A 71,480-nucleotide genomic window follows, 5' to 3' on the forward strand; every position below is an offset into this window, starting at 1 on the left:
GCCCAACATTTCAACTCCCCCTCCCACTCTGCCGAGGACATGGAGGTCCTGGGCCTCCTTCACCGCTGCTCCCTCACCACCAGACGCCTGGAGGAAGAACGCCTCATCTTCCGCCTCGGAACACTTCAACCCCAGGGCATCAATGTGGACTTCAACAGTTTCCTCATTTCCTCTTCCCCCACCTCACCCCTAGTTCCAAACTTCCAGCTCAGCACTGTCCCCATGACTTGTCCGGACTTGTCCTACTTACCTAGCTCCTTTTCAACCTATCCACTCCACCCTCTCCTCCCTGACCTATCACCTTCTTCCCCTCTCCCACTCACCCTTTGTACTCTATGCTACTTTCTCCCCACGCCCACCCTCTTCTAGCTTATCTCTCTACGCTTCAGGCTGACTGCCTTTATTCCTGATGAAGGGCTTTTGCCCGAAACGTCGATTTCGAAGCTCCTTGGAAATTGTCAACCCTGACACATTTTGCAGAAACTTCTGAAAATGAGGGTCACTATTTCCAAAAATATGTAGGAGCTACTTCAAAACTACTTTCCTCCTTTTTAATGTAAGTGTTGGTTTTAGTCTAAAAATATGATAATGGATATTCAGGATTTTCATAATTTTCTGTTAAGGTGCTGGGTCCATGTTCCACTTGCCACATTTTCTCATGACAAAGCCAGTTGTAGTGCCTGTTTAAAGTCCAGCTGGACTTCAGCTAGTAAGCAGTCTACATGGTCACAACATACAAAGCAGTGTCTCATTCAGGTTAACTCAAAATTCCATCGCTCTGCTGGTCATCTTAACCTCGTCAAAAATCCCGATAGGGATTCCCCCAGTTCTCTAAATAGCTGAATCAAACAGATAGTGTCTGAGAATTAGGGATGGTTTGGGGTCATAATATTCGTTAACTAACCCGCTCAAGTCTTAGAAAGTTTTATTGTCTGGTGCCTCTGAGAAAGTTAAGCCCCTTATAACCAAAAATACTGCAGTTCAGTAAGCAGTCAGAAGGAAGGATAAGTCTTTGCTTTTCATCTGCCCCAATGTCATTTGCTCACAAAAAATATCGCATTCTTTCCACATAGTGGGCCCAGTCTTTGACAGCAAAGTCAAATAAGTCAAACATCCCAAGTAATGACATAATGCCAGAAATACTTACTTCAACTCCAACATGACTGTTGTAAGCAAATGGTCTTCAGCCACATACTCTTTTCTCCCATTGCCACTGAAATAACTGTAGAGAGGCTAGTATACCATCACAAAGTCACCCTTTATTTACTTGTGTGCAGTACAGTGGCCTAGTCAATCAATAAGGGTCAGGAAATACTCATGTAGTTTCTCACAAGGGCTCAGTCCAAACACCAAAAAAAAGTGAAAACATGTAAAAAAACAAAGAAAACTAGAGTGCAAGGGCACCAAAATCAACATTGTCCTTTTCTCAAAGTGAAAGAGAAAACAGTAACACACAGGCTGTAATCAGCCAATGAAACAACAGTTCCCTAATGAGGACTGAATTATACATGAAACACATTGACTGTGTGGATCAGACAGTTTAGAAATCAGTCCTCAATAAAAAGGAATGCCAGTTAACAAACTGGCCATATAATTCAGCCAGTTCAGGAATGAGGTGACCCCCTCCCCAAAAAAAGAGCAGGAACCAACAGCAACAGTAATACACTGACTGTGGACTAGCCAGCTCAGAGTCAATCCCCCAACCTGAGGAAATTCTAAATTTCCTTTTATTTATTTATATATATATTTTGTCTCCTAGTCAAGAAAACTTTTCCCTGCAATACATTGGCTATCTCTGGTTATATATTTTTTTTCCTGATCTGAGGCAATTCTAAATCCCCTGTTTATATTTTATTTTATTTTTTTCTGCTGATTTTTTTTTTGTAGTGCTTGCGGTGTTTTTTTTTCCCTTTTCTTTTTTAACCCCCACACTAACACCCCTGTTTATATTTTATTTATTTATTTTTTTTACGAATCTTTATTCAAATTCCACCACCAGGAAGACAGAAAAACACCCAGGTGGCCAGTGACAAACACTGCCCTTCACATCAAAGGGCAGTAAGACTGACTTCTATTTTTTTTTAATGTCCCATTTATTTATTTATTTTCTTTTTTAGCCCCCACACTACCACCCCTGTTTATATTTTATTTTTATTTTTTTTTCTAGTGACAAACACTGCCCTTCACATCAAAGGGCCTGTTCTGGTTATATATATATATATTTTTTTTTATTTTTTTTTTATTTTAACCCCTACACTACCACCTAAGTGCGGTAGTGCTTATTTTATCCCCAGAACCCATGGTGTGTGTGTGCAGGTGTGAGACACAGTGAAAGACAAAGTGCACGAATCTTTATTCAATTTCCACCACCAGGAAGATAGAAAAACACCCAGGTGGCCAGTGACAAACACTGCCCTTCACATCAAAGGGCAGTAAGACTGACTTCTATTTTTTTTTAATGTCCCATTTATTTATTTTTTTTCTTTTTTAGCCCCCACACTATCACCCCTGTTTAGATTTTATTTTTTTTATCAAAGGGCAGTGCTGTGTGAATCCCTATTTATTTTTTTAATATATGTTTTCTTTTTTTTGTTCTTTTTTTTCTTTCCCTTTTCCCTTTAACCCCCACACTACCACCTAAGTGCGGTAGTGCTTATTTTATCCCCAGCACCCATGGTGTGTATGAGAATCTCCTGTTTATTTTTTTTTCCAATCTTTATTCTCCTGATTATATTTTTTTCTTTTTTTTTCTTTTTTTTATTTAACCCTTACACTACCACCTAAGTGCGATAGTGCTTATTTTTTTCCCCAGCACCCATGGTGTGTGTGTGCAGGTGTGAGACACAGTGCTCTCCTGTTTATATATATATTTTTTTCTTTCTTTTTTTTTCCCATGGTGTGTATGTGAATCTCCTGTTTTTTTTTTCTTTATTTTAACCCCCACACTACCGCCTAAGTTCGGTAGTGCTTATTTTATCCCCAGCACCCATGGTGTGTGTGTGCAGGTGTGAGACACAGTGAAAGACAAAGTGCACGAATCTTTATTCAATTTCCACCACCAGGAAGATAGAAAAACACCCAGGTGGCCAGTGACAAACACTGCCCTTCACATCAAAGGGCCTGTTCTGGTTATATATATATATTTTTTTTTCTTTTTTTTTCTTTTAACCCCTACACTACCACCTAAGTGCGGTAGTGCTTATTTTATCCCCAGAACCCATGGTGTGTGTGTGCAGGTGTGAGACACAGTGAAAGACAAAGTGCACGAATCTTTATTCAATTTCCACCACCAGGAAGATAGAAAAACACCCAGGTGGCCAGTGACAAACACTGCCCTTCACATCAAAGGGCAGTAAGACTGACTTCTATTTTTTTTTTAATGTCCCATTTATTTATTTTTTTTCTTTTTTAGCCCCCACACTATCACCCCTGTTTATATTTTATTTTATTTTTTTTTTGTGCACCAATCTTTATTCAATTTCCACCACCAGGAAGATAGGAAAACACCCGGGTGGCCAGTGACAAGCACTGCCCTTCACATCAAAGGGCAGTTTTCCCCCGTTTATTGTTTTTTTTCTACCACCTAAGTGCGGTAGTGCTTCCCCCATTTATTTATTTATTTTTTTAGCCCCCACACTATCACCCCTGTTTATATTTTATTAAACAATACAGTTGCAAAACATTGGCCAACCAATGCTTCCTAGTTGACGCTAGTTAACAAACCCAGTCAAGGATCTCATAGTCAACAATGTCCACCTGGGTCCAAACATGACAGTCACCCAATGAGTGCTCATAGATAGTGATAGGGACAACTCTGTAGTTGCTGCTGAAAGATCACCAAGGAGAAGTGAAGTGTAAGGTGTAAGGAAAGTGACTTTTGAGGGGGGAGGTTAGGTTGTGAAGTTTCCAGAATTGGGCTTTCACCAAATGAGGACTTAGAAGTAAGGACATAGCTATGTTTCTCTGTGGACATCCCCTTGCTCTAGACAGAGTTCCTCAATCCGGCACTGATTATCTTGATGAGGGAACTCTCCCTTCCCCATCTTCACCCAGTTGATAAGCTACTCACAAATAGGTTGTCATGATTTGGAGGTGCTGGCGTTGGACTGGGGTGTACAAAGTTAAAAATCACACAATACTAGGTCATAATCCAACAGGCTTAATTGGTTTAATTGGAATCCGAAAGCTAGTGTGCTTCCAATTAAACCTATTGGACTATAACCTGGTATTATGTGATTTTTCACAAATAGGTTAACCTTTCAGACAAGGTGACATGCCTATTTGTGGCTGAATTAATCCCAGTGGCAAGGAGTTAATGCTATTAAGGGAATCAACTGGGAGTGAAGTGGAAGGTTAATCATGAAAGTTCCAGCCCAAACCTAATTTTTACGTCAGGTCGTGGGATTGTGTATGCTACCACTGCACCTAAATTAGTGTTCTTATCACCTCCAGAAACAGTGTTCCACCCAGGAAATGGGAACATGTCAGGTATTTCTTTTCTTAAAAAACGTATTGAGCTATATAGGCATATGCTTGCTTGAACTTTGTGACTGATCTGAAGAGATCTTCCAGCCTTGTATACTTGCATATTTCTGCATAAATTTAAGTGTATGGTGTGACTTACTGAGGTATTTGTTCTGTCCTATTTCTCTTGAAGAGGGGTGTTGTAAACCTGACTAAAGTGTCTGCTCCATTTGAAAGCGAAGTAAATAGCTTTGAGATTTGTTTTTTAAATATAGGCAAAAGAATTATGAGTTGGTGGAGTCAGGCTCACACAGACCCAAATTTTAGTTTTGTTATCGATTGTTGAAGTTGTTGTTTTTTGGAATTGAAGCTGTCAAAAATGGCTTTCACTCTGATGATGCAAAAGCATGCATTCTCTCTCTACTGCTGGACTCTTCTAGTTTTCCTTTGCCTGAACTGGAGACAGCATGTAGCAAATCTGTTTTGCTGAATTTGCCTTTGCCAAGGATGTGCTTATGGGATGTTGCTATATTGGAATAGTTGATGAGCAGTTGTTAAATAATATTATTTTGTTAAATATTTTGATAGACTTAAAGTTATGTTAATTTTTTTGTTTGTATTTTAACTGTGGTGGCAGAATAATTTGTGTTTTGCTTAAAGCCTAGTATTTTGACATGTGACAATACTGTGGCTTTATGAGATTATTTGTTTTTTTTTAAAGAGAGGTTTTAGGACAGAGGCAAAAAGCTGTCTATTTGGAAGCCAGTAAAATTAACAGTTTGCGAGGCCTTTTTTTTTTGAAAGTTGGAACAATAGAAGCAGCCTGAATGGGTGTGGTCAAACTCCTTCATAACCAGGATCTTTAGTTTTAGCTTTCAGTAGCAGAAGCTGCTGAGAATGTGAAAAGCTGCCACATCTATTTCAATAGCTGAAATCTGGAGTTTTCTCTCTTTCAGAATTGTCTTTTGATGTGCTTTCATCCTGGTTTGGAGTTACATGTGAGACAATCTGTTTTCTGAATTTGCCTTTTTCCAAAGGTGTGCTTATGGAATGTTATGATATTGGAACAGCTAATTAATAGTTACTGTATCTATTAATAAGTTAAGTTTTCTAATTGAGTTGTTATTTCAATTCCTCTCTCTTTTGTTGTTGTTCATCCTGCAGTGGGTGAACAAAATGTGTCTTGCTTTAAATCCATGATGCGGCAAGATGTGTCAGAATATTGATACGGGGACCAGCATTACATGTGGGGACACCAATTACCATATACGTGGCAGGTACTCATGTGAGTTGGCCAACATTGTCTATCTCATATGCTGCAGGCAAGGGTGCCCTGAGGCATGGTACATTGGTGAGACTGAGCAGAGGGTATGACAATGGATGAATGGACACCGCATAACAATCGCCAGCCAGGAGTGTTCCCTCCCAATCAGAGAACATTTCAGCATTCCAGGACGTTCGACTTCAGACCTTCAGGTGACTGTTCTCCAAGGCGGACTTCGGGACAGGCAACAATGAAAAGGGACTGATAGCCAAGTTCGGTACCCATGGGGATGGCCTTAACCAGGACCTTGGATTTATACCACACAACAGGTGAGCCCACTGAACCGCATGCACACACATACACACACACACACATGCACACACACTCTCACACTCCCGTATGCGCACACACTCACACCCACCCTCTCACAAACTTCCATCCCTTTACATTCACCCACACACTCTCTCTCACAGGTATTCATAATGCCCTTCCCCCAACACACACACACGTACTAACATCCACCCTCTCTCTGATTCATATCCCTTTACACTCACTCACACACACTCATATACACACTCTCTCACAGATGCTCATAACATTTCCCCCACCCCAAAACACACTCACACACATAGGTTTGTGGGATGAATTTGTACTTGCAGAATTACATTTTATTTTGCTCAAAAACTGCATGAATCCATTTAAGATTCTGTAAATCTTTTTTTTAGGAATAGAATCAATCTGAACAGCCCCACACAAGGCACCTCACACTTTTAATGCATTATTTGAGCTGACGTAGCACCTATTGTTAAAGTTCATTTGAGAATGTAAATTTAAAAAAGAAGTTCTGGGATTTACATATGAAATAATTAAAACCAACATGGTCATGCTAAAAGAAGAGGGACTCAACAAACTTCCCAGTATATAATTCAGTATATAATTTCAATTACATCACACTGTAAACCTTTGTTATAAATTCTGTGTCTTGTGATCTTATACTCCACAACCACGTGATGGAGCAGTGCTTAGAAAGCTAGTGCTTCCAAATAAACCTGTTGGACTATAAACTGCTGTTGATTTTTAAATTTGTACACACCAGTCTAACACTGGCATCTCCAAATCATGATTCATAACAGACTAATCAAGTCACATCTGGAACGCAGTTCCCTTGCCTTTAAATAAGATCAAAGTTAGGGACTAGGCTACCTCCTAGATATATTTTAAGGGGTTTTATCTGGTCCATAACACAGGTATTCGGCTGTGTGACTGATAATCAACAGTGATCTCCATGTGCACACACATGTCCATGAAAACATGAACAAGAAAAGACAAGCTCATCCATCAAATTTGTTCAGGCAGTTACAATACAACTAAACAGCATGATTTCCAACATACCCTTCCATTAACAGTAATGTAATCTGCTGGCAATGTGAGTTTTTTAAAACAAAAACAGGAATATTATTTGCTGAATTCCAGAAAGTTGAAATAAGAATGATTTAAACTAAGAAATTATGTAACCATTATATGAAAGTAGTTTTAGATTAAATAATTTGAAAGAGGTTCTCTCATGAAATTATGACTAATCCTGTTTTTAAACTTGTACTATTAAAAACACAGTGGCACAAATGATATTTCAACATATCTTTGTTTTACTCATGATTTTGTTTGTTATATCCATTGGAGAAGGTAAAGACTGCTGACCAGATAGATTTTTAAGGCCTTTTAGTAGACCATCATTTACATGAAGTTGACATCTTTTTTTTAATTGGCTTATTTGAGAAGCTGAATGGTATACTATTTAGTTCCATATAAGGAATGATCCAAAGTGACAATTGTCATTTTTGTTCTCTGAGAACAGAATTAACAGAACATATTGAAATTGTAAATTTTCTACAAGCTAAGGGTACTTTGCAGAATTTTGGCAGTTTGACAGTAAGATGCAAAAGGAGCTCTATGTCATTACTAATGAGGATTGGACAATGCTCATGAAGATAAATTGGTTAAATTGAGCAGTGCTGCAATGGTGGCATACTGTCTGCCAGTCTTTTTCATTCTCTTTTACTCTTCTGACTCCAAAGAGGAATTAATGGGTCTCTAACATAGGCCTGTGGAAAATGTTTTAACTAATTTAGATTACAAATGTCTTTGTTCAGTGGAGGAAAGAGGAATCAGATTGCTCAATTAAAAATATATTGCCAGCTTATTTGACATACATCATTTTCTGGTATTGGCTGCAATAAATGCTTTGTTATTCTGGGTTGGAGGAAGTACTGAATGTCCAATGCAGCTGTTCAAATTTTCCAGCAGGTAGGACTGCTTAAATCACTTATTTTAAAAAAACCTTGTGTGTAAGTGTATGTTTACCAAGTGACTATGAAGTAATTAATTATAATGTGGTTGTCATAAACATTTGCTTAAGCTTATTACCTGTAATCTGCTCCCAGGTTCACTTTATCTGTTCTCCCAAGCCCAATAGAGTATCTGTCTGATAAATGAAAAATGGGTTAGTGCTATAGTGAGTTAATGTGATAGGTGCTATCTTTCACAGGGAAAACATATGCTTCAAGTAAGGAGGTAAAAACATCTTGCTTTAGTTTGCCTTTTGCATATTTGTACTGTATTGTAAGATGTGAATTTTACTGCAGCTTTCGTCTGTTTTCCCTATTGTCATAAGCTTTGAAGTGGTAAGCTTGGCTTATTAGTGTTTTACCGTCTGCACATGGTCATTTATCACTGGTCTTTTTGTATTCATTACTGTGACAGTGCATGACATGCAGTTTAAATGAGATATATGGGTTTTTCTTTCCATCTTTTGTTTCTTTCTGATCATGGACTACACATCTTCCCATTTGACTACTCACTGCAGCACACTTTGAAGTACATACACTATTATTATTGAACACTAAAACATTTTTTCAGTTCAATATTAAAATGATTAATCTTTAATGTGCTTTGACACAATATGTATTTGGAATAAAAACAGTCTGGCTGGAGAGAAGGAAAAGGCAAGAAATGTCTTTCGTTTTGGACTTCAAAGTAAAACTGTTTATTATACATTAATACTAAATACTGCTGTGCATGGCACCCATAAATATACCAGTATCTGATCCTACAGCTATATTAGGCAAGAAGTAATCTGTTGTCTTTGTGTTCGTGTCTGTGTGCTCTTGAGACAATATAAACTTCCAGTGTCGAGAAATATTCTTCAAGAGATTACGAACCCCACTCACACTGTGCTACTTATGTTCAGTGATGTGCAACTCTGTGACATCAGCACATCATTGCTTCAGGATCCTGAAGCCCTGACACAACAATTCACTTAATCAACTGCATTAATGTTTTCAAACCATTTTAGAGCAGGCACCATAATCTAAGGCTGTTGTACTGAAAACCACTTGTCAGTTGCCATTATTTTGTCTTGATTATAAAAAACATTCTCTTTTTTGCATTTAACTGGTTGGATTAACAATTAAATGTCAAAAGAACAGATCTGTAAGCAAACAAGAAAATCTGTACATCGTGGTTTTAGAACATAACCTCATAAGTCAAGCCAGGAAGTTACTTGAAGCAGTTTCCACGAGTGTTAGTTTGCTGTATGTATAACAGAATTGCAGTTTTGATGTGTAAGTAGTGTTCCCACTGTAATACCAGTGAAATAATACCAGTGAAATAATTCCAGTGGTAGGAAATACTTTGGTGCCAAAATCCTCCTAAGTGTGTACTTGTAATTCCTTGCTGTTATAGAATAACTGCCAGCTTTTAAAGGAAAGTGATGTTCACAAATTGGATTACAAGTAATGTAATTCACTGTTCGAAAAGGTGAAATGAAATAATTATTGCAGCCATGAGATGACAGGAAATGACTCAGCTACCCACTCCTACCCCACCCTCTGACACTTTTATAGCACACAATACATTTGACCATGTTAGGTATTGAAAATGTTCTGTCAGATCATAACAAAATATTGGTGACTAAATTAATTATGTAATATATATTCTTGGTTGCAGGATATTTAACGATATTTGGAACTGTGCACAGTTTTTAGGCATCAACTGCTTGCTGAAATGTTATGAGTTGCTGTGTTTTATATCTAAACAATCTGGGTATTTTGGCGCAGATTTTCATTCTAAATCAAGAACGCAATTGAAAATTTGCTTTGTGCAGATTTACATTTTACACTGAAAATTACAATTAGTTAAATAGTTGACTAATTGTGGAACAATAGTAGGATTAATGTTGGCTAATTGGAAACCAAAATGTTGAGGGGCTTTACATTGTCACTTGATTTGTAGTTAAATATTATACTTAGGTCCTACCCAATATGAGAAAGGGCACTGGCCACCTAAATCAAGGCCTTCCAAATAATTGTCGTAGCTGGTCCTCCAATGGTATAAGAGGACTGTAGCTGTCCCTTTACCCAAGGAGTGCAAGGCAGCAGTTTATCAAGACCTACTCAACGAGAATTAGGGATGGATAATTGATACTGGCTTAGCGAGCAACACCCACAGCAATGAATGAATGATTTGAAAAATGATAATGTGGTTCGTAAAACTAGTATCAGATGATCTGTTCAGACCTGGAAAATTGAAGGCCAGTTTTGAACTAGGAGCCATTAGTAAATGGCATTAAAACTGGTTATATTACCACAACTATGTATTCAAACTGATTTTCAGTTTATCAGGTGATATCTCTGGCCGCATTTATTATAGACGCACTTACATGTTACAGATTCAAATGAGGATCATCATATATCAGTAATCAACTGACGTACACCTGCGTGTTTGTGCACTAATTTCTGAGAAAGTGCACTGGATTAATAAGTGTGACTCATCAACACCACCTTATGCCCAGAAAATATGCTTCAATGATATATGGTGTGGGGAGGAGGATAGTCAGGCAGTTTGACATCAGGGAGATGTTTGATGCCTTTCAGTACCTCCGGGATTACATTCTGGTTGGAAAGAGCCAATCTTTATCTTCCCATCCTGCTTCTAATTGAGGTTGATTAAAAGCTACCCATCTAATTCACCAGTATGGACAGGCTATCCGTTTTTTGTGTGTGTGTGTATATGGGTGGTGGGGGGGGGGCAACTAAATAAATTTATCTGTCATCGCGAGTGAAGAATTAATCAATTCTGGAAGGGAAGTGACAAATAATTTTAAATTTCAGTTATTTAAACAACTGTATTACATTACCTGAGGGCTGCAATAATTTCTTCTTAGAGACTACCATTAAGCCTGGAAATATCCTTTGCATTTTTCTGGAGGCCAGAACTTTGTTTCCAATTTCCTGGTCTGACCCAATAGCTCTGCCTGGCACTATAATTGCTCCCTCACTTGTTTTTAGGAATGCAAGTAGGTTGGGACTGGACTAGGGATGAACAGGAACTGAAGTTGACTTTCACCCATCATAGAACTAACTGTCAACAGCTATGTAGTCCAGTGCACTGCTGTCTCAAAGCTATGTGGAGAGCTTCCAGGAATAAGATATTCGCTCTAGGTTGTCATCTTATCATAATCTTCACAACTAGGCTTGTTTTGTTGATACCCTCCCAGTCTCTGGCCATCTCCTCACTGGTTCTGTCATTCCCCTGTTGCATTACTGCCTTTGGCATTGTTTCCATTATGCCCACTTGTTGATGGTCTTTGCAGGCTCTTCCATAGTGTCTGCTTGTATTATTGAGAGCACCTTGCCCACCACCTGCCTCTTAACTGTTCTGGCCTCACCCCTGTACACCTTGCTGGCAGGAGAAGCATATGCTGCAATTAGCTGGATTGAAGAAATCGCTGCAAATCTGGGTTTTCAGTGCTGTCTCACCATTAATATATCAATATGCCATTAACAAACATATAATTATATAATTATTTCATCATAGCATGTGGCCTGATGGCATGGCGATCTCATACCCCAACTTACTTCAGGTCATTCTTCTGTTGTTACCAAATAGCTTAATAAAAATCTAAACATTTATGCCTGAGCAATATAATGTTCATATAAAACAGTTAATTGTGATAAATGCTTATTCAATGCCACTATCCGTGCCCAATTTTTTATGGTACCAGAGATCACCATAGATATTGATACCCCTGGTGAAACACCTTGTTCAACGCAACTTCACATCATAACTATTTATAAAAGACCCCAATATCTTTGTGGTAGATATTTAGGAAACTAATCGAAGATCATCCAGCCAATAGCTTTGAACAGCAGAGAATTTCGAAAGAAAAGGGCATATTTCACCCTTAAGCAGCAGAAGATTCTGTGAGCACAGATAGCTGTACAGACAGCATTGACATCAAGAATACAGAATTAATTTCTTTTTGATCTAAATATGTTATTTTAAAATAAAATAAATTTCTAAGATTACCTTGTTTAAAAATAAAACTTACACCAAAGTGGGGGAAGTGAGTGAAATGAGATGGGACAGGTGTTGAAGTGCAACAGATTGTGCCGAGGGGAGTGTTATTGCAATTGGCGCATGGAAAGTGAGTTACTACAATTATCAGGTGGTGTGTTATAGGGAAAAGTTGTTGAAACTTGCAAGGAATTGGGGGCTGATATTTGTTCCTTTCAAGTAATTGTCAAATCTTATTTTTCCAGTTACATTGAATTTTCTTATTTTGGATCCTCATAGCTTTCTGCAGAAAACAAATTTCCTCATCACATCCCTGATACCTTTACCAATCACTTTAATTTAATGTCCTTTAACTTCTGACCCTTCAGTCAGTTTCGACAATATTCATTCTGAGAAAACTATTTGTGAATTTGAATAACTCCGTCAAGCTCATAACCCTTTCGATGCTAAGTAGAACAGCCTTAGCTTCTCCAGCCTGTTAATGTAGCTGAAGCCTTTAATCTCTGGTACCCATTCTATTGCATCTTTCAATTTTGATATCCTCCTTAAAGCATGAGGCCCAAAACTGAATATACCGCTCCAGCAGAGGTTTAAAGAGTTCGAGAATAGCTTAGCAGAATACAGTTCCCAGCACCACCACCACCACCCCCACAGCGAAGACAGGTCAGCGGATTGGCCAAGTCGGGGTGTGGCTGTATCCATAGAGCACTATGGGCTGGTTAAACAAGCTCTCAGTGGGTCATCTGTCTCTCACTGGGAAAATGTCCTACTCTTGATGCTAGATTTTCAAAGTGGGCACTGCCAGCACTGCAACCCTACCTACAAAAGAAGCCACCTAGATCCCAGATCCAGGTACATCCAGGACATTGGATTTTCAGCAACGTTTGGTTGGGAAGGGAGGGGGAATTTCAATTCTAAGGGGAGGGATGAGGATTCCCCAATAGGCAAGGCATGCTGCAATGATTAGACTCCCCAACCTCCTTCCTGACATTTTGAGTAATTAAATAAGTTTGTGAATCCCATTTCCATGCTGTTCTCCACACCAACCATATTTTGGAAAGGGTAGCATAGTATCAGGTACAACTGGGCTTTTAACAAGCTATTTGTTATTTTACTTATTAATGATGGGCAAACTGCTGAATTTGGTGTGTGCCAACCCCTTACGCTATGTAGATAAGCTCTTGCAGATTTTAGAAAGTTGTTGGGCAAGATACCTAATCAATATTACATGCCCCTCTCACCCAAAACCCACCAAGCACAGGCATGTGATATCCAACCTCATGTCTCTGACAATAAAGTCAAGTATCCTGTCTGCTCTTTTAACTCTCTTCTCAACTTGTGCTGCCATATTGAGATTTCTGTACAGCTATTTCCAGAACAATATGTTCTAGCCCCCATTAAAATTGTACCATTTTATTAGATTTCAGAAATGATTAAACATTATAAATCACAATACATTGCCAAGAGATGTAGGGGATATAGGGGGAAAAAAATAAATAGTGCCCAAAAATAGGCTTGGAATTGTGATCCATAATTACCTCCTGCTATTTATTGTAATGCAACAGCCCACAAATGTAAATGCTACTTGAGGCTACATGTTTCAACAAGTGGCAAAGATCAGTAGGCTAGCACAACTGGAAAGGTGCAATCTAGCAACAGCAAGTGTTAGAAGTGCCTGGAGAAGAGGGTCTGAGCTATTAGAAGAACAAACACAACGGGGAATGCTCGAAGGTTTTCTGATGCAGTGTGAGAAGATCTGGTGTAGAAGGTGGTCAGAAAGCAATGGCAGTGTTTCTTGAAGGACCTGAATGCAGTACAGAAAGAAATTCAATAACCTTACAAAAGGAACCGAAGTTTGTGAGTGCACCATTGTCATAACCATGTACAAGGCTTTTTATCAAAGCAATCAATGAGCTAAGATTTTGTGTACAAAGTTTAAAAAAAACACACAACACCAGGTTATAGCCAACAGGTTTAATTGGACGCACATACTCGGAGCAGCACTCCGAAAGCTAAAGATTGTAAGACACAGAATTTATTGCTATAAGTTCTGTGTCTTACAATCTTATACTCCACAACCACGTGATTAAAGAGCAGCTCTCTGAAAGCTAGTGCTTCCAATTAAACCTGTTGGACTATAACCTGGTGTTGTGTGATTTTTTTTTTTAACTTTGTACACCTCAGTCCAACACCAGCATCTCCAAATCAAGATTTTAGGTGTTTGTGTTTGCCTGGGTCCCTTTTAGCTTATGAGAGATTCAACTTAAAAACAAGTGAAGTTTTTGTCTTAACTATGATAAAGATGATTTTATTACAAATCGCTGAGTGAAAAGATTAAAATTAGTAGCTAAATATGGACATCAAGGATAAAATACAGTCAAGTTTAAAAGATACTTAGAAAGATGAAACTCAGTTCAGTTCTTCAGAGTCTTGTTGCAGACAAAAAGCTGACTGTTGAAGTGTTGGCTGCCTGGAGTGCAGAGTTGAAGAGACGTGTTTAGCAGTTGTGAAGACTTCCTGGTAAATTAACCAGGCTTGGTATGCAGAGAGATTTCAGGTCCTTTTCTCTTTACTGATTTTGCTGGCACAACACTTAAACTGCTTGGATTCATTTTTAGTAAAGGAAGCAATATATCTGGACACTTTCCTCTGAGCCTTGTGGGTGAGAGAGAAAACTCTTTTCTCACATGCTGTTCATAGTTGGTTCTGTGAGAGCAGCGGCTGGAACTGTCTTCACAAGTTCTCCTGAGAACTCAGCATAAATCGTTGTACTCGGATTGACATTTTATACTGTTCAAAAATCAGATGGCTGCTTTCCCAAATTGTCAAGTCATGCTTCCATATTAGGTATTGTGTTAGCCAAGGCCTGGAACATAATCCCATCCATTGGTTCTTAGCCAAGGTAATTAACTTTAACAGTGTCAGTTAATAACTTGACTGGCTTCCATTCTCCCAGGTTTGGTGAGATAAGAAAGAGCTATTCTCACCTCCAAGGAAGCCATTATCAATGAGTTTCTGTTCACTGCTCATGGAAATGTTCATTAAATTCCAATTATCACTTGGGATTTTTAAGGGTCCAATTGCAGTTGAATCCACAAGACAAGTCAGGTGCTCCTTGGGATGCATGTTTTAATGGTCCTTTTTTTGTCCCTAAAAGCAGATTATAATTGTTTGTTACAAAATCTAAAACAATATATCCAATTTGTGCTAACCAGTAAATGCATATCTTTAAAAATGAATAAATAGCCTCACACTGTGCTCCATGCAGCACATCCCCTTCATTTATTTGCGAACACACTCTTATCAACCACAGCTATTACTTCACATTCATAGTCTCACTCACTCTCACACCCTCAAAATTGCGGCTAGCCTCAAACCCACATCTGTTTGCAAATGTTTTAGCTTTTGATTGTGACAGGTCCATCACCCAAACACATTACACAATACATATTCTTCTATCCTACAGGTCAAATTGATATATAACCATGGACAGCAATATCCAGCCAGCTGGGATAAACTTGGCTACATGTCCTCAACTTATTGGAAAACTTTACATTGCCCATAACTGGTGTAAACAACAATTGAGGCTATGGCCAGCAGCAGGAAGGAAGCAATTAAAGAGAATTATATTGCTTAGCTAATTCACTAATCTGTGATCTATGCTCACCTTCATCCCATAAACTCCTCTTAATTGCAAATTACAAATTATTTAAGTAAGCACTTCTTGATTTCTGCCCTTTACTCACCACATTCGCACCCTTGTGTCTTTTCATTACAGCTACTCGAGAAAAGCATTTACCAGGAACACCTAGTCTAGAAGGAACAAGAAACTGATAATGACAAAAGACTAGTCAGTTAGAGTCATAGAGTCATAGAGATGTACAGCATGGAAACAGACCCTTCGGTCCAACCTGTCCATATCGACCAGATATCCCAACCCAGTCTAGTCCCACCTGCCAGCACCCGGCCCATATCCCTCCAAACCCTTCCTATTCATATACCCATCCAAATGCCTCTTAAATGTTGCAATTGTACCAGCCTCCACCACATCCACTGGCAGCTCATTCCATACATGTACCACCCTCTGCATGAAAAAGTTGCCCCTTAGGTCTCTTTTATATCTTTCCCCCCTCACCCTAAACCTATGTCCTGTAGTTCTGGACACCCCGACCCCAGGGAAAAGACTTTGTCTATTTATCCTATCCATGCCCCTCATAATTTTGTAAACCTCTATAAGGTCACCCCTCAACCTCTGATGCTCCAGGGAAAACAGCCCCAGCCTGTTCAGCCTCTCCCTAGAGCTCAAATCCTCCAACCCTGGCAACATCCTTGTAAATCTTTTCTGAACCCTTTCAGGTTTCACAACATCTTTCCGATAGGAAGGAGACCAGAATTGCACGCAATATTCCAACAGTGGCTTAACCAATGTCCTGTACAGTCGCAACATGACCTCCCAACTCCTGTACTCAATACTCTGACCAATAAAGGAAAGCATACCAAACGCCCTCTTTCGCTATCCTATCTACCAGCGACTCCACTTTCAAGGAGCTATGAACCTGCACTCCAAGGTCTCTTTGATCAGCAACACTCCCTAGGACCTTACCATTAAGTGTGTAAGTCCTGCTAAGATTTGCTTTCCCAAAATGCAGTACCTCATTGATCTCTTAATTCTAATAATCAGCTCAGAGATTTGCACAATGCATATTTTACAGGACAGCCTAAAGGTAGGAGCTGTAGCTATTGAAACACAGCGCAAGGCACAAGTGGCCAGGGAATGGGGCCCACACATGCCAGTTTCCACATGGTAAGCTTGCTTATGCATTCTCCACCAGCGTTGGGTTATATTGTTATGTTATATACCTCTGAGACTTTCTCATGATGTAATCACTGTGTCATAGCATGTGATCTGATAATATAAAGGTCTCAGTCTCAATCTTATTGGGGCCACTTGGAACATGACATGCTGAAGGAAGAAAGCAACACTTTGTCACAAAATGGCTCAGTCCGAGGCCAGATGTGATCGTAACCTTTGATTGTAACTCTATACCAGAAGCCATCATAAACAACTGTTGAATTTTTCAGTACTATGTTATTCACATCTAGTTCTTATGTTAATAACCTAAATATTGTCTCATCAGATACAAATGCGCAGCATTTGGCAAAAGGTTAAAAGGTAAAAAGCCTTCATCTTAGATAGATTTTCAGGGTAGATCAGATCACAGTGGACTTAAATGAACATTTTAATATTATGGGATATTGTAAAAGGCTGAAGGACATGCAAATTAAAATACTTTGCACATTGGCAGACTATGTCACTGTTGTGGAGCAAGAAACCAATAACACCTGTCTTTGAGTAAACCTTGAATCCTTTTGAGTGTGAATGTCATGGCCAATTCCATCAAAACATTTGCAGGTCCAACCATAATCTGGCTGATGTCTCAGCTTGCATTTCCGCACAAGCAGAAGCTACTGAGCATCTGGCTGTTGCAGTGGAAGCTCAAACTGCTGTTATGCAAGTTCACCATCTCATCATGCAGGCTCAAGCTGCTGCCATCAGTGCTGTGGATATCAATGCTCTAAGGGGCTTGCAGGTTTTCACATCAGTCCAACAATCTGCTCTAGAAGGTTACTGGAATGTCTGAGGCATCACTCCTGTGGAGTAATGTTGAAGGATGTTTTTTAAAAAAAACTAATTTTGAAAATGATAGTAAATAACATTGAAGACTTTTTGCTGTCATTTCATTGCTTAATTATCAGCTCACAGAACATATCTGTAAGGCATAACAATTAGTTCAAAGAGAAATTAACTACTCTCTTTGTAACCAATCTTTTTAAAATGTGAATTATGGCCTCTGATAGGAGCACAAAAGCAGATTCCACTAAGTTAACAACAAGCTCTTTTTTTTTTGAAGCATTTTTGTCCTTGTCCAATGATCTGGTACTTCAGCATTCATGAAGCACCTGTTGTATACCTTAACTGGCTGTTGTAAATACATAAACCTAGAACTCCATTGAAACGTAAAAAAGACTTATACCAACATGCACTGGCTTTCTCATTCTCTTTAGTTATAGCACCTTCTAGTTTTCTGAAGCAACTTTTGTCACAATAGATTTCTCTTTTGAAAATGTTATCACTTTTACAGATTGGTCATGTAGGTGCTTGCACAAATGACCTACTTAGGGTTTCAAATTCCCTTCTAGTAGATTTTGATTAGCTATTCTGAGCTCCTCTAAGGCACAATTTGTCATCAGGTTACAGCTCCACTCCTCTGTTAAAAAAGCACATTTGGAAGATTGTCTTGCCATAGAACTAGCACAGTGACGTTACATTTTGAGTGACTATCAAATCCCTGGAGACCTTTGAATTGAATTCTTTGAAATTCAAATATATCAATGTAATAACAATAAAAAATAATACTCCAATTGCATGTGCTACTTCAGGAAACTCCTCTCCATCAAACCAAACAAAATGATTTTTGTTTTCCTTAATTTCAAATAATTATCCAATGTCTGCCAATTTGCAAATGGACATTTGTGTGATTGAATATTGTAAAAGCAACAAAATAAATTGTCCAATTAAGCAGGTGACCTGGTTTGATACATGCTCCTATTTATAACACCTCAACAGGCCTGCTGAAAGCTGTTGGACAATTGTACTTTTCAAGTTTAAATTCATAACTGGGTCATCTCTCAGTGCTTCTTCAAAGAAGATTGGTGAGGGAGCTGTACGTTTTACATTAATTGGTAAAGGAAGCACATTGATTAATAGGTCTGTGCTCTGTCTGAAACAAGAACTACAGCCTGGGTGAACGTGGAACATGGTCACAGCCTGATACATTTTTAATAGGAATAATGCTTCAGGCATATTACTACTGGCCTTCTGGGACCTGAGGGGAAGGCAAACTCATTTCATCCTCCCTTTAATCAGAAATTCTCTTAATAACTTGAGGAAAAAAGAGCAAAGCCTTGTGGGATGTGGCCCATTTCTCACAACAAGGTCATGTTGCAGTGGCAGGTAATAAGCTTCAGTGTTGCTCTACACCTTGTCTTCTGATATTACAACCTATTAGCTGGCGTGGGTCTAGAATTTACAGAGTTGACTAAATTGTGTGTGTCAATAGCTACAATTTTTAATTTAAATTTGGATTTTATAGCTGCAGAGGCTGACAAAGCCAGACTGTCTTTGTATAACTTCAATTGAAGTGCAGATGGTTGATTAAGGCTATCATTTCAAGGATTGAGTAGAAAAAGGATATACTGACTGGATGATGTGATTCTTTGAAAAAGAAAATTTCCATTGACGTCTGTGAGAATAATCGTAATAAATGTTTGTTTTTACCAGAAAAATACTTATGTCAGCAACATATACAGCTTGATGTACAGGTATTTTCTAATCAACCTTTTCACATGTTATTTATATACCTCTAGAGTAGGTGGGACTTGAACCTGGATCTCCTGTCTCAGATGCAAATACTCTATATTACACGAGCCCTTGTGTACAGGTGGTCAGTCCAACGGCATGGAGTGCTTTCTTTGGATATGCATTTAATACCCGAAATAATTTTATCACTCTTAACTCTTTGGATGCTTTGACATATAAAGAATGGGGCAGTAACTGACCTGTGTTCTGAAGATGCGCTGAAAGGAGAGGGAAGGACTTGAAAAATGGTGCAGGAACACAAAGTGTGGAATGTCCATCATCTTTCTGTCATGTTTTGTTAACAGTGCTGAATGAAGCAGTCGGCTCTCCTGCCTGGAACATGGTTAAATGTCTCTACCTGCTGCCACTGGCAACTTGCCAACAGTAAGTATTGGCCACGAGTTTGCCTCCAACAGAGTGTTTTCACCTGATGCAGCAATATTTACATTATCTCCGAGAATACGAGAAAAGGCCATGGATATCAAAGAATCTAAGTGAAATTCATAACAAGTAACCTCTGTACAAACATTAAATTTCTCAAGAACATATATGTGTGGGCTAATATTAAGCTATTAAGATGCATCGGAAAATGCTTCCAGTAGAGTGTCATGTTTTAAGTGATTGAAGGGAAGATGGAGTATATATAACATCAGATTATGTGCTATGAAGCAGTGATGATATTATCACAATGTCCCTTACAGATATACTAACATACCGTGAGACATAACACAGGACATGTAACTGCCTCCGTTTGAATAAACTGCCACAACTGCTTCTCTCCATATAGGATTTGTCACATCCTTACCATGTCTCTGTCCTATTGCTCACCCCAAGCATCTTGTCAATTCTGCTGCATATCCTTATCAAGAGAGCATCCAAATCAAACTCCCCAATTTTGCTGTTGTGCCTTTTCTATCTGGCTGCCATGCTCCTCTGCAACATTGTCAGCTTTCATCAGTGGAGCAGGTGGCGTTTCAATGGGCCACTCCTACCTGAACGTGCCCCCTTGGGCAATTGAAAATCCAGTTCATGGAGTGAATATAATTGATACCAGAACATACCATGATGGTACTTCCTGAAATACTTTGCATAGCTTTGTTCAAACATACTGAAAGAATTTGTATTTATTGTATATCAGAATGGCAGAGATGTGTTCTTTCTTGGTTAGAGTTACTAAACATTCCAGTTAACATGGAAGTGTGGTTCCATTGACTCTTTCTTATTCAAATTTTCAGGATAACCAACAAATTCATTATCCTCTGAGTTATTTGTTTTCCTTTAGTTTATCACAAACTGTGGTATTAATATTGTTCATAAAAAACTGACTTGTACGTATCTAGCACATTTGTCACTATAAACATGTCCATGGTTCATGAAATGTGTATAGATTCAGAACAATGAGCAGCACAAACAGCTGAATAAATCTGAAGTACCATTCTACAGATTGATATTATAGGGAGTCTTCATTCGGAATTAGCCGAATCTGAAACATTGACCTAAAATCTGTATTGTCCCATGTCCATCTTTCAGGCAACTGCTGTTGGTTAGCCACATGAGTATAGGTACATGTACCTAACTGACAAAGGAATTAATGAAAATGGTGTGAAAATTTCCAAGCAATCTTTTAAATATTTAATTAAGCTGAAAAATATAGTATAAAAACTAACGCAGACTGCCTTATGAAAATCAAACCCTGATGTCTGTTTTCAGAATTCACACAATGAGGTCTCTAGCATTTGCAGATGTGAACTTTCGTAGAATCTTCCATGACCACAAGGATATCCTGATAGTGTTCAGCAAACAATGAAGAACTTTCAAAGTGTCATCACTGTTGGATTGTAGAAAAATGTAGATGCTAAGTTTGAGTATAGCAAGCTTCTCTTAAAAAAAAAGGTCAGAATAATCAGGCTATCTGGTTGGTGTGGTGGCTCAGTGGTTAGCACTGCTGTATCACAGCACCAGGGACCTGGGTTCAATTTCAGCCTTGGACGACTGTCTGTGGGAGTTTGCACATTCTCCCCGAGACTACATGGGTTTCCTCCCACAGTTCAAAGATGTGCAGGTTAGGTTGGTTGGCCATGCTAAATTGCCCATTGTATCTAGGCATGTGAGACTACATGGATTATCCATGGGAAATGCAGGGTGACAGGGATAGAGTAGGGTGGTCTGAGTGGAATGCTGTTTGGAAGATCAGTGTGGACTTGATGGGCCAAATTGCCTGCTTCCAACTGTAGAGACTCCATCTATTTATGCAATATTGATTGAATACTGTGTCCAGTTCTGGTTACCCTGTTAGAAAAGCATGGATCGGCTGGTACTTTTATCACTGGACTGTAGGAGGTTTAGGGGTAACCTTATAGAAGTTTATAAAATCATGAAGTGGTATAGATAAGGTGAATGGCAGGTGTCATTTACACAGGGTGATAGCTTTCAAGACGGGGTGGGGGGAGGCATATCTTTAAGGTGACAGGAGAAAGATTTTAAAAAGACATGAGGGCAACTTTGTTATACAGAGAGTAGTTGGAATGAACTTCCAGAGGAAGTGATGGATGCAGGTTGAGTTACGATGTTTAAAAGACATTTGGATAAGTACATGAATAAGAAATATTTGGAGGGATATGGGCCAAGCACAGGCAGATGGGATTAGTTTAATTGGATTATGGGTGGGCATAGACTGGTTGAACCGAGGGGTATGTTTTTGTGCTCTATGACTATGACTATGACTATGTCTTTTACCTTTTAAAGCCTTTGTTTTCAGTGCAGTGTACTGATAGAGGACTCTAATTATGCAACTACGCTTAGTAAAACCACTTTGAAGCAGTTTTCAAATGAAATGTATGCTTTTTCTATTCCCACTGAATACACTTTGCAAGAAGCTTGTCAGATTTATCAGTACAGGAATTCCCTCGGGCAACGACTGATCTTCTTACTTACAGCAGCAAGCTTAAAGCGAACAGCGGCATGCACTTTGTAAATTTAACTGAACAGTTCACATACATTTTACTATTTTTACCTCCTGAACTCCAAATGCTCACAGTCATCATCATATTCTTTAAAATATTAAGCTCTGCCTTATTAACTCCCACCGTAAAAACTTCCACATTAAATATCATTTTTTTAATCTTACTAGTTTTTAACGTGTTGTGACCTGATGGTTACTCACCTATTAGTTCAAAATCAAGTATTGGCAATCTAAAGGTTACTTTTCTCTTCAAAGATAAAATATTCTCAGCATTTTTTTTCTTTTTTTCTGCATTCACCAAGTGATTTTCTATTCATGGAAATGAATGGTTGAAAATTGCAGATTAACAAGTGTAGAAATGGAAAACCCCAGTCCATTTACTTTTCTGTCTCCATTGGGATTATGTTCTATGAGAGTTTGCATTCTTTCTTAAGTTAGGTCCCAAAATAGATCTGAAGTATTCTGGTCTATGTGGTGTAGTAATATTGTATTTAGCCACCACAGAGTATCTGCAGCTGTTAATTTACTTAATGCCTGTTGTTGTTTTCCTTTGTCACAATTCAAGGACAAGAATAGCTGACTTAACATTTAGTGTAGTCCTTTGACAGTTTGATAATTACCCAATGCCTATACAGTTGCTGTTTTTATTCTCATTGTCTCTATTTATTGCTGTTGTTTACATATCTGGTTGGTAGTCCATAGATTTAATATATCAGGTGAATCCTAGTGTAAACAATCTGACATAATTAAACTAGAATGGTCAGGGCTACCAATCAGGTAGTACCCATAACATTTGAAAAATGAGAGCAAACTGAAAAGCCAGCAATAGAAAATTCTGTTCTGTTTTACAGCTAAGGTGAGCAGCTTTTATCAAATTCTTTTGGCATAAAGAATGAAGAGATTATCAATCTGGGGACTTGCTCTGAAACAATAGTGCAATGTTGGTGCAGAGACTGTCCACTCACCATGACATTTCCAATAGCACCTTCCAAAAAGAAAGATCTCTAATGCCTGAAAAGGCAAGCACTGCAGATACATAGTCTCATGCAGAGAAACCCCGAAGTACTTAGCAACATAGTGTACTTCGAATTACAATATAGATGAATGTAAACTCAATGGCACACTGGAGAGATGGAGGCCCTGGACGAGGTGCCAAGGAAGCCTCAAAGAGATGAATTTAAAAGGGGAGAAAAGGTATTACAAATTGAAATGTATTCTCCTGGGAGTTATCTCAGATTATGAACATGATGGGAGAAAAGGCAGCACTCTAGATATGAGACATGTTTTGTTTTCACAATACACAGGGATAGGGATTAAAAGCCAGTTCACACTGGGCCTACGTATGTTAGTGGAAACAAGTGAGCTAGCCTGTGGCTTGTGTACATCAGCAGATGAGATACTCCTGTTTATTGGGTATGAATATGAGTGTGCTGTGAAGGTTACAGTCACACAGCCAACCATTGGTCACCCCTGTTGCAGGTACATGATTCTCTTGTTCTAAGTGTTAGAAACCCCACCTAGCCAGCAAGCCAGTCAAAAGAAAATGGACCAATAGAAGGACTCCTTTGTTGTTGCCAGTTAACCGCCATCAAAAGGAAACGGGACAAAAGGATTTTAGCTAAAACAACAGCACTTTTAAAAGGGAGAGGATCAGATAAAGGTAGCACATGGTCAGGCAGTGCAGGAGAGAGAGTGAGAGAGAAAGAAACCCAAATTGTACCCTGACACAGTAGTGAACCTGTGCAGTTACTGCCTTTGCTGGTTAAAGTCATTTATCGCTGGATATTGGAGTGCATCTGGGAAAATTGACAAACAGTGAAATTCACAACTAATCTTGGAGGAACCTGTTTGGGAGAGGTCACAGCACAGAAACCGGTAAGTGGATATTTTTAAGTATGGCCTTACAGTAAGTCTGCAGTAGTGAGTAGAGTGGGTTCTTTCTTGACTATATGTTTTATTGAGATATGTCTCTTGATTAAACTAAAAAAATACAAGCCATAGGTATTAAATTAGCCTGGAGCAGTGTTTTGTAGAAGAATAAGATGGTGCTATTTTCTGGATCTATAGATTGTGAAGGAGCAAAAATGGCCCTTAGTGGAGTGATATGCTCTTCTTGTCTGATGTGGGAGTTTAGGTAGAACTTCAGTGTTACTGAGGATTATAACTGTAATAAATGCTGTTGGTTGCGAATCCTATCAGATCTAATGGATCAGTTGGAAAGACAATTAGAGGCAATGAGGAATTTACAAGTGCAGGGGGATGTGATGAATGACAATTATAAGAAGGGAGAAAAGTTGCAGATATAGCACGTAGATGGGTGAACTCCAGGAAAGGTAACGGAGGTAGGCAGCTTGTGAAGGAGTCTTCTGTGGCTATCCCCATTTCAAACAAGTATGCTGTTTTGGAAAATGTAGGGGATAATGGATTCTCAGGGGAATGTAGCACAAACAGCCAAGTTTCTGCTACCGAGACTGGCTCAACTGCAATGAGGGGTTCCAAGAGATTAATTGTGTTATTGGACTCTCTAGACTGAGGCACAGATGGATGTTTCTATGGCCAACACTGAAAAATCACAATGGTATGTTGCCTTCCTGGTGCCAGGATCAAGGATATCTCAGGGTGCAGAATGTTCTCAAGGGGGAGAAGGACCAGCAGGAGGTCATTGTACACATTGGAACCAACATCATAAGAAGGGAAAAGGATAAGATTCTGAAGGGAGAATATAGAGAGTTAGGCAGGAGTTTAAAAAGGAGATCCTCGAGTAGTAACATCTGGAATATTCCTGTGCTGCAAGCTAGTGAGGGTAGGGGCGACACGGTGGCTCAGTGGTTAGCACTGCTGTCTCACAGCACCAGGGTCCCAGGTTCGATTCCAGCCTCGGGTGACTGCCTATGTGGAGTTTGCACATTCTCCCTGTGTCTGTGTAGGTTTCCTCCGGATGTTCCGGTTTCGTCCCACAGTCCAAAGATGTGCAGTTCAGGTGAATTAGCCTGTTAAATTGTACATAGTGTTAGGTGCATTAGTTAGAGGGAAATAGGTCTGGGTGGGTTACTCTTCGGAGGGTCGGTGTGGAGTTGTTGGGCCGAACGGCCTGTTTCCACACTGTAGGGAATGGAATCTAATCTAGGAATAGGAGGATAGAGCAGATGAATGCATGGCTGAGGAGATAGTGAATGGAGAAGGATTCACATTTTTGGATCATTAGAAATCTTTCTGGGGTAGAAGTGACCTGTACAAGAAGGGCTGATTGCACCTGAATTGGAAGGGGACTAATATACTGGCAGGGAGATTTGCTAGAGCTGCTCAGCAGGATTTAAACTATTCAGGTGGGGGTTAGGACCCAGGGAGATAGTGTGGAAAGAGATCAATCTGAGACTGGTACAGTTGAGAAAAGAAGCAAGTCAAACAGTCAGGGCAGACAGGGACAAAGCAGAGAAGAAGGTAGGACTGATAAATTAAACTGCATTTACTTCAATGCAAGAGACTTAACAGGGAAGGCAGATGAACTCAGGGCCTGGTGAGGAACATGGGACTGGGATATCGTAGCAATTACAGAAACGTGGCTCAAGAATGGACAGGACTGGCAGCTTAATGTTCCAGGATACAAATGCTACAGGAAAGATAGAAAGGGAGGCAGAGAGGAGGGGAAGTGGCGTTTTTGATAAGGGATAATATTACAGCTGTATTGAGGAAGGATATTCCGAGAAATACAGCCAGGGAAGTTATTGGGTTGCATTGTAGACCTCCTAATCGTCAGCAGGAAATTAAGAAACACATTTTTAAGGAGCTCTCAGTGATCTGTAAGAATCTGGGGTGGTTATGGTAGGGGATTTTCCAAACATAGACTGGGACTACCATTGTATTAAGGGTTTAGATGGAGAGGAATTTGTTAATTGTGTACAAGAAAATGTTTTGATTCAGTATGTGGATGTACCTACTAGAGAAGATGCAGAACTTGACCTACTCTTGAAATAAGGCAGGGCAGAAGACTGAGGTGTCAATGGGGGAGCATTTTGGGGCCAGCAATCCTAATTCTATTGGTATTAAAATAGTGATTGGAAAAGGATAGACCAGATCTAAAAGTTGATGTTCTAAATTGGAGGAAGGCTAATTTTGAAGGTATTTGCCGAGAACTTCCAAAAGCTGATTGGGGAAGATGTTCGCAGGTAAAGGAACAGCTGGAAAGTGGAAAGCCTTCAGAAATGAGATAACGAGAGTCCAGAGACAATATATTGCTATCCGGGTGAAAGGACAAGCTGATAGGTATAGGGAATGCTGAATGACTAGAGAAATTGAGGGTTTGGTTAAGACCAAGAAGGAAGCGCATGTCAGGTATGGACAGGATAGATCAAATGAATTCATAGAGTATAAAGGCAGTAGGACTTTATTTAAGAGGGAAATCCGGAGGGCAAAAAGGGGACATGAGATAGCTTTGGCAAATAGAATTAAGGAGGTTCCAAAGAGTTTTTACAAATACATTAAGGATAAAAGTGTAACTAGGGAGAGAATAGGGCCCCTCAAAGATCAGCAAGGCGGCCTTTGCCTGGAGTCACAGGAGATGTGGTAGATACTAAATGAGTATTTTGCATCAGTGTTTACTGTGGAAAAGGACATGGAAGATATAGAATGTAGGGAAATAGATGGTGATATCTTGAAAAATGTCCATATTACAGAGGAGGAAGTGCTGGATGTCTTGAAGTGCATAAAGGTGGATAAATTCCCAGGACCTGATCAGGTGTACCTGAGAACTCTGTGGGAAGCTAGAGAAGTGATTGCTGGGCCTCTTGCTGAGATATTTGTATCATCGATAGTCACAGATGAGGTGCCAGAAGACTGGAGGTTGGCTAACGTGGTGCCACTGTTTAAGAAGGGTGGTAAGGACAAGCCAGGGAACTATAGACCAATGATCTTGATTTCAGTGGTGGGCACATTGTTGGAGGAATCCTGAGAGATAGGATGTGCATGTATTTGGAAAGGCAAAGACTGATTAGGGATAGTCAACATGGCTTTGTGCATGGGAAATCATATCTGACAACTTGATTGAGTTTTTGAAGAAGTAACAAAGAGGATTGATGAGGGCAGAGCGGTAGACGTGATCTGTATGGACTTCAGTAAGGCGTTCAGCAAGGTTCCCTATGGGAGACTGGTTAGCAAGGTTGGATATTGTGGAATGCAGGGAGAACTAGCCATTTGGATACGGAACTGGCTCGAAGGGAGAAGACAGAGGATAGTGGTGGAGGGTTGTTTTTCAAACTGGGGGGCTGCGACCAGTGGAGTGCCACAAGGATCGGTGCTGGGTCCACTACTTTTCATCATTTACTATAATGATTTGGATGTGAGCATAAGAGGTATAGTTAGGAAGTTTGCAGATGACACCAACATTGAAGGTGTAGTGGACAGTGAGGAAGGATACCTCCGATAACAATGCAATATTGATCAGATGGGCCAATGGGCTGAGAAGTAACAGATGGAGTTAATTTAGATATATGCGAGGTTCTGCATATTCGGACAGCAAATCTTAGCAGGACTTATACACTTAATGGTAAGGTCCTAGGGAGTGATGCTGAACAAAGAGACCTTGCAGTGCAGTTTCATAATTCCTTGAAAGTGGAGTCACAAGTAGATAGGATAGTGAAGAAGGCGTTTGGTATGCTTTCCTTTCTTGTTCAGTGCATTGAGTACAAGAGTTAGGAGGTCATGTTGCAGATGTACAGGAATCAGTTAGACCATTTTTGGAATATTGCGTGCAACTCTGTTCTCCTTCCTATCGGAAGGATGTTGTGAAACTTGAAAGCATTCAGAAAAGACTTACAAGGAGGTTGCCAGAGTTGGTGGATTTGAGCTGTAGGGAGAAGCTGAATAGGCTGGGGCTGTTTTCCCTGGAACATCGGAGGCTGAGGGGTGACCTTATAGAGGTTTATAAAATCATGAGGGGCATGGATAGGATAATTAGACAAAATCTCTTCTGTGGATTGGCAGAGTCCAGAACTAGAGGGCATAAGTTTAGGGTGAAAGGGGAAAGGTCTGAAAGAGACCTTGGGGTAATTGTTTCATGCAGAGGGTGATATGTGTATGGAATGAACTGCCAGAGGAAGTGGTGGAGGCTAGTACAATTGTAACATTTAAAAGGCATCCGGATGGATATGTGAATAAAAAGGGTTTAGAGGGATATAGCCTGGGTGGGAATAGATTGGGTTGGGATGCCTGGTCAGCATGGACGAGTTGGACCGAAGTGTCTGTTTCCGTGCTGCACATCTCTATGACTCCAAGTTCAAATTATGGCAATTAGCCATGATGATTCACACATTACACCAAATTTGGACAGGCTGCTTTTATTAAAATTGAACCTATGTTGCATATGTTTTTACCCTCTGAGCAAGATTATCAAAGTTCTTTATTCCATATCATTACAATGCCAAGCAATAGCTTGTGGTCTTTTTTTTTTCACTGCTTATATGTTTTAAAACTGATTTTTTTCAACTATATACCTACCCTCAAATCTACATATCAGAAACTCCTTCTTTCTCATTCTCCCACACACAGATAAAGACTCCCAAAGAACTGATGATTCACCCATAGGGGACAATCAGATCCAAAGATAAAATGAATATTCAGACATGATCATTCTCCTGGGAGTCCTAGGGTAAATCTCCTAAAGCTACAGGGAAAATGTGTCAAGTTAAAAGAATCTGAAATAAGAAGAGGAAGTTGGGAAAATATTTAGCTTTAGGTGGGCCTGTACTATTGTTTACCACATTCCTTATTAGGGCGGCACGGTGGCACAGTGGTTAGCACTGCTGCCTCACAGCGCCAGAGACCCGGGTTCAATTCCCGCCTCAGGTGACTGACTGTGTGGAGTTTGCACGTTCTCCCTGTGTCTGCGTGGGTTTCCTCCGGGTGCTCCGGTTTCCTCCCACAGTTCAAAGATGTGCAGGTAAGGTGAATTGGCCATGCTAAATTGCCCGTAGTGTTAGGTTAAAGGGGTAAATGTAGGGGTATGGGTGGGTTGCGCTTCGGCGGGTCGGTGTGGACTTGTTGGGCCGAAGGGCCTGTTTCCACACTGTAATGTAATCTAATCTAACCAAAAAAAAAATGGTCCAATACAGTATGGACCTGTACAAGGATAAATGTCATTCATGTTCCATTATTGAGTAATAAACAATGAAGAGCCATATGTCTCTCTATGACATTAAAAAAAATAGAAGTAGACCATTTGGCACTCAAGCCTACTCCATCACTTGGTAAGAGCATGGTTGATCTGTCTGTGTTTTGAGTAGCGCATTCCTATCTGCCTCTGATAATCTTGATTCTGCTGCCTAACAAAAATGTATCCACCGCTGTCTTAAAAATATTCAACATCTTCTAAAGCTTAAAGTTACAATATACTACAACAACTCTGAGAGAGAGAAATTCTCCTCATATCTGTCCTGAAAGGATGGCCAATCCCTTGAGACTACATTTTAGAGATTTTGGGAATCCTGAAAGGTAAAAGGAAGTGAGAAGAGCTGGAAGATGAGAGATTCCTCCACATCCAAAACACACACACATTAATCCAGCCCACAATTGCCTATAGCTTTGCCTTATATGTCTTGTCTGATCTTGGGCTCACTCTCTCAGCACTCTACCACCACCCATGATCAACTGCCATCTACTTTACACTACTTTTCCCCATTCAATATTTAACTTCCTAGAATCCCTACAATGTGGAATTGGACCATTCAGCCCATCGAGTCCACACGGACCCTCAGAAGAGCATCCCCACACAGAACACCCCCACCCTGTGACCCTGCATTTCCCATGGTTAACCCACCTAGCCTGCTGGACATTATGGGCAATTTAGCCTAGCCAATCCACCTAACCTGCAAATCTTTGTACTCTGGGAGGAAACTGGAGCACCCAGAGAAAAACCACACAGACATGGGGAAAATGTTTAAACTCCACACAGACAGTCGCCAAAGAGTAGAACCAAACCCAGGTCCCTGGCATTGTAAAGCAGCAGTGCTAACCACGGGGCCACCATGCTGCCCCATTTAACCACCATGCTGCCCCATTTAGCCACCATGCTGTCCCATTTAGCCACCATGCCACTCTTATAGAGTACATTTGGAACCCATCTGCAAAACTTCTCCCCTCTTTCCCAAGGCTCACAATAAATGTCATTATTGTACAAATTTCAGTAAGAGGGAAAAAATTGGGAATGCAGCCTTAAGAAACTTAGGAAGTATTTAACTTTGTTTTCAAGAACTTACAGGACAATAGTTGGCCAATAATGTACTTACCCACAAACGTATCAATGTTTGTGACAGCATTTCCATCTAATTATCAGGTGTTATGAATAAGTAAATAAAATGTTTTTTGTAGGCATAAAGAAAGAAGACTTGTTACTTTAAAGTGTTTGTGGCTGATCCTGCAGTGCCTGTTCAAGCTAATATGTCTCCAACATCTACAACTGGCACAAATTATACCCACAACTGGCATGAATTATCTGATGGCATGTGACCTCCTATCCCACGTAGTAAACGATTTCTCCATATGCATGTCATCATTCCCACTGGCACATCACTGCTCCCACCATGTGGTGTCTGTGATCTCCTGTAAATATATTCACTTCCATAGTGGCCTATGCCAAACTGAAGATTTAGAACAAATGTTTGACCCAGTTCTGTTCAGGCAGTTTGACAAAATACAACATTTCAGTTTTAAAGATTTTACCATTTCACTTTTTGATCAATTACTTGTGTGGGAGGGGGAATATCTTGGTCAATTCATTGCAGTTGTTTGAGGAGCCTCTTTCTATTTCAGTCATTTACATGGATGGAAACTGATGGCCTGCATTGCTTAGATTTATCAAAGCATACTCAATGTCTGAAATAACAGATCCCAGTGGCACTCCTTTGTAACTGAAAGTGAAAACTCCCATTATTCAAAAACAACAATAGCTAAAAACTCAGGTATGTAATTTTAAATTCATTCCAAGTGCATTTTCCCTTTCCCACCATGCCACCGCTGACTGAATCAGCACGTTAGCCAGACTTCATGAAGCACATCAATTTCTTAAACATAGTCAGCTGAATATTTAATCTAATTTTTGTACATGTTTTGACACCCCCCGGGAAAATCGGGCCTTGAACTCAGAGATGTAGAAACACTATCACTATTACAAGATTTCCTCCACTCCCTCCACTCACCCACTGATTATGTAATATCAAGCTGCCCAGTTCAGGCCTGAAGTTCTGATTTAACTAATTGAACTACAAGTGGAATAAGTTACAATGTAATAGCCTCCATCAAAATGAATACCACACCACCCAGATGCCATCGGAAGGCTACAGGTTTGGATCAGCTTCTGCCGATCTTCTTGCTACCCACTCCGCTGTACAGCATTCTGAGATGCCACAGGTTATTGTTTGCTCACACCCTCAGCTTCAGTCTGGTTGCCTTTTACTCCTTATCCTGTCTCCTCATTTATATCTCTAACTCAACTCTAACTTTCTCCCACTGCTGTAATCCAGATAGTGCCTTCCAATTAACCTACTGTTGTGTTAAACTAACAAGAATAGAATGCCCATATGAGGCTCTTGTATTGCAGAGGCAGTATCCCTACCTCTGACCTTGAAGGTGCAAGTTCAAGTGCCATCTGCTCAAGAGGTGTGTAATAAAAACAGCCCAGAACAGGTTGATTAGAACAACCCATGATGGTTGGCTTCAGTTTTTTTTAAGTGTCTCATAATTAAGGGATAATCACATAATTAATGCAGAGGTTGTTAAGTATAAAATGAGTTTGCAGAAGATTGAAAGAAATGCAAGGAATCTGGAGACAAAAATTATCTACATTGAAAATGGAAAGAAATTGTGGAATGGAAGCTTAAGCTTAAAGAGAAAATTGTTTGAAAAACAGATTGATTTTGGAGAATAAACATGAATAGGACATTAAGGATAAAAGTTTTAAAATTTTATTTGATATTTAGACTTGGTAACAATTAAAGCATCCAAAGCTCAGCTGCCCATGTCTTAACTCTGATCAAGTTTAGTTCCCCAGTGTTCGCTGACCTTGATTGGTTTCTAATAAAACAATATCTTAATTTTAAAGTTTGTATCTTCATATTCAAATCCACCCATGGCCTCATTCTCCCTACTTTTGCATTCTTCTTCAGCCCCATTACCCTCCAAGATATCTGTGCTCCCCCGATTCTGGCATCTTGTATATCCCTCTTTTTAAATCACTCCACGGTTAGTGGTCAAGCTTTCTGTTGCCTTGGGCTAAGCTTTGGATTGTCCTCCCTCCACTTCTCCATGTCCTTAGGTCACTTTCCTTTATTTAAACATCATAAAACCTATTCATTTGAACAAGCTTTTGGCAGTGTGACTGAATAACTCCTTATGTGTTTCAACATCCTATTTTGATTTATAATGCTCCTGTGAAATGCAATTGCATAAATAGAAGTTATTTTAAAAAATACCTTTACCTCAGACCAATAGTCCAGAAGGTGAACGAGCATTTTCTGGGGGGTGGTCAACCCACTGTTAATTTACACTCAGTGAGCAGGTTAAAAAATCTCTTCCCCTCTGCCCTCAGCATTTGGTGCCCTCAGACAAATCACAGATTGAGCTGAAGAGAGAATTAAGTTCCTTGCTCTGCTCTAATTTCCAAAGAATCCACAGTTACATTTGGTGACAATTCCATTCTTTATTTATGTTGTTGATATTTCAGTGAAATTGGTGCAGAATTATCAAGAAGAACCATGAAACACTGATAGCTCTTTGAACCTAGGTCCAATTCATTGTTCCTTGTAATGTTCCTTTGATGCTTATTTGACACCAACTCTTGTTTGTGCTTTTACCCTGTATGTTAACCCCGCCTCCTTATTTCAGTTGCTATTTGCAATCATCACTGTATGTAGCTGCTAAATGATCCATGGTGAAGCTCACAGCTCCATCCATGCTATTTTATAGACCAATTAACAGCCACTAACTGGGTTCTGTCAGTGTTGTTTGTCAGCTGGTTTTGTTGCATTAAAAGAAAATCACAGCTGGTTCACTTCCCAACAGCACCTGCTGCTAAGTGGCTGAAGGCTTCATTCATTCCAAATCCAGGTGACAAGAGAAACATGCCCCCAAAGATTTATGGACATTGAATTAATAGCTTGGGCTGACTCGAGGTTCTTTAGATTTAGATTGAAGTACTAGTATAGCACAGATTTTTCTCTAGTCTTACATTCTACCCTGTTTCTGCTTTTAAGATTTCTGAACAGCTTTTAGTCTCTGTAAACCTCCTGCATTTCCATTCCTTGTTGTGCATGTTGCACACAGCATTTGCCTTCTGTGCTGCCATTCATTTTTAGATCCCTGCTGAAAATCTTGCAGACAGCTTTCACTGCTACTCTTCAAGACTCAGTTGGAATTTCTACAATTGTGAGACAGACATCAATGTCAATACCCTTGTTGAACCAGACTATTGGAAGTTAATAGACACTGACATCTGCTCCAATCTGGCCCCCAAAGTGTACCATAACATTTGTGCCATTCTAACCTATTTGGTGCCAATGTAATACCAATGTAGTGTTCTCATCAACCTAATGAGGTGCCAGCTTGCATCTCAAGTCCAGTTTAATGCTCTGTAAGGAAAAATGCAGCATATGCTTGTTGTATGTTACCTTTAGGTTTCTTTTCCTTCACAGGCTTTGAATAACTGCTATAATATTAGGTTTCTGGCATGGTTGCAATCCCATGGGCACTGTGTGCAGCCAGAATAATTCACTTCACCTTGGTAATTCTGTTTTTACAGATTCAGTGCCAAGAAGCAATTCTGCATTGACAACATTGTGAGAGAAATACAAACATAAGTATTGGGTTCTTGCTGGTCAGGATAGTGGACCACTTCATTCACACTCCTTCAATGCCACAAAATTAATTGAGGGCAAAACAGGCTACACAATATTGTTGGACTCTCCAGTGCAGAAGGAACCTCAACTACATTTATTTGCCTCTGTATGAAATTAGTGAATGAATGAATTTTCAGTACTTGAAAGGGTTTTCATTCAGCGGCAATCTTAGCTGGGGAGAGGAAGTGGATATAAAACTCATTGTCTTAATTTTACTGTCCTTGTATATCATTGATCCTGATATTTATTGGAGAGAGTCATTAAGGGGCAATGTGGTTGATTGGAAACCCAAACATGCAAGCTCCAATGAATGTTGTGCGAAATTTAACAACAAGAACTTATTAAAATATTTTTGAATCAGTTTCATGGCTGCCAGCCAGCTTGAGTGGCAAGCATAAAAATCCAGCATCAAGACACAACTATGATAGTAGAAAGGAGGCAGAGAGACTTTCTTTGGATCAGGGACATTTGGGTGAGGGTTGTCCGTGTGGGTCTGCAGCAGTTGGTCAAGCAGACATTCCAGTGGTAGATAAGTCAGGGATTTTGGGAGGACAACAGTAGAGACAACTTATTTGGAGAGACAATTGGGGATATGTGTCCTGGGGAAGGAAACCTGAAAAGATCAACGAGCATCTAGAAAAATAGGGATTGTAATCTTCAATTCTGAACAGATTCGCTTTGGGCCTCGGATGGAACCAGCATCCCAGATTCTCCTGGTTAATTAGGAGTACTGGAAAATGATCCAATCACTCTCATCTCCTTTCAGTTGAGGGTTTGCAGAATACTGGAACTGATGTGAAAAATGAAAGAGCTAAAAGTTGGAGAAACACAGAGCCACCTCCAACTGTCCTTTGTTAAAACCAGAAGTGATCATTATGGGTGAACGTCATGGTTTCCCATTTCTTGACATTTTAACTCCATTCCCATTTTCTTCCCAATCCATCCTGGGATGCAAGGGGATGAGGGGGAGGATAAGTTAGATGTGGTTACAATTATGCCCATTGTGGGTGAAAATCTGACTAGTGACTGATTATCAAATGTTCATTCACCTTTCTGTTCAGGAACTAGTATAGCTATTTCCAGAAGAGAGATCCAAGGGAAATTTTAAAACAAGTATTAGGGCTTAAATGTTCTAGGCTCATTCTCTTATTTAGTGTTGCAAAGTCAACAGGACATTTCCCAATGAAATGGAGTCTCAGGCTGGTGGTATATGTTGTACCTTCATAGACAACTCACCATCACTTCAATTCAAGGCTGCTTATCTCACCAGTAGCTACCCTTAGGCAGACATTGAGGTTGGAGGTCAGTAAGAGCAGGATTATTGGCAGATGACAGGAGTACTATGCAGTTCTGCTCCTCTGAACACCTGGTGAATTTAAATATATGATACATTAATTTATGGATAGCAGACATTAGACAACAGTCAATCCTCCCAAAAAACCAGAAAGGAACAGACCTTATGTTTGGTGCATTCAAATTTCTAAAAACAAAATAGTTTTTATTTTGAATTGTTATCTATTTGCATCATGATATTATGTCATTTCCTAATTGAGTTCATTACAATATAAAAAAAGATTGCACTTCATTTTTAAGTATTCAACTGCGGTGTTAAATTAGAGCAAGAACATAAATGAAACTCCCAAATGAGTAAGATACTGAGAGAACTGCCACTTCACTTCTATTAACACATCAAAATGCTGTAGGCTAAGCTGTTTAAATGCCTAATGGGCTACACTGATGAACAACTATAAATGTAAGCTGAAAGGGGCCTGATGAATAAAGTACTGGTTTTATAGTCTTTGTAACAAGAGAGACTAGCTTGGCTTTGAAAAGTCTTTGCAAGACTTTAAATGAAAGCATTTAGTAACTAGGTGTGATTGTGTTTATTAAGGATATGCATGGATTCGTGAATTGTATTTAAGCAGCATCTCTATGGGGAATTTAGTTTAACTTGTGGAGCAAAAAATAAAACAAGGGACTTCCGAGATTTATGTTTTTGAAGTTTAATTAAAGAATAAAATATTTCAATAAGATCTGATACCAACTGAAAACTCCTGAAAGAAATCTATACATTTCTAAATTTACTTTAATGCCAGACTGCATTCTATATTTTCTTACTAAGGTTGCCTGTCCCTTATTGTATTAAACATCGGCAGTTATCGAGACAGCTTCCACTTGTGAGGTGTGTTATAGAAATGTCAATTATCAATATACAGGTAGAGTAGTGGTTAGGTTATGTCTGATCCATTGATAGAACATCTTCCTGGGGGAGTTTTTACTTGCTTGAGCATATGGCTTTAGGAGCAGATGGGAGATAAAAGCATGAGAATTAACACCATGCCTGGAAGCCAGTTTACTGCATTTACCTGCATTGTGGCAGGCTGTTTGTGGGAAACCCTCATAGGGATGACTGTTGTTACTTTAGTATGTTTAAAGCTCATCAAAGCATTTTTTTTAATTAACAAGGGGTTTGTGATTTAACTGCGGGTACATGGGTTCCCTGAAATTTGACAATGAAAGCAAGCAAGAGCATTGAAGGGGCTGAAGAAATGACAGTGACATCACAAAGCTGAATTTTGCAGTCAAGTTATTTTTTCTTTCAGATTGTTTCAGCCTACAATTTACAGAAACGTTGCACCTCTTGTTGTAAAATAAATCCATTGTAGTATTGAAGATAACGTAACAATATGGCAAGGAGCTGACTTGGTTATTTTGGCACTTTTCCTAGTTCACTCAAAGGACAGATTCTCCAAGGTAAATGCTGAACTTTTGATTGAGAGATCCTTAAATGTACAATATAACAAAATGTAAGTGTTGTGAAATGAAAGTATAAATGTAGGAAATACTACATATTAAGGATCTTTAAAATATATGCCGTTATTTGTTCTAATAGATAACATTATATTGTATGCAGAATAGATGCAGAAGTTAATCTTAGCTTTTTCCAAACAGAAATGTATCCAGAATTCCTACTTGTATTTTCATTGTTTTAATACACTATGACCGAAACGCTCAGCAAATTCCCAATGCAGGTAAATTGAAGCATTGTTCTGAATTCATTACACTATAGCTCCATCTGTTACAAGTCTAAACTTGTCATCCTTTCTTCTCTTGTCTGACAATAGGTTCCCAGGATAGCATCCTGCAACTACAACTAAACTGCTCTGGATTGAGACTATTCCATTCAATGTTCAATTGTGATTAGCATGTCAATTGCTCAGTGACATTTCAGTCAAACTGAAACAGGGACATATACAAAGTAAGATCTGTGAACAGAATATGGATGAAAAAATACTGGAATATGCTATTCATGAGATGTCCTGTGTCCTTTCTCCTCACGATGATCATTATTCTCTCTCAGGTCCACTACATAAAAATTGTACTTTATGGAGGATAAATTATTCTTATTTATTGTGGGCATTGTTTACAGCAGATTCAAATAAAAAATCTAATTCTATTCTTTCAAGTAGAAGTTCTTTGAATTTAAGGAATGATCCAACAATTTGGAGGATTGAAAGGAAACTGCAAATCTCAGGTGATTTACTATGCAATACCCTGGGTACACAACACACACCATTGTTTACCTCTTTTGCTTCACACATATCCTCTAGCAGAATAAAATCACCTCTTCTTGCTTCAATACTTTTTAGTCTAGATTGTTGCAGAATTGCCTACGCAATAGGAGTTTCAGGAAAATGTCTTGGGAAAGTACAGAAGTATAGCGCTTGAAACTAAAATGATATTTAATTGTTTCATGAACAATTAGGAGTTGGTATTTCTGCATTTGCTTTTTTGTAAGGCATTTTATTCTCACTGAAATAACTCAGTTTTGAGGGTGAGCCAACTTGCTAAAATTATACTTGTGTTTCAATGAATCTTGGATGACAGAATGACAATTTTGTGTAATTTATAAATTAGTCCTGTATGATATACTTTACACCATTACATTTTCTGTCATCCTGTATCACAACAATGACTGTACTTTTAAAATACTATACACATTGTAAAGTACTTTTGGGGGCAAACAGTTATTGTGAAAAGTGCTACTTAAGACCAAATCTTCAGTGTTGAATGCAAAAATCCTTTGAAATAGAAAATTAAATCAATTCACAAACACTATAGTTACCTGTAATTTCTGCATCTTGAGGACTGTATGTTTAATGTCCATGCAATGCCTGAAGTTACAGCCTCTGCTTCAATATCTTAGAGTGGTACTCTTCAAGTTTTTGTTACACTTCAGCCCTGTGCTGCTGATCTTTGACTCCATAGTTCACAAAAGAGGATGCAGGAGACAAATTGGAATACCTTGTTATTGGTCTGTTCCCTTGCTTGGGCACTGCAGAGGGAAAAGTCAATATAAAAATTCTTGCTTGGAAATGAACATACTGGTTGCATTGGGGCTCAGTTCTGAGGTGAGTCAGACTAGTATAGGTCATTTGCAACTTCTGCTTTTTTTTCCCTTCTGGGAAGGCAACCAAAAACAGGTCCAGGCAGCAGGGTTATTTGGTCCCTCTGTCAGCCTGTCTGGAGTTAAGTCTGTGCCTGGGTCTCTCTGAGGTTGGAGCTTGCAGTGCCCAGCAGTACACTTGAGGCTTTCTGCAAAGTGTGGGCCCTGCAGTGATTGGAGTACATCATTGACTCCTGAACTATTATATTAAATTAGTTCAACCTTCTTTGATGATTCTGATTTAAGTTACAATAACCTGAAAACACCCCTTCACAGTAGTGTGTTTCTTGGTACTCCAACCTTCTCATTAACTTCTGCATCTATTCTGCATACAATATAATGTTATCTATTAGAACAAATAACGGCATATATTTTAAAGATCCTTAATATGTAGTATTTCCTACATTTATACTTTCATTTCACAACATTTACATTTTGTTATATTGTACATTTAAGGATCTCTCAATCAACCTTCTCATTCCCAAACGTCATCAGATTGAAGGCTTTGTTTGAGATAAATCAAATTCTTTGTTGCTGTAAAACAGTCACTAAATATAGGGTAATTAGTTGTTTGAAATGGAAGACTATAAAGTGTTTAGAATCAAGATTGAGAGTGGAATTAAATTAAATATTTGATTGTGAAAAGAAGACTTAATATGATAACTGGAGTGTTTCTATCATTTTATCCTGTAACATCCGGTTCTATTTTGCTATGAAGCCATAGATGAAAGGTTACTGACATGTCTATAATAGAAAATTATACAGTCTAGCAAGGATTATTTCCACTATATCAAAGTCAGTGGGTCTCCTCATACAAAGGAGGAGTATGACACTCAAAGTGCCATATGACAAGCTCCACAAGTTATTAATGACAGATTCTCTTTTCCATTAGTATTGAATTAATGGGCAATGCTCATCCCTTATCCTGCAGTCAGTGCTAGATACCCACTGAGATCTGAACCCCTAAGCTCCTTAGGTGAGGTTGGTCATTCTTAGATTCTCCCTGGAGGAGCAGTTCCCTTTTATCCACAATTGCTCATGCTTACTTGCACACAATGCTCCTGTTGGTGAGGAATCTGCCTATTCAGTAGTTATTAGCCTAGGGGCAGGGAGTATTGGGGGTGGCGGTCAGTGTTGTTGGAAAAGGGTTGTAGATGTGGAAATTTGAAGGATCAGCGATTTTATGGAATTGAAGTAGTTTATAGGGCAGGTTTGCTGAGATTTATTGGGACATTCCATCTCAAGGCTCACAAGTTATGCTTTGTAGGTAGATGCTTTTACCTCATGGATCCAGCCCTTCTTTTACCTGTTGGGTTGCCTACTATCAGTGAAACATGGTTGACTTAGGTTAAAAGTTGAAACCTTGGCAAGATACATTTTGACCTGCTTCTCCATTCACTCTTGAATTGACCACCTGACTGTAAATTTGTTTCCTATTGTTCACTCCCCAATATTCATCTCACCACATTACCAAGCTTCTTAGATTTGCAGATTTCTGAGGCACAGTTTTAGGTTTAAGAGTTTTTTTTCTCACTTTTAACCTACCACCTTAACCAGATGCAAGAATTTGCCTTTGCAAATAAGTGATGGATGTGGTTACAATTACCCCAATAACTGTTAGCTTGCTTGTGCAGCTATTAGCTATCAGAGCACAGGTTATCAGAAAGTGTCACTAATTGTCCCTCATGATTCTGGTAACCAGTTCCCCATGAATATGCTTTCTGGAATATTGCCATAGCCAGTCCCTTCCTTTATGAGAAGAAACCTTTCAGCTTTGCATCTAGTGATGTTTCTTTATGAAGAAATAATGGCTGAGTGTAATAATGTTGGCAGAAAGAAACCTGTCAAACCGAATTCTTGCTCCGGGAAATAAGGTAAGGATAGAGATAGGAGCAATGTCCCTGGAGAAAGATTGGAGGCGACCATATAGACAGTTGAATGCTGAGCTGAGTTGACTTTAACAACAGCCTCAACATCTTCATCTTTGTCCCTGCTGTTTGGTCACATTTACCCCTCTAACTCTCACCCCTCACATCCTATCACTGTCCCTCCTACTTGAGAAAATATATCAGCTGTGATTAATTAGCACAGAAGCTGACAGCAGGGCAGGAAATCAATTGGTCCATGATTTTATGAAAGACTTACTATGCTGTATTTTACTGCAGGTTTTGGAATCTAATATCTACAATACAATGTTTGCTCAGTGTTTTCTCTTAAAGGGTCAGGCAACTTTAGAATTCTAGATCTTTTGAGGTGGTGGAGGTGAGGTCATTGAATATGGGTATGGAAGGTTTGAGTTATAAAGAAAGACTGGGTCTCTTTTCACTGCAGTGTTGGAGGCTGAGAGGCAATCTGATAGAAATTTATAAAATAATCAGAGGTACAGATAGTTGATGGCAGTTATCTTTTCCCTAGGATGGGGGATTTTAAGACTAGGGGAAACATTTTTAAGGTGGGAGGAGAGATATTTAAAAAGACATGAGGCAAATTGTTTACATAGAGAATGATTGATTGATCGATTCATGTGTGGAATGAACCTCCTGAGAAAGTGGTGGTTGTGGGTATTATTACAATGTTTAAAAGACATCTGAACAGATGAATAAGAAAGGTTTGGAGGGATTTGGGCGAAGGACAGGCACGCGAGAGTAGTTTAGTTTGGGGTTTTGTTCGGCATGGACTATTTGGACTGAAGTGTCTGTTTTCGTGCTGCATGACTCTGGAGCTAGATTGATTCCCTTGCCTAACAAAAATCTATTAGTTGGTTGGGGTAGGTAGGAATCTGGAATTTGGAACACAAATGGATCCGTCATTACTCGTCTTATTGAATGCCAGAGCAGGATCAAGGGGCATATGGTCATCTTTTGCTAGTTTCTGTTTATATCATGGAGCTGCTGTGCTTCCACTGTCAGCAGGAGAACTGTTTTGGCTCTTATACTGGAAGCAGCCTCCTATTTGGCCATCTCCATGCCCCTGTCCAGAATCCAATAGGGGCAATGCTAAGGCATGTAAGTAGACATGACAGAATAGCAAAATGATAGATCATAAATTCAGAATATTGAGGGCCATCTGAGGTGAAATCCCTCTTGGGGTCAGTTTTCAGATGTCTTTTCTTGCTGTGGCTATTCTGTAGGGATGTGGAGCCTCTGGCTCTGATGGCCCTCTGCGTTAGTGCTGTCTCCATGAGTCTAGTTGGCCCTAAGGTGGGCCTTCATTCTGCAAATTAATATCTGCCTCCATGAAGTGGCAATGATCCGCATCCCATCCTGCCTCTTTTTGGGAAACATACTCAGCCATGGGACTGTATTAGAGAGTTATCCCAAAGCAGCTACCTGCTATTCACATCTGTTGCCTTGGGGTAAATACAGTTCAGACCATTCAGTTAAATCCACTCCTCAGCTTTGTGCTCATTGACCACAATTTCTCCTTCAGGAATTTATGTAATTCCCTTTTGGGAGGAACCATTTCAACGGATTCCACTATCCCTTCAGGCAATTCATTTCAGACTACAACAACAGAATGTGTAAATGTAATGACCCTCATTTTCTCTCTATTTTATTACCTATTGTGTTAAATCTATGTGCTGTTTACTGGCTGTTTTGTCAGTTCATCCCTATGTATACTATGTCAACACATCATAATTATAAACACCTCCAGTATATCTCTTTCACTTTTTTATCGAGCATTATCCACCTTAATTCCAACCTCTCCCGCCTGCAACAGTGCTTCATTGCCATTTGAGCTTTACATGTTCAGGCTACTGTTCCTCCATAGTTATGTTTCTCTGGTCATTTTTATAGGCTAGCCTTTCCATTGAAATTGGCAGCTTAAGTCAGGATATTTTCCAACTTTGTACAACCACCTTGGCAGAAAGAGCCCTGCCAAAGCCAAGTTGTATCCAGGTAATTATATGCCGATATAAGCGGGGTAAATGCTGAGCTGGGTTTATTGTAAAACCAACTTTTGCCCTGTTTGTTTAGTTATATATTTTAGGCCCTCTGACTCTCTCTCCCCACATCCCATCACTTTCCTACTTGGTCCCCATGCCAACTCAATACCTACTCATACCCAGTCACCCACCCACAATGACTACATATACAAATGAGTTTTGAGAAGATTTGTAGCTCAGATTGAGATTCTGGATGTAGGTTTGCTCACTGAGCTGGCAGGTTCATTTTCAGATGTTTCATCAGCATACTGGGTAACATCAACAGTGAGCCTCTGGATGAAGCTTCAGCTCAGCGAGAAAACCTACATCCACTACTTATACTGTCTGTGGTAGGTAATGATTCCTTCATGCCCACTCACCCTGTCTACATTATGTCAAATACATAGAACCTTATTGCAAAAGTGACATGCATAAAACAGCTAAGAATAAAATAACTCCCATTCAAAATATTTCGAAAAGATCGGATGTTCCTATAAGCCTATAAAAGCATCAAACTAAAGAACATAAAAGTATCATAACATGCTTAGTAAGAGGCCTGCAAATAGATAATGAGTACGAGGTTGTTTACATAGCTGCATAGAATTGTCGACTTTGCTTGTTTGACAATTTTTTAATGTTTATATTACCTTCTTTCACTCTTAACAATATTATAATATTTATTTGCACAGGACTAAGAGGTGTGAAGTGTTTAAACTCATGCTATTGATACTTTAATGGCCTGTTTGATTTACACATTTTAAGAGTTGAAGAAACATCGATTTTGAACCAATTATGAATGTTACGGTGTTATCTCACAATCATTTGTTACAATGGGGTGAATGAGTCCATACATTGTATAAATTGAGCGAATGGCATGAAATGGCTGTGAGTTAGCATTGATGATATGAGAAGTCATTGGAGTTAGGAGGCCAGGTAATTTTGCATTAAGCTGACCTGAAGCCTATAAGGGGTCATGCAGTTGGAGTGGGGCACGAGTTGTTAGAGTTGGCATAAGGCGAAGAGGGCGTTTCATGGGGAAAGAGTTAGCATGAAATTGGTATGGTCGAGTTATGAAGGACATGGCTTTTGAACTTAGGTTTGAGATGTTCCTGAATCCAGACAAAGGTTCAAACCTGCCCTAAAAGGCAAATATTACACAAGCTGGCCCAACTCCTTGAAACTTTTAGCTAGGAGATAATTATTTTTACAATGGAGCTGCCAGATAGGCAGTTCAAGGGGTGAGCTCACTACCTGTACTCTTATACTATGCCAGTGAAGATTGGGGATGTTGGGAATGGGATTGAGAATCCTAGAATCAGGACCGAACTTTGTTTTTAAATCTCTCTGCCACCGTTCTGATGTGGTTGGAAGCACACGAGTCTGATCTCCTGTTAAGTTGATGTATGTGGCTTGCCTCCATATGAGTGAAGAGTAGGGTTACACATTATGCTCATCTAAAGGTAACTAAAACTGTTATCAGAGTGAACAAAAGGTCATTTGTGAATAATTGCGCTAGTAATAATAAATTTACTTTTAGTAATTTAGGAGTCAGAAGGCAGTAAAAGACTACAGAGGGCCATTGAGCAATTCCTCAAAGCAGATTTAGATGCACTCCCAGAGGTTTTAAATGGTTACTTTGCATCAGTCTTTACTCTGATTGACTGAGCTCAGTTACCATGAATGCAATGTGTAGCTGATACTGCAATTGTAAATGTTAAAGTGGATGCAGATGTAATTCTGAAGAGAATAAATCAGACTGAACTGCTGGACCAGATGGCATTTCCCCAAGGCCCCAAGAAATGGGAGCTATGCTAAGTGAGCCCCATGCTTATATATTTAATAGCTTGCTGGAGTCTAGGACGGTTCCTATGGACTGAAGGGAGGCTCATGTTGTACCATTATTCACAAAAGGCAGTAAGCCAAAACTGTGAAATGATAGGCCTGTTTAGCTTGATGTTAGTTATAGGTAACTTGCTAGAAGGTATCATTAGAGATACTCTAGGCTTCTCTTCTGAAGTAGTCAAATAGTTTCTGGAAAAGAAAAGTCATGTTTTATCAATCTAGTTTAAGTCTCCAAGGACCCTAGTAGTTTGATAGATGAAGATATCCCTGAAGACGCAAGAGTTTAATTTTCAAAAAGCTGTTGTTGAGTGGAATTTACTGTATGAATTTTACTTGATTTACACTCAGAACTACTGGCATTTCTGCATCTATTTTGCAGCTATCTATTGACATTAACATTTCCAACTCTCATTAGTATAGGACCAAATGCAAAACAAATGCAAATAAGCAGATGCTGACAACTTGCATTGATTCCCTTGCTCCTTCTACTGGTTTGACTATTTGTCAAACTACAAACAGATTTATGTTCAATTAAACATCAGGAACATCAAAGTCATCATTTTTGATCCCATCATAAATGAGCTAATCCTGGATTCTGTTAAATTAAATCCAAGTACTGCAGATGCTGAAAATGTGAAAAAAAAGGAATTGCTGGAGAAACTCAATAGGTCTGGCACTATCTATGGCAAGAAAAAGATAGAATTAACATTTTGAGTCCAATGTTTTGTCACTGCTCCCCTGGCCATTGCCTCAAGCAAAACCAGATCTTAGGTTCAGAAGAGGTTCATAGGATGTTGCCGAGTATGGAAGGTGGGGTTACAAAGAAAGGCTGGATAGGCTGGGATGTTTTTTTCACTGGAGCAGAGGAGATTGCAAGGCAACCTGATAGAAGTTTCTAAAGTAAGGAGAGGTATCGATAGAGTTAAGGATAGTTGTTTCTTCCTTAGGAAGGCAGATTTCAAGACTAGGGGACACTTTTAGGGGGAGAGGAGAGAAATTTTAAAAAATACATGAGAGGCAAATTTTTACACAGGGCTTGTTCATGTGTGGAATGAACTTCTTGAGGAAGTGGTGGATGCAGGTACAATTACAATTGTTAAAAGACATTTGGATAGAGGCATGAATAGGAAATTTAAAAATCACACAACACCAGGTGATAGTCCAACAGGTCTAATTGGAAGCACACTAGCTTTCGGAGCGCTGCTCCTTCAGGTCGTTGGAGCGGCACTCCGGAAGCTAGTGCTTCCAATTAGACCTGTTGGATTATAACCTGGTGTTGTGTGATTTTTAACTTTGTACACCCCAGTCCAACACTGGCATCTCCAAATCATGAATAGAAAAGATTTGGAGGGATATGGATGAACAGTAGGTGGGTAGGATTAGTTTAGTTTGGGATTATGTTGGACTGAAGGGTCTATTTCCATGCTGTATGACTTCATGAATTTTGATGTACTGTTTGCCTTGAGCTGAGCTTATGAGCTTCTCTCAACCCTACCACAAAAACTGTGGTAGGCTTCTACCTCTATACTTGCCTCAGCTCCACTGCTTATCCATGCTCTTGTTTCTTCAGAATTGTTATTCCAATGCTTTCCTGGCCAGCTCTCATTTTCCATTCGACATAAATTTGAGCTCATCTAAAACTCTACTGTCTATATCTGAGCATTAAGTTACAATTATCTTTCATCTTGCTCACTTGTATACTTGACTATCGATGCAGTAAAGTCTTGATTTTATATTGTTCGTTTTCACATTCAGAAATCTCCATGGCTTTATCTCTGCCTGTCTCTAACCTTCTCCATTTTTATAATCCATCTAAATGTCTGTCCCCATACACCCTTTTGACGATGAGCATGTTTGTTGCAAACAGAAGCTCTCCACCCACTACTGAGAGAGTTTGTGTATCTCTGGGGACGAGCCTAAGGTGGTCTTGTTCCAGTTTTCAATATCCTCAACAACTCCACCCAAAATAAAAGCTGATTGTAGCAAAAGAAGCAGAAATTCAAATTCTTTGGAATACAACTAAGATTCAAAAACTGCTATTTTGCCTCCCTCCTGTTTTGGTACAGATTGTCTGCTTTTCTTGAGAGCGGATTGAATCACCAACTGAACTTTTAATCATATTTATGGTGTCATATTGATTTTAGGACTCATAAAAAAAAAAATTGCAGGAATCAGGCTCATGCTAAGGGAGGAATCTTTTGACACTTTAAGATACATTAAAAAGAATTATTAATTAATTTGTGGAACAGTAAACCTATTATATGTCAGATGCTAAAATGAATTACCAGTTTAATTTCAGGTTTTCACATCTTATGCATACTAGTGTCAAAGATGTGTTCTGCATTCTAATTTTATTAACAAATTAATAGCAGCATATTATTAACACCTTTCTCTTCTCGAAACTGTGCAAAAAAAAGCTCTAAATGTTTCAATGTATGGGATCTGGGTTCGATTCCAGTCTTGTGTGACTGTCTATGTGGAGTTTGCACATTTCTCTTCATGTCTGTGTGGGTTTCCTATGGGTGCTAGAGTTTCCTCCCACAGTCCAAAGATGTACAGATTAGGTGGATTGGCCATGCTAAATTACCCAAAGTGTTCAGGGATGAACAGGCTTGGTGGAATAGCCATGGGAAATGCAGGGTTACAAGAATCGGATAGGGATGTGGGGTGCTTTTCAAAGGGTTGGTGTGGACTTGATGGTCTGAATGGCCTGCTTCCATTCTGCAGGGATTCTATGAAAAACATTTAAAATCAGTTTTATTTTTACTGTTTCTGTTATGAAATATTGCAGTGAATAAGCACATAGATTTAGCATTACTAAAGTGAAGGTCTGGTGTCTTTTTATTTCTACTGCAATGTTGGTCTGATTTTTATCGGAGCTAGGGAGGGAATGAGAGCAACAGGACCAGTTTAGCAATTGTGAAATTTAGAAGAATGGATTTCCTTCAGGACTTGCCAAAATTGATGAGAATTTATCATTTTTGGAATCTGTTTCCAGGCATCAGACAGCCAAACTGAGGTGCTGGTTATTGGGAGGCATGAAGTCACAGAAAAGAAGTAGAGAGAGGAAGGGAAAGATCAGTGTTAGGGGACACTGGTGTAGAGCCTGAGGAGACTAAAGTCTGGGGAACATTGAAGAAGGAACCCGAGAGATTGGGTTTGAGGGAATATCACTGGGGTGATCCAGTCAGGTAAAGATATAGAGGTAACAAAAGGATGAAAGATTTGAGGTCAATGGGACATTCATGGCTAGAACCATAAATTGCTCATTAAGCTGTAATTTAATAACAAAAAATAAAGACATTGCAGTTGAATTGTGCAGTCATTTTGTTTCATCTTCCAAATGGAGGATACAATTCACATTCCGGAAATAGCTGTGAAACAAGAAATGGAAGGAAAGTGGAAATCAAGTAAACCATGGATATTAGGGAAGTGGTAATGAGCAAACTGTTGGAGCTGCAGCTGACAATTCTCCAGGTCCAGACAAACTTCATCCCAGTGTCTTAAAAGAAATAGCTAGTGAGACAGTTGATGCATGAGTTTTAATATTCCAAAATCATTGATTTGGGGAACATTCATGAGTTTGAAAAATAGAGAATGTATTTCCCTTATTCAAAAAGGAATTGAGAGAACCTACAGGCCAGTTAGTTTAACATCTGTCATGGGGAAAATGTTAGAAGCTATTATTGAAGGTAATATAGCAGAGCATTAAGAGAAATTCAAGGTAATTAGACAGAACTCATGGTGGTTTTCTGAAAGAGAAATCATGCTTAACTAAATTATTAGAATTCTTTGACTGGTTAACATGTGCTATGGATAAAGGGGAACTAGTGGCTGTATTGAACTTAGATTTGAGTCCAGAACTAGAGGGCATAGGTTTAGGGTGAGAGGGGAAAGATTTAAAAGAGACATAAGGGACAATTTTTTTCACGCAGAAGGTGGTGCATGTATGGAATGTGCAACCAGAGAAAGTTGGTAAAATTGTAACATTTAAAAGGCATCTGTGTGGGTATATGAATAGGAAGCGTTTAGAGGGATGTGGGCCAAGTGCTAGCAAATGGGAGGACTAGATTAGGTTGGGGTATCTGGTTGGCATGGACGAGTTGGACCAAAGGGTCTGTTTCCGTGCTATACATCTCTATGACTCTAAGACGTTTGACAAAGTACCAAATGAAAGGTTATCATAAAAAATAAAAGCCCATGGTTCAGAAGATAGAATATTGGCCAGCTAACAGGAAACAGAGTATGCACAAATAAGGCATTTTTTGATTTGGTAGGATGTAACAAGTAGTCTGTCTCAGGGATCAGTGATGGACCTCAATCGTTTACAAGTAATAATGAATGCTAATAGAATGTTACCATTTATTGAGAGGGGGATTGAATCCAAAAGTAGGGAATGTATATTTTGATTTTGTAGTGCATTTATAGCACCATGTAGTACATCTGGAGCGCTGTGTATAATATTGGTCTCCTTTATTTCAGAAAAGATGTTTTGGAAGCAGTACAGAGAAGTATTACTAGACTAATACCTGGAATGAATAGGCTATTTTATGAAGAAAGGATGGACAGGATACCAGCTTGTATCCACTGGAGGTTAGAAGAGTAAGCAGTAACTTTATTGAAATATGTAAGATCCTAAAGGAGTTTTGACATTGTGGATAAGGAAATGATGTTCCCTCCTGTGGGAAAGCATAGAATAAGGGATCACAGGTGAAAAGTAAAAGGCCATGATTTAAAACGTTAAAAATCACACAACACCAGGTTATAGTCTAACAGATTTAATTGGAAGCTCGAGGTTTCGGAGTGCTGCTCCTTCATCAGGTGGTTGAAGGAGCGGTGCTCCGAAAGCTAGTGTGCTTCCAATTAAACCTGTTGGACTATAACCTGGTGTTGTATGATTTTAAACTTTGTACACCCCAGTCCAACACCGGCATCTCTAAATCATCATTTAAAACAGCATTCCGAAGAAATCCATTCTCACAGATAGTTGAGTGCTTGGAACCCTCTTCCTCAAAAGGTCTTGGAAGAAGAGTCATTGAATACTTTTAAGACAGAGGTGGATAGTCTCTTGATAAGAATAAGTGTAAAAAGTTGTCAGAGATAGGAATAAATGTGGAGTTGAGGTTGCATTTAAATCAGCCAAGCTCCTATTAAATGGTAAAACAAGTTTGAGATACTGAACGTCTAATCTACTCCTGCTCCAAATACATATTTATCTTTTTTGCTCTTGCTGAAGATGTGGATGTGACTGACAAAGCAAGTATTTGTTGCCCATCCCTAACTACCCTTGAAACAAAAACAGAAATTGCTGGCAAAGTTCCGCCGGGCTGGCAGCATCAGTGAAGAGAAATCAGAGTTAATGTTTTGGGTCCAATGACCCTTCCCTTGAATTGATTGGCATACCAGACAATTTCAGAGAGCAGTTAAGAGCTTGTCATATTGGTCTGGATCTGGAGTCACATATTGGCTAGATTGGATAGGAAAAGCTGGTTTCCTTCTCTGAAAGACATTAATGAACCACAAATGGGATTCTCTGGCAATCATTGATTGATGTCTTAATCATCATAACTGGAAATAGGAACTGAATTTTCCCATCTTCTGAATGACATGGACAATCGCCAGTGAGTTGGGAAAATGTGGCGATATAGGAAAAATTTAATTCTTGACGTTGAGAAAAAAAAATTGATTTTTCACCCAAAGTGTGAACAGCAAGATGTGAATCTGGCTTGTGGGCAGCAACAAGACTATTTGTAAACATTAATGTCTCACTACTATCATCTACCAAACTTGTTTTAGATAAAATTTGCTGAGAAAAATCAGATGGCAAAAATTCCCAATATGATACTCAGCAAGGATACTGGGCTGCTCCTGCTCACTGCTTGTACCTCAAGCCTCCATGTTGACCAGCAGTCTCAAATCTCAGGGTACACTTCACGAATGGCAATCATGGTGGTTGTTATTGCACATCATTCAGCTGGATGATTATATGCAGAGCTGTAGTCCACAAAACGTGAGACATTCTATGAGATCTGTGACAGATAATGGAAACCTGAAGGAGGTAATTTATGAATGCTCCAATTGCTTTTTCAGAGAGCATGGCCTTCAACTTTGGTATGCTTGAATTTGAGGCTCCTTCAAATGTATAATTTCTCAGAAATCTGATTTTCTGTGATAAATGGCAGAGTCACAGCAGCAGTATCATAAGCATGGATGAGGCAGCTACAAGTAAGAAGGACTCTATTTATGCTTTATATAGATTTTCCCACCTCCAGATCCTCTCATCAGTTGAGCTGGAACAATTATTACATAATATGGTTTCGCAAACAGTCAAGCCATTCTAAAAACATAGAAATATTGAAAATAGAAGCAGGAGTAGCCTATGAGACCATTCAAGACTGCTCTGCCATTCAACATGATCATGGCTGATCATCCAACGAAGTATCTTGTTCTCACTTTCTCCCCCGACCTTTTGATCCCTTTAGTCCTAAGAACGATATATAATCCCCTCTTGAAAACAATCAATGTTTCGGCTTCAACTGCTTTCTGTGGCAACGCATTCCACAAGCTCACATCTCTGAGTGAAGAAATATTCAGCTCAGCTCAGTCCTAAATGGACGACCCAATATCCTTTGACAGTGACCCCTGGTTCTGGACTTCCATCGGGAGCATCTTTCCTGTATTTATTTTGCCTAGATCTGTTAGAATTTTATAGATTTCTATGAGATCACCCTCATTCTTCTAAACTCCAGAAGATATAGTCGTAACCAACCTAGTCTCTCTTCATCAGTCCTGCCATCCCAGGAAGCAGTCTAGGAAACCTTTATGTACGCCCCCCAGAGCCAAAACATCCTTGCCACAGATAAGGAGATCAAAACTGCACACAATAGTCAAGATATCATCTCACCAAAGCCTAATACAATTGTTAAAGTCATTCCTGCTCCTGTACTTGAATTCTTTCATTATGAAGGTTAACATTCCACTTCTCTTTTTCTTCTCTGCTTGCTTTCAGTGACTGGTGTACAAGGAAACCCAGGTCTCATTGCGCTTTCCCCCCTCCCAATCTGTTTGCCATTCGGAAAATAATCTTCCTTCCTGTTTTTATTACAAATGTGGACATTCTCAGTTTTGTCTATATTATACTTAAAATATCATTGCATTGCCCACTCACTCAACTTCTCTATTATACACTGAAGTATCTCTACATCTTCCAACCAGATTTGTGTCATCTGCCAATTTGGAGATACTACATTTGGTTTTCTCATCTAAATCATCAATATATATTGTGAATAGCAAAACATTATTTCATGGTTTATTGCAATATATTCATTTTATCAGAATTAATTGATTCTTACAATGCTGAAAACTGTTACTATAAGTTAGATTTCACTTTTAAAATGGTTCAAAAAATTGCTGTTCTCACTCCTGCAGTTTAAAAAATAATCAGTTTTGTCAGTCCACTATCCAGCTGTTGGTAAGGGAAAAAAAATCTCATTTCTTTCTGCTGAAACGGACAACATCTCAGGGTAACCAGGCAACAGAAAATGTAATTGCTTTCATGGATCCTGTGCATCCTTTTGTTCAGATTGTTGAATCCAGTCAAAGTCTTCACTGGTTAAAATCTGAACAACATGCCAGAAAACTGCACTCCTCTTTGAGAACATGATTTATAAATGAGTTTAAAGAGTATCTAGTACCTTCTTATCTGGAGGGAACTTCAGTTAAACAGAAACTGCAGGATTTCCATTCATTCTTATTTTGTCCTGATCACAAATTGAGGGAATCAGCTTTAATGCCTCGCAGTACATCGTGCTTCTTTCCAGCTAAGATTATAGCATAGCAACATGTAGGCCTTCTGGATCCTCTAACTTATAATATGCTAAGAAAAACCAAGAAATCTGTGACATTCAGGTTACTTTCTACCTGTAAAAGTCCAATATAATTAAATACATCAACCTGCCATTTTGTACTAAGCAATTCTCCATATATAGTTCAACTTTGATTTAAAGTTTCTTTAATGCAAAATACCCTTGTAAAAATGGAAATTAAAGAAATTATTTAAACTGAAATTTGGATTTCTGTTTCCCTGGATTTATAAACTGTGTCTTGGTCAAGTCATTTTTCTTTTGTAAAGCTCAGTCAAGATCAAGATTTTTCTCATGTCTTATTTCTCAATCCACTTATATATTTAAAAGTTGCTGCAAAGAAATTTCCTGGAGTTACTGAAGTTGAAATAATTTCTCCTGTCTGATTTTCTGTAGAGGCAAGCTTTTTTACTCTGTGAGGAGCTCAGTCAAATATTACATTTACAAGCTTATTAAATTGAATTGGACCTTGGAAAGAACTTTTTATTAATAGTCAAAAACTGGTGAGAAAGACTTGTATTGTTTACCAAAAACCCTCATCACTTTTCAGTTCTTGGTATATTTAAATTAAATTGCAAAGCTGTTGCTGCAAATCAGTTGGTAATTAGGCAACTCACCCATTTGGGGTCTAAGGAGGATTGATATCAATTTCTAGTAGCCTATTTAACCTGAAGGAAAAATGCAGCAGCCATTTTAGAGCTCAACTGAAAGCTGCTTATAGATTGGAAGGTTCAAAGTGTTGGCTGGGAGAGCATTCAGATTCTCCAATAATGCCAGAGAGTCCTTAGTTAATGAAGTAAAGAGGAGGAGGAATATATTATTTCCATCAGAATGGAGATGCTTATCCCACCACATTGCCATGGAAGCATGTCTGATGTGGCTGTGCATGCTAATGCCTGTGGTTTAGCCTCTCAGACCTGGAGACAATGTACAAAGAAGTTCAATGACCTGATTTAGGCTGCTAAACTGGTAAGGTAACACATTCATTCAAAAGGTTTTCCTCATTGTAAATACTGTCCTGTCCCACTTTACTGCAACAGTACCAGTTGAAATTTTGACCTCCTCACTTCATTTTCCCAATATCCAATCAGTACAATACCCTTCAGTACCCCTTCCTTGTGCTGCCATGCCTAAAATCTGCCAGTATCCTTTCTCTTCCTATTATTTATCCTCTATGTCCATATGCTTGTTTCTTCATTGTAACAAATAAACTATCCTTACTTCCTGTACAGATGTTTAGTGAAATATGTATTGAAGTTTCTGAACAAATTCCTTTTCTTTGAGCAACACAGAATAGTGAATCATGCCAGGGAGGGGACACACAGGAGTGAGATGGGGGTGTGGGGGGTGAACTTCCATCTTTTTACATGCTCTCATGTGATGAACAAGTTTGTTAAGGATATGGTGGGCAAAGAGATGCCAATGCTTTTACAGAAGGTGAAGCAGCAGGAAGCCTGTAAACTATGTATTTTATCTCATCATGCAATTATCCCTTCTCTGGGTTTATGTCATTATCTAATATTTCATTAAAATATTCCGTTGCAATGATATATCAAACAGTCACAAATGTTAATTTTAAAAATATAAAGTTGTGCTTTTATAAAATTTAAAACAGTTTTGGATTCTTTTTTCTAATGCAGAAAGGAAAGGAGGTGAAGGAAGGGGAGATAACATTTGAAGACTTGGTCAAATGATGGCATCCAACTGCATTTCAGTCACATCGGCTGCTTCGGTGTGGCTCATGATTCGAATCATTAGTTTGGATTTTCTGAGAGAAGACTAATACCATTCTGTAATAAAGTTGAAACAGCACTGATAATTCCAAATTCAAACATCAGGTGCAGACATCACCTTTTTTTAAAAAAAATTGTTATTTCGTTTGAAACAACAGACCTAGATTTGGGCTATTGCTTTAACAAAGGAGTCCATTTTCCACACATTTTCAATAACTAACCATCACAAAGATCCTTGAATTTAGCTGGAAAAAGTTACTGTCCTGAGTAAAACCAATGTAATTTATTTATAGTCAGCGTGGAAATTGAATTAGCAACTATATCAGCAACATGTGAGGACTACCATGTCCAGCACATATTGGCACAATGCCTAGCACACCTAATTTTTTTAATAAAGGTGGAATACACTTGGCCTTGAAAGTTAATAGTAATTGACTTACACAGGTTTTATTCCTATTGTTCTATTCTTAAATTACGAGCATATTGATTTGAATCTGCAGTTGATTCAAGTAAAATAAAATTAATTACCATTAGTAATTCCCAAAACTAAGAATTGGAAAGTAAAATTCATTTGTTGTCCATAATTATTTACCATGGATCACATATAAATGCCTTTCTCTGTTGTAATAAAGAGCACAAGTGTTTCTCTTGTAACCCAGCTTTCAACCTTTTAAGCAAACTCAGTGAGCCTTAAACCAGGCCCTCTCTCCATAACACTACTTAACAGATGAGAACACTTAAATATTTGTCACCCAGGATGTTAAAATCTGAAAAGAATTTTAATCCCTAGTTATTAATCCCCATACACAGCCATCAGAAGTTTAGCCATTCAGTCAAAGAACTCTGGACATCGTTAGAGAAGGTTGGAGGTAAACGAATACCAATACTGTGATACATTGTGAATATTTTACTTTGAACTCTTAGTTGTATCTTGGGGTTTGAAGGTGGGTATGGTGCTTGGTTTGAAGAAAAGTGACTAATTATATCCTGGAAAACACATTCACATTGTGGCTATTAATGCCATATCTTTTAAAAATATTGTTTAAAAATGGTCAATTAAAAAAATGTCATTACTATTTACTCAGAATTAATTGATGCCATTATCATATATTACAGACATAGCATTTCATTTTCATGCTCTGCAAATGGTGTGTTCATGTTATTTAAAAATTGGGCTACTCTGCTATTACCAATGCACTCAACCTAATTCCATGTATTCCCACCAGAAAAAAACATGACAACTGTCCTGGGGATCTTTAGGATAAGCTACATATTTTATGTTGACAGAAATTGTTAAAAATGCATATTGAAGACAAGGTATAAAGTCTCAACAGAGAACAAAAGTCTCTCTTTTCGAAAGCTCCAACAGGAGTTGGCATCTCAAATAAGAAAAAGAAACAAAAACAGTTTCTTGTGTTTTGTACTAAGTATGACTGAAGAAATGCTTATGCTGTTCTATATGTCTCTAAACCCATTTCCTTTATCCATAGCATTATAGGCAATATTTATAAATGAAAATCAGTTGTGTTTTCAGGTACTGATGGCTTAAATAGTTAATTATTTTTTTCTTGGAGAAAACTAGATAAATTAATCTTTATACAAAGGTCACAGCATTTTCACACATACCACGTTTCAGTTAAATCCTGGCTTGAGTCCTTTTTGCTTTAATGGTTGAATATTTACACATGACCAAACCTCTTTAGGCTTTGGCTAAGTGAGCTATGGGAGCGGAAAGTAAAACAAACAGTGTTAAGGTTTGCAATCAACGATGTCAAATCATCTGCTAGTATATAAACCTATGGATAAACCTACAGTATGAAAATATATACATTATTTATTACATATGTGGATCTTTTGACTGAACATTACATTTTCTGCATGGTTACACCCATCTGTGTCTACGCATAATGATTTTTCATGCTACATTAATTCAACATAGTGCTCAAAGCTGCAAAGGGCAGGACCCTCAGTTTTTAATTGTGTTGAAGGAATTTTTACATTCTGTTTTTCATTAATAGCTGGGAATTCTAACATGTCTTGTGTTAGCTGAAAACCAGGTCATTTAATACTGAGGGACCTTTTAGTCATAATATGCACATAAAGTTTTACTGCAATAGAGGCATGTAATAAATAGAAATTATATGATCATTCTTGAACTAAAATGCTGCAATTAGTGTACTCTAAGTTATCTGCTGCACTATTTCTCTCATGTAGTGTCCCCAACTTAATCTGTTGTAAAAGATTCTTGCATGTTGGTAAGTTACAAAGATAAATTCTTTTCCATAACCAAATTCTTTAGATTTCTTCAAATCAATAAATGCAAAGCTTATTTTTGACATCCTAGCTTTCTTGAGATTGTTAGTAAATTTACCGTGTCTTCAATGGAATTGCATTGTAATAATTTAATGTTTTGAATTTACAATATCTATGGAATAACTGATAGCTCTGTGATTTGCAGGTTGGTAAATCAGCCAGGAGTTCAGGTGACATCACAAATGACAGCAATAAAATTGTTGTGTTTCATATTTCAACTATCACTGTCAACGTACCAATTTAATAATTCTTAACATTATTTTGTTGGCCAACATAGAAACTTTGGTTTTAATTATCTGTTTTACATTTTTGCAGCTACATTTCCATTGTGATTGCAATCTTAGAACCAGATGAATATTTAATTTGTGACTGAATGAACAATTGTGGTTTTTAACTGTTAATTACTGAATAAGAACAAAATAATTTGCATTTATCAATACGATGCAAAGAATGTTACATATTACAAAGAAATATTGTAAAAGAATTAACATTTTAAATGTCACTCTTTGAATAAACCAAGCAACTTTCATTTAATATTCAATGAAAAATAAAATGTTAAAGTTTAAACACTACTGTCCTTCAATATAAGTATTGAGGTCTTTGCTAAAGTTAACATTTAAACTAATTGTCATACAAAACTGCTTTGTAAGTCTGTAAGTTTTAAGCACAGACATTTCATTGTAATAGCACAGTTTAGGGTCATAAACAATTTTTTTGACAGAATTTTGGTGAAGCAGTCCTAGCAACAGTATTGAATATTTAAGAAATCATGACCATAGAATTGGAAAAAAGCATTATCATTCTTTTTGTGATATTTTCATTGACACGACAGAGCAAATTGCCTGGTAAACTAGCTGCATTAAGTTACTATAACTAATATTATATTATCAGGCAAATGTATTAATGTAATAACGTTAATAACTGTCTTTGGAGGTCTTCTTATTTCGACCGTCAACATAATTTAGCCTTTTCAACAGCCTCCGTTTCAATCATGCCAATCGATTGGTTATGACAGTGCCCAAGAGTTCTATAGCTGGGTGCAATCAGCAGTTCAGATGCAAATGGTGCTCAGAATCATGTTGGTTTTCAGAATGTTTTCTGGGTTCACATTTTCTCTCTAACATAAAATCGTGCATATCTTGGTGAATGCAAAATCTTCTATGAATCAGTATAACGGTGCAGTATTTAAGAATGAAAAGTTTTGCAAAGTAGATAGCATCTGTGGAGAGAAAAAAAAACAGAGTTAACAGGAGAATCTTCTGGTCCTGGTGAAGATGAGAGGAATGGCAGCTGGCGAGATATTATTATTTGTGATGTTCATGATGTAGCTGCGAATGTCGGGGAAACGAGAAGTAGGCTTGAGATGATGCAACAACTGGCTGGGTGGCTGACAGTGAGGAGGATGATGCTAGGCTATAGAAGGATATACATGGATTGATCAGGTTGGATTTTAGTGGCAGATGGAATTTAACCCTGGTAAATGTGAGGTGATGCACTTTGGAAGGAAGAACAAAACAAAGGAATACTCAATGGATAGCAAGACATTAGGAAGATCAGAGGGATCTTGGGGTGTTTGTCCATAAATCTCTGAAGATGGCAAGACATGTAAATAGGAAAGTTCAGAAGGCCTACAAGAGGCTTGCTTTTATCAATCATGTTGTACATTAGAACAGTGGGGTGGTCATGTTGAAGCTCTACGGAGCTTGATTAGACCACAGCTAGAGTACTGTGTTCGGTTCTGGTCACCACACTACAGGAAGGATGTAATTGCACTAGAGGGTTGCAAAGGAGATTCTCTGGGATGTTACCTGAGATGCAGAATTTCAGCTACAAAGAGAGGCTGAATAAGTTTGGTTGTTTTCTTTGGAGCAGTAAAGATTGGTGGTGGGGGGTGGGGGTTGGGATCTGACAGAGTTGCATAGGATCATGAGGGACATGGACATGTTGAAGAGAAAGCAGCTATTTCTCTTGTTGGAAGGATCAATAATGGGGTGGGGGTGGGGGCATAATTTTAAAGTGAAAGGAGGAAGGTTTAGAATGGATTTGAGGAAAACATTTTTCAGCCAGAGGTTTAAGGGATCTGGAATGTACTGCCTTGGAGGGTAGTTGAGGCAGAAAAACATCACGACCTTTAATAGTACTTGGATAAACAGTTGAAGTGTCATAACATTCAAGGTTATTGGCCATGTGCTGGAAAATGCAACTAGTGTAGGTAGTACTATACTTCTGACAGTACAAACTCGATGGACTGAAAGGCCTCTTCTGTACTACATGATTCTATGATTCTAAGTATCCAAAAGTCAATGGTGGGTTAAACTTTACCAATAAAGTTTTCTGACCTTTAAGATCAGGTCGATCTTCTGAACTGCAACCATTAAGAAGCCTGTTTGTATGTTTTTGCATTTCATTAAAAGTACAACTTGCCAGATTAAGAGCATTCTCTCACATTCAACTCCTTCTCATCACTGTGAATGTGCTCTCTGCTGTGTAGTGTCAAAAGCCTTCAGTCACAAACTGCACTAGCTGTCCACTGGCACCTGACTTTCTGTGATATTCTCTTCTGAGCCAAGCCCCCAAAGAGCAGGGCAAGATATGCCATTCCACGTTTGGACAGATTGTGCTGTATTCAAATTGGCGGCATTTTCTGAAGGTGAGGCTTCCTCCCCAGGAACTGCTAGAAGTCCCACAATTAGGCACTGTTTTTTGTGCCCACAGCATATTGTGTACCCTGGGAGGGGGTGGGGGGTGGGAAGCAGAGCAGAAGCTTTTGCACTGCTTTTGCCAATTTTTTGGCTCCTTTATTTGGCAAAGGATTATCAGTGGGGAAATGTTGAAACAAGGTACTACAGGAGCAAGAAGCAGTCAATCTAGAACATGGAGCCCACTGACCCTATATCAGCAAAGAATACAACAAAAGAAAATGCAATAGATGTGCAATATATCAATTAGTATCTGAAAGCGAAATACGTTATTGTTTTGGTTATGAATTATCTTTTACTATTATTCACCAGCATGCTGTGCATTTCTAGGTTATTTGAATTTAATCTCAGAAATCTGCAGTTTCCACTTTTTTATTTTGGTTTTACTGATGTGGTCTGCGTCCATTTGTCTGAATTATGCCCTAATCATATTTCATGAAAATGGGATAATCATAATTTTAGCATGATTGAGCATTCCAGAAGTAACGTAGTAATTTGTAATTCAAAACCGCCTTCCATATTCAGCACAAAAATATCATCCTCTTATATATGTACCTTAAAACATAAAGCCATTCCTGAAAAATGTTAGAGGGCAGAATTAAAATGTTAATAAATTAATTTTTGAAAATCTTGGACTATTAAAAAGTATTTAAATCAAAATATACATATTCAGATATAACCAAATTATGGGTGAGTGGAGTGCATTTGTGCCTTTTATTATACAACTTGACTTGCAAGAAAGGTAGACTTTTCTCTAAAAATAAATCTATCACCTACTATAGTCTACAAATATGCTATATATTCCTCAAAAATAAAACCTCTTTAGTTTTGTTCAATCAAACATGCCCACAGGCTAAAATGATAGGTTATATTAGCCTGGCCACACTCAGCATGTGGCAAGTAATTTGAGCATGACAAACAGCGCTGTTAAGTAAACAGCACTTACTGCCTGTGCAAAGGATGCAGACAAGCCATCCAATTTGTATTTTCATGGTTGAAAACAGTTATAAATCTGCAATTCTGAATGTGAGCCTGTGAACCCCCATGGATTCATTTATCGCTGTTTGACTGACTCTATGCTAGCCAGTTCTTCCGTTTGACATTTCGTCATTCAGGAGCGATTTGAGTTCTGTCTCAACTGTTGTAAAAACAAGTTTTGTTACACATCATCTTGTGTAAGCATGTAACCTAGTTATCATCATAAGAACCCTGTGGAATTATCACGGGTATGAAATTACATTAACTTATTATCCTTGTAAATAAACAGAAGCTTTTTACAATTGCTTTGCCACAACAAATGTTGTAAAAATTGTGATTTGCTTGACCTACAAAGACAATTTGCAATATAATACTTTGTAAAATGCAATAATAAGGAATCTCTCCCCAGTTCTTCTCCATTCTATAAGTAGTGCCAGACTACAGTTCTGAGGGTGCTGACCGTGCCTTGGCTGTTTTTCATGGGGAATGTCAAAAGTGTCAAAAGGTTATTCAGCTGCTGATGGTATCACAGTAGCACTCTATTCTGCCTTCACCTGACATTCATACATGTCACTTTCCAGCAGGATTACTGAACAACAATCCTGAATGATTTTTCCTACTTCCTACTAAAGGAACCTTGACACCAAATGTAGTGCTGGATGCTGCTCTGGAGATCAATTAAGTCAATACTGCCAAGGAATGAACCACACATCTCTGGCCTATATAAATCTAAGTACCAGCCATGTGGTATAGTTCTACCTACTGATGAAGCCATTGAATTCAAATTCTTTCCACTAATAATGGCTAAGTAATTACAAAATTGCCATCAGTGCCAATATTAGCAAACTTTCATGGATAATCAGTACATTCACTTTAGACTTTTAATTGCAACTTGAAATGTATCTTTGCAGAAAGACCCTAGCCAGGGCTATTGAGACTGTTTAAGCAAAGGTCTGAAAACTAATAAAGTGTATAATTCATTGCTTAGTCAGTTCTATTAGTTTTATTTCTGCTTTTAGGTTAGTGGTCTAATTACAATAATTATCTCACTTCAAAATGTACTTCTATTGGCAGTTTTCAATGCATTAGTATTGTTTTAAAACACAATTACAGTTTACCCTGGTAGTGGTCCAATACTGCTATCAAAGATTCTTTGGACTTCATCATTGCTTAATTATTAACGCGCATAAATGTTATTGTTGCTTTAAAAAAAAGTTTTATTTGTTTCAGGCAAACTCTCTTTACAACTAAAATCTGGAATGGTGAATAAATTCCTCTCTTTAGGTTCCTGAAGTTGGCTATACAGATTCCATTTAAAAAAAGATGAGACTTTTAAATTTAGAATGTACTTTTATGTAAAGCTATATGACTAAATACAATGCCAGATCTTGAGTTAACAAATATGAGGTGTTAGGTTTATTGTAAAATTTGCTCAAGTGCAAAACTTCTTAAAAACCTGAATCCATGACACATACATGCAAACACACACACACACAATCAAAACAAGTTATACAGTGAGGGAAGTAGAGTTGAAAACAGTTCCATAGGAAGAAACATAGATTTGTTCTGTTGTTGTAAAACTTGGCTGATGCGAGTAGATAATCTGTCCTTTTCCACAATGAGTGCTGTGGCACGTGAAATTTTATTTAATTAAAATTTCATAGCTCCATAATGTATTCCAGAACATAACAGAGATAGGGTCCAAACTTGAGAATTGTAGAGCGAGACAGAGGTGATATTAAGTTCTGAAAGGAGGTATGATCTTATTAAAGAAGTTTGCAGACTCCCCTCAATGCTACAAACAGACCAGCTTATAATGTTTGTTCTTCCCAAGTCTGGTTTTGATCTTGTGGCTTGATCAAAGCTGGCTTTTGGCAGAGAACGTGGACAATCCATAATAATGAAAAGATTTCAATCTTCTATTATGAAGGCCAATGCCATACCACTGCAACAAATAAGGAAAGCCTCATCCTTTTTTTGCATAATGGGTCTCCGTAGTCTTTCTCTCTGCATTTTGTTAACAGATTTTTGCAGTTAAGATATCTATTATCTTGCTGTCCTTAGATTTTGCAGACAGTATCAATAAGGGATGGTGTGCATTCCTCGAGGAAACTGCCCAGATATGTCACCATTTTGTCCATTTCGGAAGTTTCTTGAAACATGGATACTTTTGTAGATCAGGTGACTTCTGCAGCCATATTAAAACAAAATGCGTTTTTTCAAACGGAAGTCCCAGGTATTAAATTGCTCAATTGAATGAAAGATTAAAGGTCCATATGCTACTACTTTGTGACACTCTTTTACTTGTGACCATTTTACCTGTGGATAAATTTGAGAATAAGGCCATCTTAGAGATATGGAGTTGTCCATCATGGTGAACTTCAGAATAGATTGTCAGAAAGTTAATATAGGGGATTGAACCATTTCAGTTTTAGCAATGTTACTGACTGACTGATAACTCTTTTAAGTGGATTTGGCACTAACTCTGCATAATTAGCGCAATTTCTTTTTTTAACTATAGAAGTAAGCTATTACCAAACAATTAAAGAACTAAATGTTTGGAAGGCAAATCTGAATAAAATAAGGAACGTGCAATTTTATGTGACCTTTTCATGGATGAAACATTTAGGGTCTAAGCTATAGTTGTACTACAGTTTATCAATGGATGCATTGTCATTTCTTAACATGGTGTGTTATCAATAAAAAAACATGAACAGAGTTGGTATTAAAAATTTACATAAAAGATTGATCTGATTGCATGTACAACTTCGAAAAGGACCGAAAACCTATTCTAAGGGTTAATCAAAAGCCAAATTTAAAGATGGACATGTAAAACTGGTTAAGCAAAGTGTTTAAATCAAGAAAAATTGTAACAGCATTCAGAAGTTATAGTAAAAATCTACTTCTGATGATATCTGATATTATTAGACTCAGAAACAGGTGCTTCAACAGCGATCATGCGATACCTCAATAGTCAATCGTCTCTATCTCTTTGTTCTAATACTTTATACTCACAGACATTAAGACTGCAAACTCTAACTGGTAAATTGACCTTGTTTTAGAAATTAGAAATTGCAAATTTGTCTGTTCTATTCACCAGGATATTGTGGTGAGTTGCATTGACATTGCAGGTGTAAAGTCAGCTTAATGGTCATGGAACAAGGTAGGAACATCTGCTGATTTGTATGCCTGTATGCCTGCCTAGTTTCTGAGAAGAAGGAAGGAAGCAATCAGGAAGTGAAGAAATGGTTATTATGAAACTTGGATTTAATGTCCTGAACTTTCAATGTAAAACCTTCCTTGGTGGCAGCTTTGAGCAGTGTCTTTCCTGATTACTGACTTGGCTACTAACACCAGAAGAAACTGACCATCTGGAGCATATTATGAATATTAGCATTGCCTTTAACCCCTTGATATACATTTACACTGATCGAAATCTTAATTTCGAGTATTGGAGGATGCCTATTTTAAAAAAAAGAAACTCTAACTGATATAATGGCTAATGCATTTCCAGTGCACATTGGAACCCATGGGCTCCTGTTTTATGAAGGTGGCTATGTTTTCCACAGAGGCTATGATGGAATTCTATCAAATGTTGGCTGAAGTCCTGGAACCCTTACTTACACTGAGAGAACAATCGCATCTGATCAAGTCAAGGTCACTATTGAGCTGAAACAAAGGCAGCATAGATGACTGATTAAGCATTAACTACAAAGAAGCTCAGCATTGAGGCAATATAGCATCTACTACTTTATTCAGAATAATCATGTAATCCCTCTGCTTCATAACAGAGCCAGCCAAACAGATTCAAAAATGCACAAAACTCAGGAACTGGTTAAGACAGTTTTATCAGGCAACAAGCCATATCTCAAAGTCATGTGCTATGGTATTTAATTATCTTCTGTAGGGATCTAGGGAGAGATGTGACAGTAGATAGTGATGCTGATGTCAGAGAAGGACATTTCTTCCATGGAAAAGTACCAGTTTTGCTCTGCTGCTGGGAAGTCCTCATGCTCATGAATTTGCACTTAGTGTTACATCTGGCAACAAAAAAAAAATCCCTTTTGCCTTAATAACTACTTGGTTCCTACTAGATGTACTTGCATTTCTGCTTATACAGGTAAGATGCCATTATTGAGTTGATGCTGAACTGATGTCAGTTGCAGACTTGGATTTGGACATAATTTTGGAATTGACGAATACGATCAGTGATTGGACTCCTCCTCAATTGTGTTTATTATATGAAAATCAAAAGATCTTGCTCCACTGTGTTCCCACTGATATTTTTCATTATAAAAATAATCATACTTTAAGCAAGCAAATGGAACTGAAGCAACCTGCAATGAGATTTACTCGATCAACTTTCTGTTATATTCTCAACTTCAAGGTCATAGTCCCCCACATTTTCTTTTGTTTGGCTGTGTATTGTTTGAAAAAGTTCCTTTTCATACAAACCTAGTCTTTCAGTCTTGCTGTTCAACTTCATTTCATGTACTATTGGTCTTTATGTCTCCTGTTCCTTCTTTAGGAAGAAAAAATATTTTTGAATGTGAATGGTTGAAGATCATTTTTTTCCCCAGGTTAGTGGATGTAGCTTTATGAAAGGTTGTGTGCATTGCCACTTTAAATGCACTGTCCTTGATGGAAAACAGAACCTTTTATTTCAGTTGACATGATCTTCCTCAAATAGTGCCATGTGATCTTTTATGTCCACCTAAACAGCCAGATGAGATAATGCCTCATCCGGAAGACAGAACGTCTGATAATGCATCACTCCCTCAGCACTGTATTGAAGTGTCAGCATAAATGATGTGCCCAGGTCCCTGGAGTGGGGCTTGAACCCATGACCTTCTATTTCAGAGGCAGGAGTCAAACTGACACTTAAGAATTGAATTCTGTTAGACATTTAAGGAAACTGTGACCTAGAGGTAATTAATGCTGAAAACCACAACAAATGTTAAAGCAGCAGTGATGCAAACTGAAGCATTTTCATATGTATCTGCTTCCAACTGAGAATCAACTATGATTCTTTGATGTGCTGCATTTTGTGCAAGCTCCATATGCTTCATACTTAAGACTTTATCTCTGTTTTTCTTTCACCTGTCGATTGTTAATTTGTATTTGGCAAACATTTTGCTATCTTATGCAGATCTGAAATAGCAGCTGGAAAATCAAGCAAAAAATTAAATAAAGTGAACTACTAGTTCATAGATAAACATCATTCAGAACTATGGAAACCTAGTCCCAAATTTACTGTTAAATTCACATGAGTTAATATGGTGTTGCTTCACCAAGTAAAGAGCACCTAGTATTTGTAGAATAATAAATCTTTCGATAGATAATAAATTAGCAATCCTAGAAATTGGTGTTCAACCTTCCTCAATAACATTTACACTATATAATAAAATAAAACAAAGAACTGTGGATGCTGAAAATCTAACACAAAAAAACCCAGAATTTACTGAAGAAACTCATTGGCTCTTGCAACATCTGTTGAGAAGAAAACAGAGTTAACATTTTGAGTCTGGTGACTCTTCAGAACAATTTCTTCTGAAATGGTTCGCTGGACTTGAAACACTAACTCTGTTTTCTTCACAATTGATGCTGCCTGACCTGCTGAGTTTCTCCAACAATCTTTCTGATTTTGCCAACATTTACATTTTTAAACGAGTATATGATGTCTGTAAGGTTATTAAAATAGCCAAATACGCAACCATAAAAGCATTTTTTTAACAAACTAACTCTGCAAATATAGTTTCAGTTCTCAAAATATTTTTCTCAACTTTACAAATTTCTCTCTGCCATTTTACCTCATCCTGCAGACAATAGGACGGAATCTTACCAGGGTCTGATAATGTGGCCTATGGGGAGGCAAGTGATAAAATCGAGCGAAATGTTCGTTGATGCTCATCTCAACGCCGCAACTGTCTCGCCACATTTTGCACACTTTTCTCTCTGAGTGTGGCAAGATTCTCACTGGACAGCAATGAGTTCCCAATTGATGCTAATTATTACTTGCTAAACATCTTGTGAATAGTCCACCTTGACACAGGTTTTGATCTTACCAAACTTACCATACAAATCAGATATCAGAAAAACCCGACATGGAAACCAGAATTGTTTTTTTGTGGGTTCAACTCATTGCTTGCTTCAAGGGACCTCCATTTTGGATGCCAGGCACCAAAGTACTGGCCACAAGATCCCCATAACCATGGACATTGGCATCTGACATGTGCCAGCCTCTGTGAAACCTCTTGGCATATGTCCAATTCATTTACATGACATGTTACACCTCGGGCTGCATCAGCAATTATCGTGGTAATGCTGCTGTAAGGACACTTTGCACTCAGGAACAGACAGACAGCTTGTGGGCTTGAACAGGCTGTGACTCTGAGCTGTTCACTTACTTCCATAGTGCTCATCATTCTGAGCCTACTTGAATGCATTCCTGCCTTGTATTACCTTTATGCGCATTGTCCTTTCAGTCAGAGATGCCAAATTCATATTACCACTGTCTTGTTGTGTCAGTTAACCCCAAAGTAAAGCCAAGATCTTGATATCATTGTCAACAGCCATCAGTACAGTCTAGGGCGAAAGCCTTCACCTAGGGAAACCCAGCACACGAAGTCAAAGGTAGCTTCTGATATCAGTCCAAGATAGACAAGCAGGAGGCTGGAAGAACACAGCAAGCCATATAGCATCAGGAGGTGAAGTCAATGTTTCAGGTGTAACCCTTCAGGACTGGAGGTGGGTGTAAGGGGAGCTGCAGATAAACAGGGTTGCGGGGAGAGGTTGATGTGATGGAGATGGGTGAACACAGGCAGGGGGTATGACCTGGTTCATTGATGAGAGGAATGAATCTGGTTGGTAACTGGAAGGAAGGGTTGATCAGAAGAATACAGAAGGGAAGGGGAAGGGCTAGGAAGGGTGTCGGGGATGGGGAGTGAGGTTATTTGAAATTGGAGAACTCGATGTTGAGCCCTCTGGGCTGTAGGCTACCCAGGTGGAAGATGAGGTGTTGTTCCTCCAATTTGCGGTCTGATTCAGTCCAGACTGTTTTCAGAGCGGTCAGTCCATATCCTCTACCGATAAGTGAGGAGCTGAATGTCAGCACCCTGCCAATCTTGTTTCTTTCTGCAATATTGTGAACTGTTTTACTCCTGGAATGAGAGGCAGGCAGGTGTGCCAGCTATATTGTTGGTTCAGATTTCCCAAGCAAGTGAGTAGAATGCTCAGAAGGCATGAACAATTAGTGGTGTCACAGATGTTTGGATCGGTGAGAGTGACAGTGAAGTTGTGCATGCGTTAGTGAGCATGGTAGAGCATTACCCTCCTGAGAAGCTGGGTGCGGTGGCAGAGAGAGAGTGATTGTGAGGCATTGGAGAGAGGATTGCGGCAGTTACACTGGCAAAGTGGAAAAAGACATTCAGAAGAAAATCAAAGTGATGGACAATCATCCAGACAACAACTTTGGACCATGCTGGCAAGGTCTTTGTGTCATGGCCTCCACTGCTGGTCCCGGGAGAAGTGGCAATCCCACTTGTGTACCACTTTGTCCAGCAGGGAACTCCAGCACACTGCCTGCAAAGTGTGACACTGCCTTCCCTGTCTGCCAAGTCTAAGACAAATGTCAGAACATGCAGGGCAGTTCCAGACCTATAGCCCTTGTCCAGGTGCACAATAACTATTTTTGATTATGATGCCGGTCAGTTCCAGGATCTCCAGTGAGTGGTGAGTTAAGAGGGAGCAGAAGTCAGACATGAGACTCATCTTAATGGCTAAAATGTCAACTAATGCAATAACTTTGATAAGATTCAGCAATAAAACTCACTTTTTTGTACAAGTCATTTCACCAACTCAACAAGACTCAGCCAAAGAAAATTGAAATTCAACCTAAAGTTTCTAACAATATAGATCCTTTCATTCCTTGTTCTTCTAAATCATTGCGTACCTCTGCATCATTTCTTCCATAGTGAAGATCATCAGGAACCAGAGTGTCTCCAGCCTTTCTGCTCACCAGGCTTTAACAGTGCCTTTCGAGACCTACTAGTGAAGAATACAAGATAAAAATAACTGTATTTCATCCTCTGATTATCCCTCTTCCAAATAGAGCAAGTGATGAGACACCATGGATCACTTTCTAAAATAGCTGGGTGAGATAAGATTTTTGTTCCTAATGCTGTATATCAGGAAATAGTTTACAAGTACCATACATTGCTCAAAGTCATGATACAGGATTATAATTTACCAGATAAATAAGCAAATACTAAATTGCCTTGTCTTCTAATTGAGGTTTGCCTACTATATTAAGTATTTTGAAATTAAGTATTCAACTTCTGTCATTAGTTCTGATACTGAAATGCATTGACACCCTACAAACCTCTTGTTAATACAATCGGATTCCATATGGTTCACACTCAGCTTCGTGATGACAGATGATAAATCTGTATGATAAGTCTGCTATTTCATTGAAGGGCTCCTTAAAGTTTCCTCTGGAGTACATTGAGTCTGTATAGTAATTAAGTTATTTTCAAAGTGAAGCAGCCAGGATATTTCCTGTGAATGAAGTAGACATTAGCCTTTTTGTCAGTTAACCTATTTTCTTATCATACTTTGATATTTTTTAATATGCTGGAATGGGAAAAAAAACAAAATTAAAATAGGTGAAAAAGCTGAAAAGAAGGATCTCAACAAATATTTACCATAACACTTTCAAGGAGATAGTATTTAATAAAGTCATTCTTCATTTTGTACAATCTGGATCATAATCTTATCACACTTAAGTTCTCTGGAATTGACACAATTGGTGGAATCTTTCTGCAATTGGAAATTTTCTAAGATTGGACCAAAAGAGATGAGACTAATGATGATGCCTGGCCATCTGCCTGCATGATTTAATGGAGGCAGCCAATTGAGAGGCTTGCTCCTGCAAGGTCCACCAATTAAAAAGTTAATGGAAGAACAGGTTTTCAACTGACCCAATGGAAAGTTCCATTGTGATGTCCTGCTGGCAAAAGTGGGTGCTCCTGTGGCAGACATGAGATCATGAAGCATGGCTTGGATTTGCAAAAGACTCTCAGGAGATAAATGAGATTTTAAAAATTATTTGTAGTTACAACTGCCAAGTCATCATTATGAAGGAGGATCTCTTCATGGGATGGCTTTCATCTACCACTGTTCTCTGGTGGCAGAGGTAGCTCCCATTGTAGATCCCAGTCTGCTGCCAGGATTTCACTTCCAAAGAACAGCCCAATTCCAGACACAGCACTGGGCCTGTCCACTGTATTTGAGATCTCGGTAGCGATTTAATTGCCACAAGTAGGCTAAATGCCTCTATGTCACCCCTGGAGATAGGGAAACTGGCCGTCCTAATAACGACTTCCCTCCTGGCAACAGCTTCACTTCCATAGTGTATCATCAAATGCTGCAAAATGAATGTCAATGTGAGTTAATATGAAATTTTGGTGGGGAAGTAATTTGTTTAGTGGTACCATTTCAAATAGCACTATACACAAACTACATTCAATTCTTTGAATGCAATATGCCCCACCAGGTTTTACTTGTGAAGCATACATGGCTTTCTATATTGTATTAATGAGAAGGGCTCACAGTACAGTCTGCTCCAGAGTGCTTTTGCAAGTCTGAATAGTGTGGCTTGTGTTGCTCAGACACATTTCCTCTCCTGCATCTTAAAAATGACAGCTAACACAATTTGGAAATTTCATTCTTGTTCATTCTTCTTGCTTTTATCCTTCTTTTGCAGCTGGATGGAAAGTTTTTGGACATCCCATGGCCCTCAGTAGCATTATTTAAATAAAAAGCTTTCTCTCTTTGCCTCTGCTGTACAGCAGTGGTTTCCAAATTGTTTTGCTGGCTTTCTTTTGGAGATTTCACCCCTTTGCCTAAGTTTTTCCACTAATATTAGTTAATTATATAAAATAAGTTTTCAGCAGCAGCATAAAATAGTGTACAAGTATTACCCATTCTACATTCTGCTGCTGTTTCTTCTCTATTGAAATCAATGGTATAGTGTGATGTAAAACAGGCCGCCAATTCATCGAGCCTGTTTCGTACAACTGACTAAGGCCAATTTCAATCTTCTTTTACTGCATCTGTACATAGTACTTTAACATTGCCAAAACTTACAATTCTGTCAACAACTGAATAGATCGAATAGGTTGAATGTATGAAAAGGGGAGGAAGACAGAGCAACAACATATTTCTATCTTTCTCTCATTTATTATGTAACTTTCACAACTTTGAACAATGCATTTTTAATGAAATCAGCAGCGTTGGCAGTATTGATCATTTCCAAATGTGTGCACTATAATAAGTAGGGGATAATTGGATCAGTGTGTGCTTAAGCATTCACTGCTATTTTAAAGCCATACATCTGTCCTTATTTTTCCATTATCCAAATTTCGACATCAACATATACAATTGAAACTATCCATATAAATTTGTCCCATTGCAATTACAATCCTAGCCAGTTCTGACACTGTGACCCTTCCGCAGGGAATATGTGCTTACAGTTTTAGCTTGTCCCCTTATGTTGGTAAAAATTGAAAGTGTACAAAGATTTTTAATGTATTGCTAGCGATCCAAAATGACATTGAGCATTGTAATTTAAAGAACATGATTATTCTTTTAGACGCTGATATAATATATCAGTATCTACACTTCTCGTGCTCACACTCTTGGCTTTTCTCTCTTTTGCAACTTTCTGTTCAAATCAGAAATGTTGTGGCAGTGAAAGGAACCAACAATAAATGTAGGCTGTTTTGGTTGAGGATTGATTGGAAAACATTCTCTTTGGTACTCTTCCTTCCTGTTCCCTCTAATCAATCGTGCCTCACTCACAGAATTAAGTTAAAAATCACAACACCATGTTATAGTCCAGGTTTATTTGGAAGCACTAGCTTTTGGAGCGTTGCTCCGAGCAGCCGGAGGAGTGTGAGCAGCAGCAGGAGTGTGAGCAACAGCTAAGCGGGCAGCGGTGTTTTTTTTCTCTCTTTACAGAAAGAGCGGGAGCAGCGGGGGAAGTGACGAAGACCGGAGGGGCAGCCGGGAAGGAAAACAGTGAGTATAAATACTCACCCTTCGACGCCAACGGTCACTTTGAGTGCGAGCAGCAGCTAAGATAAGACAGTTTGTTTTAAAATTACTTACCGGTAGCGGGCAGCGGTGTTTTTTTCTCTCTTTACAGAAAGAGCAGGAGCAGCAGGGGGAAGTGACGAAGACCAGAGGGGCAGCCGGGAAGGAAAGCAGTGAGTATAAATACTCACCCTTCGACGCCAACGGTCACTTTGAGTGCGAGCAGCAGCTAAGATAAGAC

At 38.7% G+C, this 71,480-nt stretch overlaps 1 long non-coding RNA gene across 2 annotated transcripts; it reads right to left on the reverse strand.

The window, feature by feature from the left end:
- Positions 1–14,302: 14,302 nt before the first annotated feature.
- On the reverse strand, positions 14,303–32,137 carry LOC122556304. 2 transcript variants are annotated; one of them, XR_006313494.1, is made up of 3 exons: positions 32,069–32,137; positions 15,829–15,912; positions 14,303–15,232 (listed from the first exon to the last, which is right to left on the reverse strand). It is a non-coding gene; the product is annotated as an uncharacterized LOC122556304 (long non-coding RNA). The 2 variants fall into 2 exon arrangements; XR_006313495.1 differs by having other exon boundaries at positions 15,829–15,895; positions 32,069–32,126.
- Between the last annotated feature and the right edge of the window lie 39,343 nt (positions 32,138–71,480).

This window comes from Chiloscyllium plagiosum, chromosome 13, assembly GCF_004010195.1.
Source record: "Chiloscyllium plagiosum isolate BGI_BamShark_2017 chromosome 13, ASM401019v2, whole genome shotgun sequence".
Taxonomy (NCBI): Eukaryota; Metazoa; Chordata; class Chondrichthyes; order Orectolobiformes; family Hemiscylliidae; genus Chiloscyllium; species Chiloscyllium plagiosum.